Raw genomic sequence first — 72,089 nt, forward strand, 5'->3', positions numbered from 1 at the left:
ATTATGAATGTGGATAGAAAAGTAGAATACTGCTGGAAAGGATATGGTGACATTTCAAATATAACCTACTATGCTTGAAGATGATAATGTAAATTTTAGCTCAATCCAAACATATCAAAGCAAAAAAAATCTATACTAATAAAAGAGAAACAGCCAAGGCCGGTTTGGCTCGGTGGATGGAGCGTCGGCCTGTGGACTGGGGGGTCCCAGGTTCGATTCCGGTCAAGGGCGTGTGCCTGGGTTGCGGGCACATCTCCAGTGGGGGATGTGCGGGAGGCGGCTGATCGATGTTTCTCTCCCATCGATGTTTCTGACTCTCTGTCTCTCTCCCTTCCTCTCTGTGAAGGATCAATGAAATATATTTAAAAAAAATAATAAATAAAAAATAAAAGAGAAACATACAAATTGGTGTCACTCTGCTACACCCACCAGCCAATCAGAGTGACTATGCAAATTAATCCAACAAAGATGGTGGTTAATTTGCATATGCAGTCATGGAGTGAAGACTAAAGACAACTGAAGATGGCGGCGGCCACAGAGATGGAGTAAGCAGGAGGCTTGGGTTGCTCCCGGCAATGGAGGAAACCAAGCTTCCAGCCGGCCATGGGCTCCGCTCAAGGAGGGGATGGGGGCCTGGGTCACTTCCAGCCCACGCTTGACTCTGCTGGAGGAGCTGGGGGGGAAATAAAGGAGGGGCTGGGAGCAGCTGGAGCAGAGAAGCCAAGCATCGCTGCTGTGGCCGGACCAAAGACCTGGGTCCCGGGTGCTGGAGGAAAACCAGTGCTGGCAGCCAGGGGAATGGAAGGCCTATTGCGTGAATCTTTGTGCAATGGACCACTAGTAGCAGAATAAAAGCCCAAAATATTTATGCCGCATCAATTATCTGCTATAGCCAATATGGTCAAAGAAGATTGGTACAGGACTCAAGGACATATATGCACTAAATAAACCTAATTAGAATTGCCTGGTAAGTCTCCAATATATGGACATTGACTTGCCTTGTTTTAAGATAATATTTTAAAGGTTTTTTTTTTCCATACAATCTTTTTAGAAGAGGAGGTGTAAAGGTGGAATCTTCAAGAGGCAAAATGTGCCCTTTCAGCAATTAATGTTATAATTTGAAAGGATGTAAGAATGTGTAAGTCCACATAAGTTTTATCATTTGGAAGTATTATCTTATTAAATCATGTTAAAATTTGCTTATAAATAATAAACTTCACAACTAAATTTTTTATAATTTGTTACTAATAATATACTTCTCCAGCTTTCCATGTGTTTACTGTGTTTACTGTGTGGGATGCAATCAAGTAGGTGTAGTGAGAAACTAATGTTAGTAATTGCCTGGTAATTTTCATGCAATTAGCAGATTTCTGTTGCTCTGGAGGAGGGAAGATAATATGGTATAAAAGAGAAGGAAATAAATATTGACCTAAGAATCAGGGAAATGAACGTTAGGTTTTGGGGTAAAATAAATTAACCAAGTATAGACATAAACACACTATTATATCACCTTCTTACATTATGAGATCATGAATTGAAATATCTGTTCCATGACCTGCAGAAATTGGAAACCCTTATTATTACCACTCAAGGCAAATGGAGCTTCTATTTATGTCACTGGAATTCAGTATCCAGCTTGAGAAGGAAAGTAAAACTTCATGAAGTTTCCCCTATATGACAGATCAGAAAAGATTAACACAAAAAGAAAAAAAACAAACAGAATGAATTTAATTCTGAGGAAGATAAATAGCTCAAATACAAAGCCAGGAGAATGGAGAATGGAGAACTACAGCTCAGAGTAAGAGATGGAGCAGACTCTGGAGTTCTTGAACTTACATTGTACATTGTTGAAATTAAACAAATAGGTCAACTGGAGAAAAGTTTGGTCCCTTAGATATGTTGAGATCATATCCCTCAAGGTGATGGTATTAGGAGGTGGGGCCTTGTTATTAGTGCTTCTATAAAGGAAGCTCCAGAGAGCTCTTCTGCCCCTTCCACCAAGTGAGGGTATAGTGAAAAGATGGCCTTCTATGAGGGTGTGAGACACTGACTTGGCTGGCACCTCGATTTTGGACTTCCCAGCCTCCAGAACTGTGAGAAATTTCTATCATTTGTAAGCTCACAGTCGATGGTTTTTGCTATAGTAGTCTGAATGGACTAAGATACCATCATATATCTTTTCTTTTAATCCTCACCTGAGGATATTTTTCCATTGCTTTTTAGAGAGAGTGGAAGGGAGAGGGAAAGACAGAGAGAAATATTGATGTGAGAGAAACACATTGATTGGTTGCCTCCTGTATGAGCCCTGATTAGGGCCTTGGCCAGGGAGGAGCCTGCAACCGAGGTACATGCCCTTGACTGGAATTGAATCCAGGACCCTTCGGTCCACAGACCAATGCTCTATCCACTGAGCAAAACTGGCTAGGGCCCATCATGTATCTAACTTTAATTGTTGCAAATTTGAAACCTTAATAGTATTGATCTTTTGAGCCATTAACGAGATGTGTATATTTCTTTAAATTATAGAGGTCATCTTTAAATTTTCTCAGCACTATTTGCATTTTTCAGTGTAGAGGTGTTTATTCTTGTCAGAATTTTTTCTGTTATATTTTTGATATACAATAAATTATTTTGTTTTAATTTTAATTTCTGTTTATTCATTGCTACATAGAGGATATCATTGTTTTTTTGCATATTAATCTTGTATTTCTATAGTTTTACTAAACTTATTTAATAGTTCTACCATCTTTTTTGGTAAATTTCATAATTTTAAATAAACTATCATTCTATTCACAAATCAATTCAGTTTCACTATGACTATCCTCATTTTTACTTTAATATATAATCTATTAAAAAAGAAAACTGAAATTTTTCAGAGGACAAGCTTTGTAGAGAGATTAAAATATATATTTAGCAAAATAATATTTTAGAGAAATTAAGAATATTAATATAAATGATTCTAACTCCCTCTAAGAATTGCCCTAAAATTAAATATGGCATGTCTTGGGTGTGCTCCCAATAATGGTATACAGCACTTTACTTGATGTAAAGCTCACAGGAAATGGGCAATGAGATCTGACTCAACAGAACTCAAATGATCTTTGCATTCATCTTTGCATCGGAATGAGAAATTTCTTTTTACACCTGTGAGATTAAGCATGTATAATATGTTTAGTTTTACAATACAACTTAGAGAAAGATAATTATCAATTTTATAGAGTCAGGAAGATGTCTAACACTGGTATGTGAGAATGATTGGAGCTGTTTAATTTGCAGAAAAGAAAAATTGATATGAAGATAAAGTTTGCTTGTAATAGCTGATATTTAGCTACATATGTAAAGGACCTAACATGCAAAAAAAAAAAAAGTACCCATCCCACCTACATGATTTAACGTGCCTTTCAGCAAAGCATATGGTATTGGGTTTTATTAATTCACCAGCCTTCAAAGTTTTAACATGTTGCCATTTGGCCCATTACTATCCTGCTTCTGAAAATTCCTAAATCCAGATTTCACAGGTTGGTCCTGGTGGCAATATCTTGTCTCTATTCTTCACCATTAGAAGAGAGATAATCATTAATACAATTTTTTCTTGAATTTATATTTGGCACAGTTAGAACTTTTCCAACTTTTCAGCATCTTGGCAAATAAATTTGAGATAGGGCAATTACTATAAGTTGGCAGTGTGCATACCATGCATTACTTACTAGATTTTATTAGAACTACTTTAATAACACTACCAAAATTTATCATGTTCAGAGAAAAGAGATCTGTGCTTATTTAGACATTATTTTCAAAGCATAACTCAATTAAATTTTTATATAATCTAGATAGTAAATATGATTATTTAAAAAGTTATTCATCATCTTTATTTTGTGATTTTCTACAAGTCTAAGTTCCTAAGGAAGCTTAATATTAAATATGTTATGTAACAGAATGAAATCGCTTCAGGATCTAAAAAAATACTAGTATTTCATTCCCATATTTTTCTAGTTCCTTTTTCCCTTATTTATTTGCACACTCTTCACTCTTTCATTTCTTTCTTTTTATTTAATTTATTGTGGTGACATTGATTAATAAGATTATACAGGTTTTAAGCATACATTTCTATGATACATGATCTTCATATTGCATCTTTTTAAAATATGTTTGTGTTTATTTCAGAGAGGAAGGGAGAAGGCGAGAGAGAGAAACATCAATGATGCCCCCTACTGGAGGTTGAGCCTGCAACCCAGGCATGTGCCCTGACCAGGAATAGAGCCATGACCTACTGGTTCATAGGTTGATGCTCAACCACTGAACCACACCAGTTGGGCTCATATTGCATATTTACTCAATATTTTTTTTTCTAGAAAAGTGATTCTTACTAGTTTTAATGTGGACTTATACATTTTTGGTAAAAATTACAGATGATTAAAGCTGAGCGTTCTTCTAAATTACTAGTCTCTATTAACATGTTGGTTAAATCCATTTAATTGGATATTTGTAAAATAAAATTCATTATTAAATAAATTTGGGATGAATTTTTTCTCTATGTTCAATCAAATAACATGGAAATAAAATAATAATATAGGTGAACTTAAACATAATTCATTTTCAACACCACATCAAAAAACTAACACTCATAAAACATAATTTCCCCCAGGAACTGTTTGAATTGCTTTACATAAACTAAGTCACTAAATGATTGTAGGTTTATCATTAGTGCCATGCTACCTTTGATAAAGCACAGACATAGGGAAGCTCAGAGTTGCTCAAGCTGGAACTTTAATTGAGCAGGTTTCACACCCAGGGTATGAAAATATTTTAATTTCCAAATATTTTCTATTATAATAGTTGGTATTAAAACTTAGAAATATGATTGTTGAGTTTGAATTTTATGGAATACATTTTATATAATTAAATTGTGATTCTTATACATAAAGGATTCTCTCTAATGCAGTGATGGCGAACCTTTTGAGCTCGGCGTGTCAACATTTTGAAAAACCCTAACTTAACTCTGCTGCTGTGTCACATATAGAAATATTTTTGATATTTGCAACCATAGTAAAACAAAGACTTATATTTTTGATATTTATTTTATATATTTAAATGCCATTTAAAACGAAAAATCAACCAAAAAAATGAGTTTGCGTGTCACCTCTGACACGTGTGTCATAGGTTCGCCATCACTGCTCTAATGTGAGAGATTTATAAAGATCCATTGTGCGTTTTAACTGAGGCATTTTTCATTGCACTGCAAATAGAGACAACTATTCACTGATGTAAATAATTTCAATAAAGATAGGAGGAATCCTCTAACCCAGCTAAATAACTCAGAATATTTTCATTAAATCAGACCTTTGGTTGACTTCGAACTTCAATGAAATGTCTATTTAAATATGAATAGCTAACCATGCTCCTGTACAAACCGAGTACCACTTCTAGAGGGTTTGCAAAGTCAGGCTACTTTCAAAGGCTTTCAGTTATGTCTACAACACTAATACTTAATGAAATATAAAATACTTTTTCAAAAATCAGCACAATAACTTCATATACTTTTTACATTAAAAGGAGCAAACCTAAATTATTGCATTAAAAGGGATAAACTTGTGGTAGTGAAGTTCCTTGAGTTATTCACTTACCTAACATTAACTCAGCACCCATATTTCTGCAAGTTACTGGTTTTTTAAAATTTAAGACTAAAATGTAAGACTAACATTTAAGACTAAAATTGAGAGTTTGTATTGGTTTTTTGAGCCTTGATTTCTTCAGCATTCTCAAGGAATTTTAAGGATACTGTCTGACTCTGGTTAGACTGTGCTCCATGTGGAAACATCCCTCAGTCTGCCTTATTTTATTTTTAACTCTACTAGTAAGAAGCAGTTGTGTAAGATGGGGACAACCGAAGAGAAAAGGAAGGCAATTATTCGCAGTGATAGGCAGACCTATGGGCTTCTGAGGAAGTAATACATTGAAGCTCCTTCATGAGTTATTTTCTTCCTGCAAATTTCCTGTCCTGTACTATAGGCATGTGTGATTATTGTCATTGTTTTCCTAATTAGGTAACTTTTTGACTTCCTGCAAAAGAAAACTGTCTAGGAAAGGTTCTTCCTAGTGGTTCTCAACCTTCTGGCCCTTTAAATACAGTTCCTCATGTTGTGACCCAACCATAAAATTATTTTCATTGATACTTCATAACTGTAATGTTGCTACTGTTATGAATCGTAATGTAAATATCTGATATGCAGGATGGTCTTAGGTGACCCCTATGAAAGGGTCGTTCGACCGCCAAAGGGGTCGCGACCCACAGGTTGAGAACTGCTATCTTAGACTTTTGTAAATGAAATCCTATATAATAAAAGGCTGATATGCAAATCAACCGAATGACAGAACAACTGTTCGCTATGAGGTGCACTGATAACCAGGGGGCAGACGCTCAATGCAGGAGCTGCCCCCTGGTGGTCAGTGTGCTTCCACAGGGGGAGCACCACTCAGCCAGAAGCTGGGCTCATGGCTGGTGAGCACAGTGGTGGTGGCGGGAGCCTCTCCTGCCTGTGAGGCAGCACTAAGGACCTCTAAGGGGTCCTGGACTACGAAAGGGCGCAGGCCAGTCTGAGGGACACCCCTTCCTCCACCCCCCAGTTCATGAATGTCATATACCGGGCTTCTAATCTTTCAATAATTTTCATGCATTTAATTCCTTTAATTGCATTATATCTCTTTAACTCAGAGGGATAAAAATCAAAGTTCAATAGCCGCATTACTTGGTCCTGTAAATCATGTTTAGCAATTACAAGATCAGGACATAGAGCAAGAAAATAATACATCTAGATTTAACAACAAACTTGGCAATATTTCTTATATTCTTATGGATACCTATGACTCCTATGAATTCTGTGATAATGTTTTTAAAAAGATATATACATGTTAATGAGAGTTTCTATCTGGAGCTCACTTTAAGATGCAATACTAAAGATCTCTCATAGAAAATGACTGCTGAACCTTAAACTTTCAAAATGCTTGTCCATGACCCCAATTAAAAAGTTTGAAAAATGTTATCATATCATCAGATGCAACAAAGCTGAGAGATTGAAAAAATAAATTGTGTACCATTAAAATTTTCCTGTCTTGTGCTTTTAGCCAGTTTATTATTTAAGTTTATTTTGACACTTGTCAAATCAAAAATTTAATTTCTGAGAAGTCATGTAGTATAGGATATATTTCACCTGCTTGGCATTTTCCCCATGCTTGAGATAAGACTACATAAAAATAATGTTGGGATATAACACATGATATCATTTGGTCTACAGCCATTCATTAATCCTTACTAACTTGAGATAGAAGGCATCTATGACCCCAAAAGAGCAACCATCTCTTTCAGCCCAGCTTTAACCACTTCTCTTTTGGATAAGTGAATTTTGTAAGGATAATTCATACCTATCCAAAGAGCCTAATTTATTATTTAATTGATGACCTATTAAGTACTCAGCTCTGTACAATATCCTATGATTATAAAAGAGATAACTTTTTGGCATGATAAATTGCAATCCATTCAGAAAGTAGTAACTGATATGAATAAAAAAAAAATCTAAGCTAACTAGAAATAAAAAGATCAGTAACCACTCTATCTTTCTATGACCTGTAAAGTATTACTATGGGATTTTGCAAATTAAGTGACTTGCACTTAATCCCTTTTCCAAAGGTACTTCTTAAGGCATTTACTAGTTTCTCAAAGAGTGAATTCGGATGGAGAAAGTGCTTTGAAACTGTTTTAAAATATGCTCTGCTGGGGTTAATTTTGAAATCTAAAAGGCTGATTCACACTGGACTATGTTTCAAAATAAAATTGCCCATAAAAATACTGTAGTTCCAGCCTGATAAATTCATGTTTTAGAAAAGTTTCCATAATTCTTTAGTAAAGCATTAAACCCACTTCACTGTTAAATTATATAGAAAAAAAAAAAAAAAGATCTATAGGCTTTTGTTTTAAAGGAATGACAGGGATGGCCACTACTTAAAGAAGATCGGTATCTTATGAGAAGTACTGTATAATGAAAATCACTCTACCAAAAGTGTACATTCAGAGGAATGGCTGCTTTGGGAGAAATTATGGATGAAATGTGAACTTAGATGCTGAAAATCTAGGTTACTTCAAAGTCATAGAATCCTCTCTGAACCAAGCCAAGTTAAGGCCGAGCCAGCAGACAAAACTATCTATTCCTTTAAGGGGTGAAAATACCAAAGAAAGAGGGATAAAACGTAATGGTTAATCAATTAATCAGTAGACTAAATAGTGTCTTAATTTGTAACTGGACAGTTAAGGGATACATGCTGCCTGCCACTGCTTGAGCCAGTTAAGCAGATACAGGGTTGGATCATATGAGCGTTTATTTCAATAATGCCAGTGAAGCGGGATTTTTGGACTGGAACACGCAGTGTTCCCCTGGGCAGAATGGTTCCCGGGTCATTTGTCCGTTGGAGCTGAAGAAGGAATCCACGGAGGGAAGATGGTATAGCAAAGGTAGAAATTTATTGAAGAACAAGCACAGATTCCCATGTGGGGAAAGGAAAGAAATTTCAAAGCACAGACTCCTAGGTGGGGAGGGGGAAAGGGTCCCACCAAGTTCCTGTTTCCACTGTTTATAAAGGCTGTAGATCTTTTTGCTTTGATATTCCCTGATGGGTCACTAGTCCCTTAGACTGGTTACTATAGTAACTTCTGAGCTCAAAGGTCAAAGCTCACATGGGACATGTAAGGTTTCCCTCCCTTCCTTCCTTATTGTTTGCCTATTCCCTTTGGGTTTTCTTCTCCCTTTGAGTGAGGGCTTTCCTTCCCTTTATTTTGTAAATATAGACCTTGGCTGCTTCCAGCTCCCTCATTCTATGGCAATGTACCTGTTGCAGCTTTTCAGCTCCCCTATTCTATGGAGATATACCTTCTGCTGCTCTGTGTTTTTGCCATGGTCCTCTTAATTTCTAAAATTTCCTAAACCTGTCTTTTTCACCCCTAAAAGTTCCTGTTCCACCAGCAGTAGGGGAGAGCAGCAGGTTATCCACAAAAATCTGCTCTGTCTCTCCCCATAAGTCAGCATCTTATATTGGGTAGAAGAACAAAGATTACATGGTGAAGTAGGCAAAGGGGTGTGCCAAATGGGCAGTTAACAGGTAATGCAGGCTGGAGATTTGCAAAGGCCTGCAAGTATGAAAAGGGCTGGCGGTCTTAAAAGGGCTGGTGGCTCTGGTTTCTGCACCCAGATTGTGGATCTTTCCATGATAATAGGCAGCTCCCTGATGGGGTGGATGGGCTGCATTTCCAGGTGAGCTCCCAGATCCCTCTGTGCAACTCCCAGCCAGGTTAGAATGTGCCTTCTTTAATCCAAACAAAACAATCATGATTAACAGGCATGATTAATATTTTTTATAATTATAGCTGGTCCCCAATATTCTATTTCCTCCCCTATCAAATTCACTGGGATATGTCCAATTAAATAATATTTACCAGAATATAAAAAACAGAATATGTTTATTTGTTATAATTATAAAAATTCTTAATTATCCAGTATTATATCATTTCCAGTAGATTTTCACATAGATTTTCACAATTGAAATTTAAAAACAGACCAAATACATAAAGCAGGTGCGTATTCCTACAAAGAACTGTGACAGGCATAGGAGCATATTTGTTTTCCTCAACTCCACCTTCCTGGCAGATAGATATTACTATCTTTGATTGTGCACTTGAATTAAGTGAAGTGGGGAATTTTAATCACAGGTTGATTGAATATAAGCATAATCCAAGCAAATTCCACATCATATTGTTTAACTCTTTAGGACATTGAAAATAAATCATTATTCAAAGCACTAGAGTATTGAAATGTAGCTGTAAGTGTATTGGATTTCCAAAGAACACACTACAACAAGGGCTGGAGAACTATGGCCTGCGGGCAAACTGCCTGGTTTTACAATGTTTTATGGAACAGGAACCTAGTGAACCTTCTACTTAAGGTATCAGCCATGGCTGTTTTGTATTACGAAAGCAAACACTGAAAAGTGGCAATGGAGACCAGAGGCAGGGCGCCTAAATATGTCCTGATTCTTTAAGGAAAGATTTGCTGAATTCACAATGGCCATCGACAATTTCAAATTTCAACAAAAAACAGTGAGAAGCTCAATCCCCAATTAGAAGGAACTCAAAACCCAGAGCTTCTCCCAAGGAGAGAAAGGGAGCACCCCCACATGGGCACCCAGATTGTAAAACCTGAACCTGAGAGTCGGACCCCAAAACATTGAGCTTCAAAAGCCAAGGGTGCCCTGACCAGGAGACCCCCAGACTGCAGCAAACAGAAACCATTCTAAAAGGCTCCTTGCAGACTCCCTTCCCCCAGGCCCCCCAGAGAGGATGCCCTTTGAAAAGCTCCCAGAATTTATGTAAAAGCTCCGCTAACCTTAAGCTTCGGCCTGAGGGTCAGGGTCTTGACGGGTTTGCTGCAGGGAGGAAGGCTGGAGGTGTCATCATTTTTCCTTTTTTCTCCAGCAGGCCAGCCTTAGCTCCCGTTGGCCCTGCTCCAGCTGCACAGGCACCGCAGTCATCTTCGGGATCTTCTCACGCCATTGCTCATATTTGTGGGAGAGACTTCTGGCCCAAGCGACAAGGGTGGAGAGCTTGGAAGATGTCACCCCATTTCTTAGAAATTAAAAACAAAAACTGTCCAATCTGAAAATCAATGACTGCGTAAACAGGTCTGAGAACTGACAGAGCAGCTCTTAGTTCAGGCCAAACTGCCCTGCTGGCACCTACAGAGACAGGTGAAGGCAGTGAAGGCTGGATTGCTAACCTGGAGGATGGGCTTCCAGAGCCTTTAACTGGTGATTTGCATGAATGGGTGGAGGCTGTGCCTGCGGCCTAGATTGAGAGGGATAAACTTCCTGAGCTTCAGTCTTTCCTAGATTTCACCTCTGTAGGGGAGAGGAGAGGAGAGGAGAGGAGAGGAGAGGGGAGGGGAGGGGAGGGGAGGGGAGGGGAGGGGAGGGGAGGGGAGGGGAGGAGAGGGAGATGAAGAAAGGAGGGAGGAAGAAAGAAATTAAAGGAATAAGAAAGGAAGGTTCCTTGTGTTTCTGGGCGTGGGAAAGGAAAAGTAACCATTGTGTAAATGTGCCATAAAGTTCTCTGTGAGTCTCTAGAATAGCATGTCTCCATGGCCCACTTTCCTGTGGAAAAGAACACCCACAGACAGGAATATATATATGACAGTAACTTCCATTGCACAACTCTGAGGTGCTTACAGCGTGTATGTCTGTGTCAATGTATGTACATGTATATCTCTTAGTATACTAGAACTAAATCATCCTAAAAAATGGAATGTTATAGGGATAACATAGATACTCCAATTAGTGATATTTAATAATATTATTTAAAATGGATAGTTTGAAGAAAATAATTGTTGAAGTAACAAAAAAAATCTAAAATTTGCATTTCCACCTCTTGCTACTTTGAGTCATTGAGAGACAGGTTAGGGAAATACTGTCTATCAAGTAGTTTAACTATATGAGATTTAATCTTTTGAGAAGATTAATAATATTGCCCTAAAGGATATCGACTAATGTTTGAGTATTCCAAACCAATATTCCTTAACTCTTATTTTTAACTAGCGCCAAAATTCAAGGGGCTGGGCCCCCAGCCACCACGGCTTCATCTGGAAGTCATCTGGAAGGATGTACAGAAGGATGTCTGGTCTAATTAACATATTACACTTTTATTATTATAGATGCAGAGCAGTAGGGGTATGCTATTTACAAAGTCATTATTATTCTGACTTTTTTCATCGGGGCAATGTTTAAGGCAGAAGCAAATTGTAAAAGCCACTTATCAGATCATTCCTATCTGAATAAAGGAATTGCCTGAAAGAAGAGACACATCTTTAATTGCTTTATAAAGGTGATGATGCTGTTGAGATCCCCAAGTCTCTCAGTGGGGCTGTTGCCCTGTTCAACATATTTAATACATTTAAACATCCTACATTCAGAAAAGCAATTAGAGGTCATAATGAAATAGTCTGGTTTAGTTAATGTTATATACAGTATGAAGATAAATAGAAGTGATTAGGGAAGGGAAATTTGGGGCTGAAATTTGCCTCAGGGAGTAACAAAGTACTGCCATAGAAACTAGCGTTTGGCTTTCAGAATTATAAGGCTTCTAGCAAAACAAGAATCAGCTTGGAAATGAATAGCCCTGTCTCTGTAATGCTCTCTCAGTTCAAATCCCCAGGCTCCACAAGCTTTTGTGCAACAAATTTAATTAGAAAAGAAAACCCATTATAAACTAACAAATGATTTACAAGGACAGAAAACCCTTCAGTAATCTGGAATGTTACTCACACTAAGATGATTCACTTTCGTTATAGTTATTTCTCTATACATTTCAGTTCTAGTTATATCTATACATTTTAATAAATCTATTAATTTTTACTAACATTGCAAATCAGGAATTTGAAAACTGGAAATTATAAGAAATGTAGGATTTTAATGAGATATACATTTCTGGGTCACCTTTACTTTTTCTTGTACATATTCAAATATGTTCTCTTCCTCTAAGTTGATAATAGTGAACATTTGCCTTGGCACAAGATGTAGTGGAACTCAGGCTTCCATCTAAGTAAAAGTGAGTGGAATGCACCCCCTTGCTGGGGCAGATCATCAAGTTGATGACTTGTCTACCTTTCCTTTGCAGATCAGAGCCAAGGAACCTAATGACCAAAACAAACTAACGAACAAAATAAACTGATGAACAAAATATGTCCAGAGGCCTGGATACATGAAACAAATGGACAGATCTCAAGGGGAAGGCAGGTGGAAGCAACTGGAAGAGATTAACCAAATAATATATGTGCATATCTGCATAGCCCTGGACACAGACAATAATGTGGTGAAGGCCTGGGAGGGGAGGGGGGGCGGAGGAGCTGGGTGTAAGGGAGGAAAGAGGGGAGGAATGGAGGACATCGTAATAGTGTCTACAATAAAACAATTAAAAAAGAGTTACAGGCATTTTAATGATCTGGTTAGAAATATAGTAAGGATTCAATGCTAATCTATTCTGACTATGTTTTAATATATTTTCTAAAATATTATTATTTTAGTATTTTAGAATTCCTCTGTTTTTCACCAAGTGGAGTAAAAAGAAGAGAATATGGTCACTTAAGAACATTTGCCCTTTGAAAATGTGTTTAGATATGTAGCTAAGAGAGATTTATTCTCTCTTTTGTTTTCACCCTTTCCAGGTTTATTACTAAAAGAAATAGAAATGTGTGAAGGAAGGTTGATTCAGGCCTAGATGAGATTGGACAGGTTAAGAGACTGTGATCAAAAGCAAGGATAGGGTAATCAGATAGGACACTGATTTGTATTTGAAATGTGCTTTGAAGCCCTGGGGACCCATCATGTTCCAGCAGAATAGCATCAGCCCTGGTGATGATGCTGTTGTTTAATGCTTGTGCTGCTTGTTTGACTGACTCTTCACAACAATCTTGGGTAAAAGGGAGACTGGACCTCATGTCACAGATTAGAAAGATTAGGCAGTTTTACAAAATTCAGTTTTTCAGATGAAGTTGAATTAATTCAAACTCAGCTTTGTGAGGCTCAAGCTTGTGCATGTTGTGCCCAGATTTCAAGGTTCCCAAAAAGCCCATCAGGGAGCCAGCGAGTCCAATGCAAAAGCAAAGAGTCCTTCATTTTGAACTAGTTCGGCTCCCCGACCACACTCACCGATGCAACAACGGTAAGCCCAGTGGCCGCGAGAGAGCGAGGCCTGATGGGATTGTGGGTTTTATAGTAAGGGCAGGGGAGGGGACTGTGGGCCCCACCGATTGGCCAGGCGCGAGTTCTTGTTACACAGGATGTTGTCATATTGATGGCGTGCACTTCCCTTGATTATCATTGGTTAGTCCAGAGAAATCCTGGGTGTGGCCAGCAGAGGCCTGGGCCTCCCGGAAGAAGCCTCCACCAAGCACATGGCTCTGCCCAAAAATGGAGGACCCAGGGCAAGATGGAGGGCGCAGTCCTTGCCCCCCCAAGGGCGAGCTGAGCCCGGGCTCCAGGGGCCAGTCCAGTTGCCAGTGGTCCAGCAGATCAACCAGTTCCAGCCCAGACAGGAAGTCCACATCCTCCGTCTCGTCCCCAGGGGCACTGACAATCGCCTCCTCCTCCATCTCCTCGGGCAAGGGCACACGCCCCGCCCCTCCACCTCCGCCACGTGTGTCCGGTCAGGGGGCGGCGGGCGGGTGGCCTGTGCCAGGCTCCCGCCGTGGGCTGGGGAGTCGGTGCCCGAGGCTGCCAGGAGTGTGGTCAGGCTGTGCCTCATGGGGCCCGGCGGCCGGTACATGTAGGCCCCGCGATGACTCGCCCTTTCATGCACATCTATTATTGCTAACTTTTTTATTTATATAAACAACTAGATATTTTTCTGTCTCAACCAGTAGTAATTTAAGATTCACAACTAATCCTGTGAGTTAACTAAGGGTGGTATTGAAACACTTGGGGATTAATGTAAGGCTGTGCTGTTTTTGTAAATATCTGCATTGATGGAGCCCCTATTAAAATTAAAAATGAGATCTTAATGCCAGGTCTTTAGATTAGAATATAACTGGTATGAAACACAGATGTGACTAGGAAGAGATTAAAATAGTTATTGAGATATTGCCAAGTACAATATCTAGGATATTACAGCTTCTCGAGTCAGAAAGCATTTTTAATGCAGTTCAAAAGATACTTTTTAGACTAGAAAATAGCTATGCAACCAGGTGTGCTCTTACACGAACCCTATGATTGACAATCCCATCATTAACTAAACCAGAACTTATTTTAATACATCTGTTTAATACACCTGAGCACAAATGTGAAACCTGGTGTGTATGTGTGTGTATGTATATATATATATTGCACTTTTATAAGGTGTTCATCCAAATTGAGAAGTTTTTATAAGGCTTTCAATGACAGGATCTTCTGCATCACCAGACCATCCTATTTCTATTTTCTAATAATCTATTTTCCACAGATTGCTTCATCTGTTGTTTATCATTATTTCAAGTTCTTCAACCATCATTACATTGTGTTAATTTTTAAATACAGGGAAGATTCCTGCCTGGAATAACTTAAACAAATTTCCCTAGCTATACTTTTTCAAATTTTATGATAATATGGTAGAAATACAAATATCATCTGTACTCATAAATTTTTATTTGCAAGTTTTCACTCTTTAAAATTTTTCTTTTAATATTCTTACTCTCTCCTAAGTACATAATAATATGAATGCATAAGGATTTACTACAGCTTATCTACTTTTTCTTGTCTACTTTCAATGTCTTTCTAAATTGTATTTCAAGTCTGATTTTCTCAGGCTTTTGTAAAGTTGATATCTGTGTCACCAACATAACAGTATCTGATTGATATTGGTGTGGATATTTACATGGTGTGGATGTTTACAGCTCAAAGTACAGAGGGGAAATATTGTAGCCATTCAACTACTCTAACTTTAGCTCAAAATTATTCAAAATATTTTATTTAAACATATATGCCCAACTTCGTTCAGATCAGTTAAAAGTGAACATATAAACCAATTTTAGAACATAGTTCTCACTACTTTATTTTTGTTTAAACTATGAATTTTGAATTCCACCTTGATTTGAATAGAATAATAAGGATCATTCTTAAAAAGTTGATTAAAATTAAAAGTTTTATTTTATGATCTAATGTTACCATAAAGCTTTATGTGTAGCAGCTTAGTATCTATTCTTCATAAAGTTACAATAAAAATAGCCGCTGCACCTAATTCTATATTCCATAATATGCCCGGGTTCATGTCCCAGCATCAAGAAGGGTTCAGGAATCTGGAAAAGGCTGTGCACAGGTGACATAGAAATCCAGAGACTAATAAAGAGTCTGGAGATGAGTTATAATTTTGAAAGGGATTGGGGGTCAGAGGACCTTCAGCTAAAGGAACTGAAGAGTCCCTCCTTGTCTAGGACCCTTGCTTTTATTAACACAATTTGTCCTAAGGCAAGGTGGAGATAATACATTTCAATGGGTAAGGTATCAAAGGGTACAGAGTCCATTGTCAGAATGGGGGAATAGTCTACGGCTGTTCAGGTGTTTGGCCAGTAGGAGGCAATAACATGTAGATTAAGATGCCCTTTAACTGTCTGGCAGCCACAATCATTTTCCTATTCAGGTTTGGGGAAATGCCTTTAGCCATTTCCAACAGGTGACTCTATGTGTGACTCAACCCTGTTGAGTCCCCAGGTTTCATCATCACCCTTTTGATGAAACTCTTAAAATTATGACATGCTGGAATTGGTCTATGGCACCATAATAAAAAAGACATCAAAGAACAAGTTATACTCTAAGTTTTTAATAAAAAGGAAATGTTGATAATTTTATTGCTGTGTATGGTAGGATTCAGTGCAGTTGATCATAATACTTAGAATGAATATTAATTCAAGGTTGAACACAGTTCTTTTATTTGCTTCTCTCATTTTAGTAGCAATAAAAAGTTACTTATATTATTTCACACTTTCCACCATTTTTATAACATTTAAATTTAATGATGAGTAAATGTTGACAAATACTCTGTCATTGTATTGTGACATAATAAAGATGCATTTTGGTTACACAGGAACACAAATTATGAAAAACTTTTAAACAAAGTAAATAAAACTTATATACAAAGCTGTAATATCAAAAATAATACATATATACTGTATCTTTGATTAATTAGCATATACAGATTAGCTATCTAAATGTGAAATCAGTTTTAAAATGTGGTCTTGACAAAGATTTAAAAATATCATACTAGAATGAATCATAGAATCCTTTTAATAAACTTGCTTATTTATGTAAATGAAATAGTTTTTCAAGTTTTATACAATTACTCAGATTCTCCTAGGTGTTTAAGTTTATCTGTGTATAGTATCACGAACTTAACACACATGTATACTTTACTCTTACTTGGTAAGATTTAATAAATGCATAAATGAAATAATATTAAGATACTCTAGGTTTAGTGCCTTTCCCACATTAAACATTCAAAAATGTTGAGAATTTGTATTGGATGGTATGGGGGGGAAGTGCTAGGAGAATATGCCAGTGCAGTGCTTAAGGTGCCTTGCACTGGCATTTTTCTCCATGTCATTATTCAGTGACAACATGTGGCTAGCCTGAAATAACCATGAGTATTTGCTCCAAGGAAATCAGAAAACACTATAACTCAGGTCTTATATTTCTCTCAGAGAAATGAAACCTACAACTCTTTACCAAGAGCCTCCCAGTTTGCCTCAAAACACATTAGCATTTTCAAACTTTTATTTTGATTGAACTTATTGGGGTGACATTGGTGAATAAAACCATACTTGTTTCAACTGTATAATTGTGTAATACATCATCTGCACACTGCATCATGTGCTTACCACACAGAGTCAAGACTCTTTCTGCCACCATTTATCCCCCATTCTACCTCACCCACCCTCCTTTTCCCCTGGTAATCATCATACAGTTGTCTGTGTTTCCCTCCTCCCCTTAATGCTTTTTTACACCCAATCCTCCTCCTGTACCCCCAAGCCCTAATTATTTGACTGCATAGCAGAACCAGACATGCATACTTATATTTGAAAGGGAAGTTCCAAATCATGAAAGCAATCAAAATTTTCATTCTCACCAGAAGCTGATGACTCTAAAGAGCTCAGGGATCCAGCTAATGACCCTGTTCCCTCAAAGGCATAGGTCTGGAGGGAGTCAAAAGGATGAGCATAAGTATCAGTGTTAGCTTCTTCTAGCTTTTCTAGGATGAATTCCTTGATTACAGCATCATCTGGGCCAACCTGCCATGACATCCTGCACAAGCTCCTAATCTCTGCAGACCTGGTTTTCCGAGTCCGAGGTTCCCTCATGAAGGTCCTGCATCTCAGCTCTCCAACAGCAACGGCCTCCGTATCTTCCTCTCCTGGCCCCCTGTCATCATATTTGAATATATTCTCTCTGCAATCTTTACCTTTCTCAGGAAATAGAGTCTGTTTTCTTCGTTGTTGTAGATGTAGGATCATAAAAATAAACCCTGACAAACAAAGCATACCAAAATATTAACACAATATAGCATAACATAACATGACATATTATGATAAACTTTACAATCTTTGCTTTTGTGACAAGATCAAGACATAAGATTTGATTTTTTTATCTTAAGACAAAAAAAGATATATTTGTTGCTGAAGATTTACCAAAGGGGCTTGCAGAAAGACATGGGATGGATAGCAAACGTCCTGGTTGATGCTTTAGAGTAGAAAACCATCATAAAAATATAGTGACATGTTTTTGATGATGATCAATTTAAAACCTCTAAAATTTTATTTTTTTCTTATATATTGGAAATAGAACAAAGCAGAATATGAGAATACTTTCCAATCTATTTGCATTTGTCCATTTAGTAACCAAAGAGTCAGGTTAATAGAAATTAAGAAAAATGGACCAGTTTGATAGTCCTCATTGAGGCAAATTTGGTGGTATAATTATTTTCTAAGTTAATATTTACTGCCTACAAAGTGTGCACTGGGCATTTTTCTAAAAGCTTTTAATCTATTCACTAATTTAATTGTGAGACCCATATGTTATTCTTAATTCCCTATTAAAGTTGAGGAAATGGAAGCCTGGGGATGTTCCAGAACACACTCAGTCACACATCAAGGAAACAGAAAGCTGGCACTCAAAATCAAATAGTTAGTTCAGAATCTGCAATTTGTGACACCACATTAATTTTAGAAATTCCAAACTATCAAGTCTTTTAATCATAACACTGGTATATCCACTATCAATATTTATTAATAAGGTAATTTTAATAACGTGTAGAAATGGAATGATTTCAGTACACTCTAGATTTTAAAGAAAATGCGTGTGTGTGTGTGTGTGTGTGTGCGCGTGTGTGTAACGAATTCTTACTCAATGTTGGATCTTACGTGGCTGTTCAGAATTTCATAGATAGGACTACAACAAAAATTGAAGCAATACCATTAACATTGTCACAAAGATAAATACATTAGGTGATATTTATATAAAACTTACTTTTAAAATATTGAAACACTGCTCTTGACTCAAATAAGGTCATCATGTTTAAATTTAGGTACTGCACTTTAAAACTCACCCGATCCCTGGCCAGGTGGCTCAGTTGGTTGGCACATCATCCTGTACATCAAAAGATTTGGGGTTTGGTTCCTGGTCAAGTCATATATCTAGATTGAGAGCCTGACCCCAAGTTCAGGAGCATAGGGGACAACAAATCCATATTTTGCTCTTCTCTCTCTCTCTCTCTCTCTCTCTCTCTCTCTCTCTCTCTCTTCAAATCAATGAAAAGATATCCTTGGGTGAGAATTAAAAAAACCCTAAACCAACCAACCAAACAAACAAAATCTCATTTGAGATATACAGTTGAAATTGAAAGGAGTCTAGTAAATAATTTCTAAAGTTATGAACTGGAGACAATCCTTATGAAGCACTCAGAGGAAACTACCATTGGTGGACCCCACTTTCCTTCCTCTAAATATTATGCCTGTGCAGCTGCCCTTGGTTTACCTGCAGAATTTCAAGACTTGGTTTAGGTCTAATAATTCAGTACTTGCCAAAACTACACTGTTTTAACTGCTTCTTGATTCTGATGTCTAGCTATGTAGCTCTAAATTCATTTTTATGATCCAAGATCATTAAACATAACAGGAAACACTGAAGCTATGTATTAAAAGAGAATGTTGGATGGTAAGAGAGGATAGCATGGGTTCTGAAGCCTTGAGAAAGTTGAGGCGAGCAAAGGCAAAGCAAGTCCTGAAACATATTTTATGTCAGTTGAGCCATAAGTTTGGAACAGTGGCTGTTATAATTGCTTTCAAGACTTAGGAAGGTTGTGTTGTTTTAATGTATAGTTATGAGGTATGGAGGAAAAGGGTTTAGATTATAGATACTGATAGATTATGTAAAAGCTTATGCAAAATGAATCATTTGTTGTCTTGAAAGCCTGACTACATAAAACATTTAGGGGCTCATTTGCTTCATCAGTAAAATGAATATAACTTATCTTCTTTTGAAAACAATAATAACAACAACAACAAGAAATAATGGAGTTATCTGACAGTGATTTCTTTTGTGTTTAGCACATTGATTAAGTAAAAGTCTCTTGTTTACATCCCTCCATGCTAACATTTACTCTCTTTTTAATACTCCAAAGCTGAGAGTGAGTTGCAGTGTAGGATTGAATCGTGGTTGGTTATGGTTATGGAATCTCAAAACATCAATACTTTGAGTTTCACTCTCTGTCTATTCAACACAGGTGATAATAGTTACTACTTCATAAGATTATTCTAAGGATCAAATTGCAATATATATGCAAAGCACTTAAGACACTCCCTGGAGTGTAATAAGCACTCAGCAGAAGCTCATCATTATTGCTACTAATTTTTACATAACTATGTATGTTGCAATGTGTGTGTGTCAAAAACATTCCTAAACAAATGAGCAAATACATACATACTCATATAATTCAAGAATTTTTGATTTTCAGCTTGAAGTGCATATTTATCATTTTTAAAATTTACTTCACTTGATTTAAGAATTATAATACATTCAGAAGGGAAATTAAATATGTGCACACACACAAAGCCACGTTATATTGCTATCATTATAATAAAAATTATCTATTTTCTATATTTATGTTATCTTCAATAAATGAAGAGATGTTCAGTTAAGCACTACTTACCAAGTATTATTATCACAGCGCATATCAGAACAGCAGTCATGATCTCTGTCCTGGTTTCCATGAGCAGCATATCTTTACTGTGGCAGATCTGTATACTGCCACTCTCACCACAGTCACAGACTTGGATGGTTAGGGTGTTTGTACTTGTAAGGGATGGGATACCATTGTCGGCAATTAAGATGGATATGTAGAAGACAGGCTCTTCTTGAAGGCTGAAGCCAGTTCTATTAGTCAAAATTACAGCTGTGTTATCTAAAACAAAAATCCACGTGCATAATTTTTTCAACAATACATAAAAAATTCATACCAGGCATATGTACTAGAGGCAATAGGATAGAAATATCTAAATAACTTTTCTTCAGTTCAATTTATTACACCTATATAATATGCATTTTCCTTTCTGTTGTTGTTTTTTGTATTTCTATCTCCCCAAAAAATATTTTCTGTAGCAATCAGACAAACTTTATAAGGTAATCTATAAAACTTAAGCAAATGGAAGTCTTTTGAAATGTATGCCTACTTATAATTTTTCTCAAATAATATTTTTAAAACAAATTATCCATCTTGCTCTTGAAGTCTATAAAACCCTTTTGATTATAGTTACCAGAGAGAAATAATGTGATGTAATTTACACTTTTTCCAATATATAGTTTATTTGTAATCACAAACATTAAACCAAATCAATTATTTTCTTTGTTTCAATATCTATATTTTGCCCCAGTACATTGTTATTATTTCTTATGTTGATATTTGGGCTTTCTATCCTAAGTTCATTTGAGCTCCTTTCACTGGGGAATTTGACCAGGACTAAAAGGAGATAACATGTCTGCATTTATTCTTCTAACAAAAGATCCCCAAGATTAAAGATTAACCTCTGTTTTCTGGAAGAACAGCTGCTGCTATTGGTTATAGATTCTTGAATAATAAAGACTATGGTTCATATCTGGGATATAAAGGAGAATTAAAACAGAAATCCATAGGATGATAAAAATGTTTTACTGAAGTTAAAGAAAAAAAAATAAGAGTGACTCTATAAAGTTAGTCACTTCTATATGGAAGGAAAGGAAATTTTATCACTCCACATGAAATCTTTTAGAACATTTTGTTCTTAGATTGATATAATCATTTCATTTTGAAGGAAAAAGAATAATATTAAACCTACTTTATATAGTTATAGCCAGAATTAATGACACCAAATATCTTTGAATTAATCGAGCTAACATGAGTACAAGTTAAGTATCTATCACTCTGATCCCCAGGCATAGATTGAAATTTGAGTTACCTGATGACATGAAAGGAACCATTCTGTCAGAACTGCAATTATATTTGCAAAGCTATTCAAACTTTTTAAGGATTTATAGCCACTCATGACTTGAAAAAGTGCTTCTAATTTCAAGAAATCCAATAGAAAATGGAGATAGTATTTTCAGAACTTGACTTTGGGTTTTCTTTCCCATTTTCATTTCCACTTCTTGCTCTATGTCTCAACATCAGTATGCAGTTAAAGTATAAAAAACAATGCTGTAAGTTTGCTTAAAATAAACCACAATGCTAGGAAAATGGGTCAAAAGCCATCAAGAATGAATGTAATTACCTTGATTATCTATGATTGTAAATTTAGAGTTCTTTGTGTCTTCCACAGATAAATTAAAATAAAAATTTGGACTTTCTATGGAGTCATCTTTATCCACTGCACTGATGGTCTGAATCACCTAGGGGGAAAAAAAAGTTTTGTTTTATTGTGTTTTTTATTCAGGAAAAAGATCACTGTCATTGTTGTTATTAGATTTTTTAATTAAAATCGCTTTACCAAAATCTTTATGAACATTGCAGAGGATAACTATCAAATGGATAGAGATATTAACATATTTTCTCAGCTTAAAAATATCTTTGCTTGCCCTGATCAAAACAGTGTTTTGCTATCACATAATGAATATATTTTTGTTGATGGGCCAGATGGTTTTCATAAGCTAAGTTTGTTAGAAGATCTCAAAGCACTGTAGCTCTATGTCAAGACTCCCTCCCATTCTCCCAGCCTAGATTTCTCCCTTCCTTCCCTCCTTCTCCCTTCCCCATCTGAATGCCAGCCATTATGATTTGCTGCAATTATACATTCCCTGCTTATACTGAGAGCATAACTGTGGAGAAGTTATTGTCTTACTAAAGTATTTGCTAAAGTAATGAGTTTGTTTAAATTTATTTCAGGAAATAGTGCATTTAAAGCTTAGGGACAATGTACATGCTTTCCTTTGACCCATAAAGATTATAGGAAAAGTGTTCCACCTCAGATAAGTTCCTCTCTCTTGGATCATAAGAAGTGAAGTAATGCAGCTATGAACAAATCAGATCTCAATTAATTATTTTCTTTAGACAGGGATGTGTCAGTCAAGTGGCTCCTTATTGTAAAAAAAGAAATAAAAAGATATGCTGTCAGGGTCAGATAGTGAGATTGTGATTAATTTTGGAAATCAAAAGTTCATTATATAAATTAACAGTGTGTTTATACTCCTGAACACACAATTTCTGAGTTATTACCTTTTAATATTTTCAGAAATTACTTTTAATTATAATTTACATCTGATATTTACAGCCATATGCTTAATAACTTTGCTGTGTTTGATTTTATGTGTGCAGGTAGGTGTTTAATTATGTCTTCTTTTTTTATGAGTCATTTGAAAAGAATGATACAACCTGTACTCTAAAATTCCTGTCTTGCCGAAACCGGTTTGGCTCAGTGGATAGAGCGTCGGTCTGCGGACTGAAAGGTCCCAGGTTCGATTCCAGTCAAGGGCATGTACCTGGGTTGCCGGCACATCTTCAGTGGGGGATGTGCAGGAGGCAGCTGATCGATGTTTCTCTCTCATCGATGTTTCTGACTCTCTATCTCTCTCCCTTCCTCTCTGTAAAAAATCAATAAAATATATTTAAAAAAATAAAAATAAAAAAAATAAAATAAAATTCCTGTCTTATAAGGATTTAGTAAATTTAAATACAATTAGATGAGTACATGGGCAGAATTGGCCTTTGTTAAAAGTAATTTTATTAACATTAGCAGTGATAGTTAAGACTAGTATTGTGCATTACAAGTTCTTCACATGGGGCCCATTTCCTTCTTAAGAGGTTCTGAATGAGTTATAAGATGTCTGTTACACTCAGCATTGCAGAGAAACACTGTCGAAGTGTGACACTTTAAAAAAGAAATTTAAGTTATACAGAACCCACAACATAAAAGCATGTGATTAATATGTCAGCAATTTATTACGAGTTCCTACCTGACCAGAGCTTGCATTTTCACAAACGTAAATCTTATAAAATTCAGGGAACTCAGGAGCATGATCATTAATATCAAGAACCTGTACATACACAGGGACTTCAGAAGTCTGTCCTTCATTATCTACAACAAACAGAATACAAATAGATAATGCTGTCTTTAGGGGGCAATTTTTTTTAAAAAAATTAGTATGTTATAATTTCATTTGAATAAAAGCTATCTGAAGACAGGCTGTCTATATAATTCATATATTTATCAATAATACAGAGTGAAAAGACGGTTATCAACATATTTAACTCAACCTATATTTATCAAGTGCCTTGTACCTGCCATAGATGTAGGAGCTGATGAGAACAAGTAATAGAGAAGATAGTTATATAAACATCTTCCTAAAACCCAGGAAGTTTTTAAAATATTTGTATCAATTCATCTAATCATGATGAATATGTGTTATTATCCTTCCCCCAGCTCTACTGATAAAATCATTGAGAAATGTTTAATTTTATACATTGTAGATAATTGACTTGCCTAAGCTCATAGCTGAAGTAGAAAAGGCAGGTAATAAGCCAGCATCCAGTACTCTCAATGAAGAGCATCATTCAGTATAGTTTCAAAAACAAAAACAGGACATGAAATATAATCTAAATACATGGTAAAATAAGATAATTAACATAATATCTAAGTATGCATACATTGAGTTGGGAGGATTTTCTTAAGTGAGCCAAGAAATACAGAAACCATGAAAGACTGGGAAGATATGGTTAAAAAAAATATTTAATGGCAAAAGAAATGTAAAACAAGCCAAAACAACAACCAAACAACAGTGATCAGAAAAGGTGTTTGCATCACAAAATGAAATATTAATACCTCACATTTTCAAATCCTGACAAATGATATGAAAAAGACAATTCATTCCCAAACCACAAATTCACAGATGAGAAAATTCAAATGATTCATACCAAGGTTTCTTAACCTCATCACTATTGATATTTTAGACTAGATAATTATTTGTTTTGAGGGGTTATCTGTACATTGTAGGATGCATAGCTTCATTTTTTAGTTTCTATTAAATGCTAGTCATGATCCCCACATTGGTTGTGATAATTAAAACTGCCCTCAGACATTGTCAGATGTCCTAAGAGGAAAAAGAGCCCACAGTTAAGAGATGCTGTTCTCTAATAACAGTATTCACAAAGAATTTTGCTCACCAGAAGTAAGGAGAATGATTATTTGGTCCATTAATTTATGTTAAATGTGCAAAACAGACCCAGTGATGGGGAGTAATGAGAAATAATGGGTTGTACACATGTTCTAGAATGTAATCTGGCAATAGATAGTGAAAGTTAAATGACACATAATTAGCTTGGGCACTGTCACCGGAAATGGACTGGGACCAAGGTGGGTCTACCTAAGTTCGATCTGGAATGTGTGGGTCCTTGACTTCATGCAGGACATGAGTGATTTTGAGAGTGCCTTCATTAAAGCTGGGGACATTGAAATTAAGAAAGGGCTTACGATAGAAGAGGCAAGATCCCAGCAATAGGAGTGAACCTAGGCAGAGCTGCCTTGGCCCTTTGGAAAGGGAGGGAGTCTAGACTAGCCTAGACATGACTGCGTTGGCCCTTTAGAAAGAAATTCAAAAGGGCAGAAGCAGTGACCCAGCCGGGCTGCATGGATTCAGGAAAAAACAAGCTACAGAGGCAAAAGCAGTGCCCTTAGAGATAGCTTCAAGGGGTTAGTCCGGGACAAGCTGCTGTTGCCCACTGCTTCCCTGGTTGCAATTCTCCTGGGAACCTCTACTGCTTAGGAGAAAAAAAAGCAAAGTTGCCCATCTGAGGAAAGAAGGAGTGGGGGGAGGAAGGCATGGGTATGCTCAAGGGAGAGAGCACGCACTGAGTTCTTTGTCCTAAGAGTTTTTATCTGTTTTTCAAAGGTGGGAATTTTATGGGAGTTCTTAGGGGAGAATCTAAATAAAATATTCATTGACTTTCCAGGTGTGTCTTTTAATATGCTGATTCATCCAGATGAGCATATAGAGGGATCATGGTCATTCTCTGGTCAGTTTCACCTTCAAAGAATGTCACCAAAGAGGGACCAAATGAGACAGTGTTGCCCCACCAGGGTCTGGAATGGGTAAACCGTTTGCTCCTGTGTCCTTGATTAGGGAAGATAAAAGCTTGTGACTTATTATCTGGCTGTAAATTACTCAGCCTCACAGCGGTTCTCAATCTGTGGGTCACGAACAATGAAAATACATCCTGCATATCAGATATTTACATTATGATTCATAACAGTAGCAAAATTACAGTTATGAAGTAGCAAGGAAAATAATTTTATGGTTGGGGGTCACCACAACATGAGGAACTGTATTAAAGGGTCGCGGCATTAGGAAGGTTGAGAATCACTGTAAACTATCTGTCTTAGTTTCCCCATTCCACTTGCCAAAGAATTTTTCTAGCTTCCTACTATCCTGCCTCAGCAACAGTATATAAGAATATAAGATTCAATTAATTTATTCCAGAATTGTTTGCATCACACTGAAATAACAAAATAATCTAAATGTATATCAAAAGGGAATTGGCAAAATAAATTATAACCATACTATGAAATTCTGTGTGCTTATTAAAAATGAAAGAGTCATTGTAACAAATGTATTAATATAATGAGCTTTAAAATGGATTTTAATCTTGGTTCTCAACTTGAAAAAAATATTTAAGTACTGTTTATTTCAGTTGATTCTCAGTAAAATGCAAATGATACTAGTAACTACTAACAGAACTTTATTTATTTAATAAGTATTAAATAAATTAATGCATATAAAGCATTTATAAGATCACTTAGCATATAAAGAAGCAATAAATATCAAATATTATGTTATTTATCTACTAACCAGAAGTGATATACATATTTTGTGAAATGCAAGTTGCAGCATAATATGTTCTATATTTGTATAACTTTATTTTAAATCTTTCCTCTTTTTATTTAAAAATGCTGTGGAAAAGGCACATAAGCTAAAGAATAGGAGGAGTAAGGTTCCTTTGTTTCTCAATGTTTCTATTTATAACTTACATGCTCATTTGTTCATGGAAAAACATTATATTTAAAATTTTAATTTCAATGCAGACATTTTTTAATCTTTATTATTGAGAATATTACAGATGTCTCCCATTTTTCCTCCATTGCCTCCCTCCATCCGGTTCCTGACACACCCCAGGCCTTTACCTCACTATTGTCTGTGTCCATAGATTATGCATATATGCATATACTTTTTTGGTTAAACTCTGCTCACCCCCTCTCCTCCCTTCCCTTTGAGCTCCATCAGTCTGCTTGTTGCATTCTTCCATGCCTCTGAAACTATGATGTTCCTCGGTTTATTTTGTTCTTCAGATTCCACATATGAGTGAGATCATGTGATACTTGTCTTTCTCTGATTGGCTTGTTTTGCTTAGCATAATACTCTCCAGGCCCCTCCATGCTGTCTCAAAGGGTAAGAAATCTTTCTTTTTTTACAACTGCATAGTATTCCATTGTATAAATGTACCATAGCTTTTTTATCCACTCACCTACTGATGGGCACTTGGGCTATTTCTTAGATAGTGTAAATAGCACTGCTATGAACATAGGGGTGCATATATTCTTTCTGATTGGTGTTTCAGGGTTCTTAAGATATATTACTAAAAGTGGGATCACTATGAAATGTCAGTTTTGTTTTTAATTTTTTGAGGAAACTCCATACTATTCTCTATACTATTCTTCCACCAGCAATGTGCCAGGGTTCCCATTTCTCCAAATCCTTGCCAATACTTGTTGATTTATTGATGGTAGCCAATGCAAAAGCAACTATCCCTCAAAATGCAAAGGGAACCCACTGTACAGGAGAACATAATTATCAATGAGGCATAGGAACTAGGTGTTAATTTCCAAAATATATAAAGACCTCATACAACTCAACAAAAGGAAGACAAATAGTCTGATTTAAAATGGACAAAGGAGATAAATAGACACTTCTCCAAAGAAGACGTACAGATGGCTAATAGTCATATGGAAAAAAAGCTCAAAGTCACTAATCATCAGAAAGATGCAAAGACAATTTTTTTTTAAAAAAGAGACAATTCTCTCTTTTGAAAATAAGGGAAAAGACTGTCCCTCCTTCCTCATAGAACATTTATCCTAGAAAACTTATAATTGTAATGTCTCTGCTTCTTTAAAATATATGTAAGCCTTTTAAAAGTTAAAGAGCCATAGCTGGTATGGCTCAGTGAATAGAACATCAGACTGCTTACTTAAGAGCCCCAGGTTCAATTCCAGGCAAGGACACATACGTGGGTTGCAGGCTCTAGGTGCGTGCGGAAGGCAACTAATCAAGGTGTCTCTCTCACATCAATGTTTCTCTCTCAGTATCTCTCCCCCTCTCAAATCTCTCTAAAAATAACGAAAAAAAATATCCTTGGTGAAGATTAAACATGCATGCACACATACATACATACATGCATGCATGCATACATACATACATACATACATACATAAAATAAAATAAAAGTTAAAGAAACCTCTTGCCAACTTTCCAATCCAGGTTTGTATTTCTCAAGTATTGGGAGCCAACTCTTTGGAATGTAATCATCAAGCAGGAAGCACTGCTTCCTGCCAGTTTCTGGGTAGGAGGCAAGGTTTAGCAAAGGCCTTGACCCAAGTTGCAAACTACCTCTTGTCATACAGGAATGAGAAGCTTAATTTTCATTTGGATAAAGTAAATTAGCTAACACACATGGTCACTCTAGTGAATTTTAAATAACTATGTGTGACACCTGATGTGAAGTCCTCCTAATTGTTTATCTTGAGAACTTGCTTGCAATGGGCTATATCTGCCTGGGTGTATAAAGGGTTAGATTTCTTTCTGTCTTGGCAATTAGTGGATTTCCTTTAAGGGACATCACATTCTGGTCAATTATAAGACTAATCAATGACTGTTTTCCCTCTATTCCACTGTTGTAGACCTCTCTTGCTGTGTTAGGATGAGATTATAAAAAACTCATGGCTTTAAAGAAATACATAAACCATTAAGAGTTATTTTAAGACTCTTGTCTATTGTTTTATAATCATGATAAATGGATAAAATAAAACATTAACATATTTTAAAAGTATTTCTAGAGATTTCAAGATAGAATGATTCAAAATTTAAGGCTCATCTTTTAATGGTTTAAACATATAATATATCACCATAGAATAACTTTTTGCTTAAATAAACTAGAAAAAGTATTGCAGGCACAAATAAATTTAAGAAAAATTAGTAAGCAATTCATTTAAATATTGTATTCTTTTTTTCTGAAAAAAATCTGTTTAAAATTAAGTTCAAATTAAACCTCTGACATGACTATGTAAAACATACATATATCTTCACAGCTTCGTTTTAAAGTAATTAGTATTTTTATTCACTTAGCTGGCATGCTGAGGAATAGCTTGTTGCTTCACTTGGGAAGTTTTCCAGGAACCAGACTAAACACAGTGACCTTCATTTGCTGATAAAACAAATGTTACAAGGCAACATCTCTTTCCCACAATCAACAGACCTGTTGTGTTGCCAGCTTCTAGGTAGTGAACACATACAACAGGGTTTTTTTAAAAAATATATTTTATTGCTTTTTTACAGAGAGGAAGGGAAAGAGATAGAGAGTTAGAAACATCCATGAGAGAGAAACATCGATCAGCTGCCTCCTGCACATCTCCTACTGGGGATGTGCCCGCAACCCAGGCACACGCCCTTGACTGGAATCGAACCCGGGACCCTTCAGTCCGCAGGCCGACGCTCTATCCACCGAGCCAAACCGGTTTCGGCCAACAGGGTTTTTTGTAGCACTTTTTATGAGATGCCCTGTTTTCCATGATTCAGGAAGTTTGCTTATATTATTACTGAACTTAAATTGTGAAATGAGTTAAAAGCTATAATAGGAATGAGCAGGCATTGTTAATTGAAAATAATAAAAATATACATGTATGAATTGCCATACAAAATATCACTAAACTTTATTCCCAGTAACATTTTAAACTAGTTTTTGTCGCTATGTTCAGAAGTTATTGAATGGTTTAAAAAGTATGGTTCTCAAATGAGTACTTACATAGTTCTCTGGCTGTAATGCTGAGGTTGCACCAAGCATTCATCTCTCTGTCAAGAGGGTAAGTTGTGATGATGGTGCCATTGTCATCAATTTGGAACGTGTTGCTTTTGGTAATAGAATACCTGAACCAAATAAAGTGTTCCTCAATTTTATTTACTCTGTATAACAGTGATACATAACATCTCTTTAAAAGCAACAAGACAAATTGTTAAGTGCATGTCCACATAGATAATTAAATTCAGACCAGTTTCAGAAAGGTGTATTTATATATTTAAGATTCAACTCAGAGAAAATTGGGGGGAAAACACTAAAACACTTAAATTGATGTATGCTCAATCTAAACTCACACTCATTTCTAAGAGAGAATTTTAATAAATGAGTGACTAGTTTAAAACAAGATGGCAAATTGCATTTATAAAGAGAAAGAAGAGAATGTGAATAAATGGGAATAAAATGGGAATAAAAATTAATTTTTGAACCTCTTTTTAAAAAGTTTAAAGCAAGATAAAACATATTCTCAGCCTAGACTGTTCTGAGTCTCTTTCCAACACCACATAATTGCTTGTTAAATCTGAGTATCACATTATAATTACTTGATAGCTGACCTATGGGAAATTGCTTGTTTTTGTTTGCTGAACTAAAACAATTTGATAATATTTAATAAATAAAACATATATATAGGGATGGGCAAAAGTAGATTGATGGTTGTCCATATGGAAAGTAATACAATACTTAATAAATTATAATAAAAGAATAAACTTTTGCATCATCACAACTGTAAACCAACTTTTAAAATTCATGATATGATGAAAGTGGCATATCAAATCTCTGTGGAAAGTTAAACTAGGTCTTTAATAATAAATTGTGCTGGTATTATAGGAATAGCCATTAGAAAATGATAAACTTAGATCCATACCTACCTACCTACATACATACATACATACATATATACATATAGATAGGTATAGATATACCAGAAGTAAAGTTAGTAGATCTAATGTGCTATTAGATCATACATGGAAAGAAGACAGATCATAAAATTCTCTCATGCAAAAGCCTGGAAATTGATCTCCAAATCCACAATGAAAGAAATCTTTGAAGTACTCAGCAAAAGTTTACCTGCCTGAAAATGATTAATAATAAAAATTATAACGAGTAATGACTAGGGTTTGGTGATGGCTTCTCATTGCACAGATATTCCAGATGACTCTGATGAAACATCAATGACGTTTGCCAAAAATCATGTGGCAAAAGATCAGAACATTTTAATCTTGAATTGATAGGTCTCTAAAAATATCAGTAATTTTTAGCTTGGTGTTCCAGGAGGAATTAGAATCGGAATTACAGAGAACTAAGCTTTAGAGGAATTCAGTTTTAACTCTACTCACTTTTAAACCTTTATAATCAATTTACTTACAGACCCACAGATGGTCACATTTCCTACTTAAGAGATTTTTTGACTAATGGAACATTAGTTTAACAGTTACTATATGTTTTAAACATCTAAAATATCCTTTTCTACAATACACCATTTGAAATAAAACCAATCAAATGTTAGAGATTATTTCCAAATTAAAGTTTTTAAAGATTATGATCCTGAGTCAACATTAACATTTTAAGTAACAATCAATAAACAGATTTAAGAAAGAGCACATGTCTGCAATCTATATATATATAAAAGGCTAATATGCAAAGTGTCCCCTCTGGAGTTTGACTAGGAGACCAGAAGTTCAATTGCTCACTATGACGTGTGCTGACCACCAGGGACTAACGCGAAATGAAGGAAGGTCCTGGCTGGCAGCCGGAAGGCCCCAATCAGCCCTGATCTCTGGCCAGGCCTAGGGACCCTACCCATGCATGAATCTCGTGCAGTGGGACTCTAGTATATTTCATAAAATGCCTGGGCTAAAAAGCTTAAACAGCAGAGTTTTGATGCTTAGAAAATTAATCTTTGGTTCACTTCAAATGTCCTTTTATGGACTCTTCATTCTAATATATACAATGAGATACAACTCAGCCATAAGACCAGATTAAATACTGTCATTTGCAACAGCATGAATGAATCTAGAGAATATCACACTAAGCAAGATAAGTCAGACAGAAAAAAATAAAAACTGCATGACTTAACTCATATATAGGATATAAAACTGAAAGCAACAAATGCACAAACAAGAAAAACAAACAAAACTCATAGACACAGACAACAGTATGATGATCACCAGAGAGAAGAGGGAATGGGGTAAGCAAAGAGTAAAGGGGGGTATAATGTGACAGAAGATTGGGTGGTGGGCATACAATGCAATATGAAGATTATGTATCATAGAAATGTACACTTGAAACCTATATAATATTATTAACCAACATCACACCAATACATTTATTTTTAAAAAGCTGAATGATTAAAATGTGACTGTGCAATGTTTTCTCATTGTTAATGGCTCTTGAAGGAATGATATAAACAAATGATTCTTCCAGGCTTTCTTCTCCAGATGCTTTTATATCTTGTTCTTAATGTTTGTACGATTACAAAAGTTCTATCCCCACTTCACAGAAGAAACTGAGACATGTGAAAGCCAAGTCTCTATACATTTAACTTTGTTTTCATGATATATTTTGAACATTTGCTATCCCACATAGAAAAAACAACATTTGTGAAAGCAATATATGAAAAGCAATCTTATTTATAAGATACTTATAAATTTTCGTCTAGAAAAGGCATTGAAAGGTATTTTTAATAGGTGCTCACAAACTATTTTTAAAGGTAATTAATTTTGATGTAAAAATAACAATTGTTACCAAATATATATTGTAGGAAATAAGGTAAATAACCACCAGAAGTGATACTATAAAATACATCACCTCTGTTAATATTTGGGTGTGTCTCATATATGCCTAACATTTTCACTAGTAGTAAACACACAACTCTAATAATTTTGTATTATCTTTTAAAATCATGCCATTGTTTTTATTGACATTCATAGGCATTGTAAATCATTCATCATTCATTGCCTTATTTGCATCACTAAGATTCAATGTTTAAATTGTTTTCAACAAGTTTCTGTAAATTATAACATAATAAAGAGCTTAATAATTAAAGCATTTTAAAAAATTAGTCTTAAGTATTCTAAGGGAGAACAATAAATAGGTTAATATATCTACTACTTTAAAAATCTAAACAATTGATTTACTGGGTTATAATTTTGTATATAACATCTATATATATATATAAAAGGCTAAGTGACTGGCCGACTGGCCAACCGACCGATAGGTATGATGCACACTGACCAGCAGGGGGCATACACTCAATGCAGGAGCTTCCAAGTGACAGCAACTTTGCAGAGTGGCCTCTTGCACTTCGGGGCCCCTTGAGGGATGTCAGATTGCTGGTTTTGGCCAAAACCCACAGGCCAGGCTGAGGGATCCCACCTGCTGGAGGGACCCCGCTCACTCCACAGATGCTTTTGGAGCCCCAGCGCCACCCCAGGTGCGGCTGGCTGGGGAGGGACCGTGGGAGGTTGGCTCCAGGGCGTGTCTGGCCCTGCTCACCCAGTCAGGCCCCACCGGCCACCTTCTAATTAATTTCTTTTCAATGGGCCTGAATCTGTGCACTGGGCCTCTAATAGAAATATTTTTCCTAAAATTACTATAACTAAATAGGAACTATATCTACAAATTAGGAGATGGTTTTTATTAGTAATTACTGCGGAAAACTGTGAGCATTGCTCTGTCTCACAAATGCAAAGAAGCTCCTTCTCCTCTCTGTAGCCTCCCCCACACTCGAAAACGCATAGCAGAGCCAGCATCGTCATACATACAGGGAAGTTTGTAGAATTTTCTGAATGTGGAAAATAGATAATTAAGGGAACATGTAACAGATTTTGCTTTTATATCTAACCAGGCCTACATTTGGAATACTGAAAAAACTAAAGAAGAAAATTGAGTACATGAATGTAACAGACTAGTTTAATAGTGGCAAGTACAGTTTAAATGTAACACAGATATTTATTTCTAACCAATTAGACTTAATTTTTATTCCTTTAAGTGGTATCCTATAAAAAGCTTTGTACATTTTTAAAAAAATATATCTTTACTTATTTCAGAGAGGAAGGGAGAGGGAAAGAGAGATAGAAACATCACTGATGAGAGAGAATCATTGATTGGCTGCCTCCTGCATGTCCCCTACTAGGGATCAAGCCCACAACCTAGGCATGTGCCCTTGACCAGAATAGAACTTGGGACCCTTGAGTCCCCAGGCTGATGCTCTATCCACTGAGCCAAACCAGATAGGGGACTTTCTACATTTTTGAATATTATTTTATTTAAACAATATTTAAATACACCACATTTGGATCAACTTTGTTTCTTCTTTGATTGGGCACCCTCACCTCCTTACCCCACTTAACGGAGTTGGTTGCATCCAATTTTAGATGGTGACTGCCTATTTCTTGCATGTTTGCAATTGCTTATTTTACTGCTTTTTAACCAATAATGAGGTCACCTATTATAAATTATCTAAATTGTTACTAAATTTGATAAGTACTATGCAGAGAAATATAGACATATCCTTGTTACATTCACATCTTATATTTAAGCCAATCTGTGTTCATTCATTCATTACTGCAAAGTTGGCCTTCCAGACATACCTGATAGGACTTCTGTTGTCATCTGGATCTATGGCAGAGACCACGCCCACCGATGATCCCTGTGGGCTTCCTTCAAAGATCTCAAATAGGTAATATGGAAGGAGGAAGACAGGAGGTTCATCTTCATCTTCTACCCGGACCCTAATAAAAGTGGTGGAAGCCACAGTGTGATACTTCTTGAGCTGCTCATCAACATGGCGGTTTTTAACTTTTGCTCTAATATTATAGTAGGTCTGTTGCTCATAATCCACTTTCTACAAAGAAATACAGTGTACATAAAAGAAATGGCTTCAGTAACCCACCACATTACTTAGCAAAAGCAAGTTTTTGTTGTTACATTATCTCAGTTATAGTTAGGTTTTACTTTTTCACTCCCTTAGATTCTTCTTTTTTTTACTTTTTTCTTTTTATTAAATTTATTGGGGTGACATTGATTAATAAGATTATGTAGGGCCGAAACCGGTTTGGCTCAGTGGATAGAGCGTCGGCCTGCGGACTGAAAGGTCCCAGGTTCGATTCTGGTCAAGGGCATGTACCTGGGTTGTGGGCACATCCCCAGTAGGAGATGTGCAGGAGGCAGCTGATCGATGTTTCTCTCTCATCGATGTTTCTAACTCTCTATCACTCTCCCTTCCTCTCTGTAAAAAATCAATAAAATATATTTTAAAAAAAAAGATTATGTAGGTGTCTATGATTCATGGTCTGCATATTGGTTTTACTTTTTATCTACTGGATCCCTCTGATATTATTATTCAGCAGTGGCACAACAATCTCCTACTTGTACTTTGTTATTTTTATCTATTACAAAATGTTTTGGGATAATAACTATATTTTTTAAATTTAGGTTAAAATTACACTTTTCTGGGCAAAAGTATCTTATAAAATTAAGAATTATTTTCCTGTATTTTAAGATCTTTTCAAAAGGTTTGTCCTCTATTTGAAATTTTGAAATATGCTCTACATATAAATAGAAGCTCTGTAATAAGTAAATCTCATCTCTAAATACCTTTTCTTTCTAAATCATAAAGCACAGGTTATCATTTCAATTACTTAATAAAGCAAAATTAACTGCCTATACAAAATAATCATGTGTTTTTCTGATTTGATTTCGCATTATTCTGCAAAGCAAATAATTTTAATATATCTACCTTTTTCAATATAACAATGCCTTCTTGGGTCTCATTATTAGTAATGATGTCGAATGTTTGTGATTCATCATTTTCAACGCTGTAATCCATTTCTGCATTCTTTCCTATGTCCCTATCATGTGCCATGATTGTTCCTACAGAAGTACCAATGGGTGCAGATTCGGAGACATTCATGCGGTATAAGCCTTCAAAAACAAAATTCAAGATACTTTGTATTAACATAAGACTCTCCCAATTGTAGAAAATCCCATGAACACCTTTCCACCTTTCATTTTTATAATCTGAACATTTCCTTAATAATATAATTGAGTATCTATTATTGTCCCTTAAATATATCTTAGAAAGTTCTATTACCAGTACATACAACTTTCAAATTTCTATTCATATAAATACATTCTCAATATTCATGGATTTATTTTTTATTGTACCCTTCAACCATCCCAAATTAAATTTGATAAAAAGAGCTTTTCAATTTCACTCAAGCATTCTGATACCTAAAGTTACCAATAAATGTAAGCATGAATTAAAGATGGGAGAGACTAAAAGAAAATAGTTGAGGTCTAAGTATGATGGTTTGATTTGAAGATGTTGAGCCTAGATTCCATTAAACATAGTGGAAGTGAAAAAGAAAGTTGGATCCTTAAAATTTGGAAAGTGGATATAGTGGAAAATCTGTGTTTAAATTAGATGACCCTACTGCTTTAGCCATAACAAAATAATGACAATTGTACCTGAAATGCAGAGATAATAAATAGAAATAACTGATCTCTTTTCCTTATTTGGCAGAAGAATCTTGTATAAAACTGGAAACGAACTAGCAATTCATATATTATTATTTGTAATATATGCTTAAATGTAGGAAATAATCATATATGTTAATATTCTAAAGAATTTTAAAAAAATAACCCATGCAATGTAATTTTCTTTAAAGGGACTCTTGGTCTTCTTAGAAGCATAAAGCAAGTCACTTCACACGTCACCTTGTAATACGTTCCTTTATTTTTTAAGCGACGGGAATGTTACTTAAAATTCACTGATATTTTACTGTGTAAGGAATAACAGTTTAACTAGACTGCAGTTTTTATTTCGTTGTGGGAAAATGAAAAGAATTGTTTATTTCATTGCACAAATTAAAAATTGCCAACAAATTAATCTGGAGAACAGAGTGACACTGCACTAAACCTGAAAGCATATGCTTTAACAATTTGGGAATTCAACACTTTGTGCTGTTTTCCATACTTTCAAAAAATATTTTGGACAAAAAATGTTTATAAGAAGTGCGATGGGATGGCAATAAAGAAAAGTAGCTTGAACAAGAGTAAGGAGGCCAGCATGCTTCTTTTTTGTAAGAATAGTCAATACATACATTTTCAAATGATTATGGTGTGGGACGGGAATAGGAAAATCATTTTGAAGAATGAGGTAACTTTATGGTATTAGAATCATGTCCTCCACACTCACATTCAATTGAAGTGACTAAACTATCATTGTGCACTAGGATTCTGGGTAACTAAGAGGATTTAAAATGAGTATTTTAGTTTTTTTAATAACTGATAAATATTGGTTTAAAAAACTAAAAAAGCAGCTGAAGTTTGGAAGACTTCTCCCCATGATTCATTGAGAGCTCTCTTCCTTCTAGTCTTAAACTAGCTTTTTCACCTTTATATGAATAAAATGTAGATCAGATTTATTCAATGAATTCAGCTACCATTTCTCTATATGTATTATATGCCAATTATTTTATAAAGTTCTCAGCATTTCAGATTTACTTAGACATTATCTTCTTGCCTTTAGGGCATATTCATGTTGTGTAGAGAGTCACAACACGATACAATTCATAATGAGGAAATGAAGGTCACCAACTGCTACTCCATTGCCTACCTTCCATCTGAAGAGGAGCTTTTTATTGACTCATAAAATGTAGCACAAAGGGTGAAAAGTTGCAATGATGTAGGATGGATAAATTTTAAAAATCTAGAAATGAGCTTTAGAAATGTAGATCATGGTGATTATTCTGTATTTGGTAACAGAAATTTTCTAAGAGGGTATATATCTCTCAGTTTCTCTCAACACACACACACACACACACACACACACACACGCACATCCACGGTATGTGGAGATGGACAGGTTAGTTTGACTGCAGTAATGATTTCACTATGTATATATCAAAACATCATGTTGTACACCCCAAATTTGTATAATTTCTATTTAAAAGAAAACGCAGTAGCTACATTTTGTAAACAAACACAATTTAAAATTGGATGATAGCACAGAAATAAAAATTCAGAATTCTAATATTTTTCAAAAGTTCAAAAGATCGGTTAACCCTGGACCTGGCACAAATTGTCAATATTGAGTAGTGTCTGCATCATGTAGGAGTGTGTGTGTGTGTGTGTGTGTGTGTGTGTGTGTGTGATCTACTTTCTTTGCTTCATGCTTATCGAATTTTCCTTCTATCATGATGATTTCTCATGATTTATGGAAATGCTTGCAAATTTATTTCTGTAGCTAAGAAAGTATTCCCTGAAAAAGAAACTCCTTAGAAAATAAGTTCCTCCTAGGAATGTCATAAGAATTTCTTTCTGAAGCACACCATGTGATTTAACTTGTACTTACTACTTAATTCTCAGATCAGATGTGACCTTTTCTTGCTACAAAAATAAAAAAAAAAATAGATATTTTATTTTTTTCAAAACCAGTGCAGCTTTATTGGCTCAGGCGATGGACATTATCATTGTCAGGCCTGCCCTGTGCTTCCGCCAAACCGATATACTAATTTTAAATCATTCCTGGTAGTAGGTAGAAGAATGATTCCCAAAGTTATTTGTGTCATAATACCCTCAAAAACATGCAATAGGGAATTAAGGTTTTAGATGGAATTTAGATTGAAATGTGGACATAATCTTGGTTTATCCAAGTGGTCCCAATGTACTCACATGTGTCCTGAAAAGTGGAAGAAGAAATAAAAGTGTGGGTCAGAGCGATGGCAGTGAGAGAAGGATATGACACCCTTTGGTGCTTCTGAGATCTGTGGCCATGCACAAAATCCAGAAAGAGGCCTCTAGGAGCTAAGCATGTCCTTCAGTTGACAGCCATTAAAGAAACAGAGACTTTTATCCTACAAACACAATAACTGAATTCTAGGAACACCCAAATGCAAGGAAATAGGTTCTGCCCTAGAGCCACAGAAACAATGGCAGCCCTGCAGACATTATTTTGCATGATCCTACTTGGCCTGCCGACATGCATATTAGACATCTTTAAGGTAATAAGTCAGTGTTAAGACATGAAGTTTGTGGTGATTGGTTAGAGAAGCAATTGAAAAATAACGCATTACTCATTCATTTGTATTTGACTTCACGCTAATGAAAATAGGCATGTCTTAGAACAATTAAATTTCTTTTACATCATTTTAGTGCTGTAGAAGTGCTTTTAGAATACACACTAACACCTGCATATATTCAACATACTTATAATTACGGTATAATAAAAACTCAAGATGCTTTCTACTTACCTTTTTTAAATGTAGGGATGTTGTCATTAATATCAGAAAGTGTAATTAATACACTCGTTGTTCCAGACAGTGCTCCGGGCAGACCAATCCTGTCTTTGGCTTGAACAATTACCCAATATGAATCTTGCAGCTCTCTATCCGTTTTAGAAGATGTTCTTATAACTCCTTTAAAAGTTTGATAAACTCCAATTATTATTTTATTATTAACCATGATATATTTCTAGTTAATTTCAAGAATTCAACCATATTATCATTCTTTTGACACATTTTGAACTACTACAATGTGCCAGACACTGCTCTAGATAAAATAATAACAATAATAGCAAATTAAACAACAATTCTACCTGGACTTTCATGGGCCATCACAATATTAAGGACAGTAGTAGACCCTTAATAAAATCCCATTGTATGATAACCCACAGGTAGAGAAGAAGACTGTATTATTTTTACCTCAATCTATTTTCTGCTATCTTCTCTAACATAATGTTAGTGTGCTACAATTAACTTTTCTTCTTAACTTGTAATAAGTTAGGTTATTGTGGGTAAATGTGTAAATTAAAATACCAAATGTATGTAAAAATATTGTGCACCTGTGATGTCTATTTTGAGTCATGTTGAATAAAGAAAGATTGGTTTCTGACACTATTATTCATAATCTACCAATAGAGATGAACACACACACAGATATTTGAACTCAAGATGAACCATGATGAATATGCTGATGCACGTCCACTATCTATGAAGTCATTTAGTGAAAAAAAATCATCACTGAATAAAACAGAAAAAATGTCAGCAGTTTACAGGACAGGGGAATGCAGTCCTAAAGATTTGGGGAACACATGAAAAATACAAGAAAGATGATGGTCAATCCTCAATTGTGTCTGGAAAAAGGAATACATTAAAAAATTGTGATACCAGGTTGTGTGTGTGTGTGTGTGTGTGTGTGTGTGTGTGTGTTTTAAAGAAAGATAAAATAGCTGCATTCTGAGAGGATTTAACTGTAGATAGAGTATTTCACAGTTATAATCTATTATGTGAATCAGTATGAAAACCATTGAATATATGAAATAGATGCTGCTAGTATCTACCTATATGTAACTCAAGCGAGAATTGTTTTATATCAGCAAAGGAGAACAGTATTTGAGCTTCTGATATATCCAAAGATGTAGAGATCAGTACATCAGTGAGTGAGAGGCACGCAGAGGCCTTCACTCCCCATGTGGGGGGCTTCCATGAACTTTGCCTACTTTATTTTCAACTTTTCTTCTCATCTTCAGACTGAAGAAAGGATATATATTCCCAGAGCCTCTTATACACACTGAAATTTACAGTTTCATGTTTTTTGGCTCTCATCTGTCTCGCTGCCCATTCCACCTCTCCTTAAATACAATCCATAGCTTTAACTAACTTGCTCAAGATATTTTTTAGAAAAGAGTGAGAATTGGGAACAAAGACAGTGCTTAAAATGGTCAAGAAGCCCCAGTATCACCCAGCACATGTCTGTTCTTCAGATACCTCATTTTCTACTCTCCTGCTCTGTGCTTTTCTACACTGGCCTCTGGTCTAAGAGCTTCAACACTCTCCCATCTCAGGAATGTCTCTTAGATTCCATAACCTGGAATGCCCTTCCATGCCCTTCACCTCTGCCACAGGCTCCGCTCTGCATTCTGGTTTCAGGGTATTCTGTCTTGACCATCCAATATAAAGTAGTCCTCACTTTCTTTCTCTTATTGGATCTTGTTTGTTTCAGTTAATAATAATATTCACAAACTGAGTGTATGTATTCATGAGTATTCAACATGTTTAATATATATTGGTAAGTTCCAAGGAAGGAATTCATGTTCTTTTTCAGTCTTTGTTATAATTTTTTAAGGGTGTAATATTATAAATATCCAGTATATTGCATAATGCCTGTTAACATAATTCACCCCTCTCAACCAAGATTGTGTGAGGGAATTAAAACCTAATGTCTTAAGGAAACCACTGCAAGTATTAAAATAGCTGTTGTCCTGTGCATCCCAAATAATAGAAGCTAGGTACCATCCTTGATAGAATTAAAAATAGAGTCATTCAAGTCATATATTTCTGAATCTGTTTCTCTCAAGAAACTCTAATTGAGAAAGAAAGGCTGAGACATTTAATATTTGCTAATTGAGCGAATTGATAAGAAATGTTTAAAGGTCCAATAGAATGCTCTAATTTGTTTAAGCTTTTCATGTTACCAAGATGAAAATAATAATTTGCCTCTTAAAACAAATATAGAATTTTCCTTCTTTTAAAATTTGCCGCATTCCTGGCAGCTAGCTACAAACTTGTTTGTTTTATTTTTGTTTCTTTGTTTTCCATGTTTAGAGATTATAAGCTCTTAAAGGCAGGATTCATATGGGCTTCATCTTTGTTTCGGACATGGCAATCAATATTTTTAAAATGAATTAGTGTCATAGAACTCTTATGCATTTAATTGACATATTTAAAAAAACAGAAAAATGTCCTATATATTTTATAAAGTATTCAATTGATTAATGGAAATTAGGCAATTTTTATACTTAAATTTTTAAATCTAAATAAAAATACATAAAATGTAGTAATACATCTTTGAAAGCAAATGCCTTATATCAGTTCCTACATCCAGCTGTAGATTCATGCTTAATATTAGTCATTCTGGTTGGGTTTTTGGTGTATCTCATTGTGGTTTTCATTTGCATTTCCATAAAGATTAACGAGATTAGCATCTACACTAATAGATAAATATGTAAATTGACCATGCCTCCGTGACACCCCACAGCCAATCAGGAGGGAATATGCAAATTAGCAGGACAAAGATGGCAGCAGCCACGGAGCCAGCTGGAGCAGGCAGGAGGTTTGGGTTACCCCAAAAACAGAGGAAGCCAAGCATCCCACCCACCTCTGCTGGCTGCCAAAGGAGGGGCCTGTGGACAGTGGCCACAGAGCAGGCCGGAGATAGTGGGAGGCTTGGATCACCACCATCAATGGAGGAAACTTGGCTTCCTCCATTGCCAAGGGCGACCCAAGCTTCCTGCCTGCCCTGGATGGCTACTGAAGGAGGGGCCTGTGGGTGGTGGCCACAGAGTTGGCCTGAGCCACAGGAGGCTTGGGTTGCCCAGGCCGGCCACAGAGGGAGGGGCCTACAAACTACCCTCAGTCCTTCACCCAGGCTGGCCATGCCCCCATAGGTGTGCAGGTCCCTGCTGGGGGGCATGGCCAGCCTGAAAACAGCCCTCAGCCCCTTACCCAGGCTGGCCATGCCCCACCAGTAGGGACCCTCACCCCATGGGGATGTGGCCAGCCAGCAAACTGCCCCAGCCCCTGGCCCAGGCCACCCCGCCCCCCAAGGGAACCCCCACCCTGATCCGGGGCACCCTTCAGGGCAAACCAGCCAGCTCCCACCCATGCACCAGTCCTCTATCTATACTAATAGAAGGGTAATATGCTAATTAGACTGGGAGACCTTCCAGGAGACCTTCTGGACAAAGTCATGGTGGTGGGGCCGAGGTAGAGGCGGTTAGAGGCCAAGAGGGGAGGGCAGTTGTGTGTGATCAGGCCACTGGGCGGGGCCATTGGGGGTGATCAGGCCAGTGGGGGGGCAGTTGGGGGTGAGCAGGCTGGCAGGGGGGGCCAGTTGTGGGCAAGCAGGCCGTCAGTGGGGGTTCAGTTGGGGGGGGGGTGATCAGGCCGGCAGGAGGGGCAGTTGGAGGCAAGTAGGCCAGCAGGGAAGGCAGGTGGGGGTAAGCAGACCAGAAGGCAGAGTGGTTAGGGGCAATCAGGCAGGCAGGCAGGTGAGTGGTTAGGAGCCAGCAGTCCCGGATTGCGAGAGGGATGTCCGACTGCCGGTTTAGGCCTGATCCCTGTGGGGTCGGGCCTAATCCGTCAGACAGACATCTCCCAAGGGGTCCCAGATTTGGGAGGGTGCAGGCTGGGCTGAGGGACACCACCCCATGCACAAATTTCATGCACTGGGCCACTAGTTTTTAATATGATTGTAGTCTTTTTTATAACAATATTTTTGTCAAATGCTCATAAAGTTCTTTTCCTCATATTTTGAATTGGGCTATCTGTCATTTTTTAATTGATTTGCAAGAATCCTTACGTATTTGTTATGCCCCACACACAAACCATTTGTGGTATGAGTGTATGGAGCTCAATCTTTCAGCCTTAGAAAAATCATTTAAAAGACTAGAAAATGATTAAATGTTTAAAATGCAACCCCTTTATTTATTTTATTTTATTTTTTGTATAACAACAGGTCTGCAATACAACATGTTTGTAAGTTGAGAATTTTTCCTGTTATGTTTGCCTACTTTGAATTATGTTGAATTGCACTTGGTTTCATTTAGAAATACCTGTTGTTGGCTCAATGGAGAAATATGGTTGGCCATGTAGTAACTCGTATACAAGACGAGCATTATTATTACATAAAGGATCATCAGCATCACTTGCTGTCACCTGGATGACGAATGTCCCTAAAGAGAAAGTAAAGACAAAAGTTAGTACAATGATGATATACAACACAAGACCAGTCTACATCCTTGTTTTGAATTTCAAAACCATGTATAATTTCTATATAGACAAGAGGCTATAACCTCATACTATGTAGAATTTTAAATATCTATGTCTATGGCATAATTAAATGTAACCGTTGAACAATCCATTATAATGTGTGATTCAGGATTTTCAAAGGTGAGTTACTAGCAGAGAAATAAAACAAAATTGGAAACACTTTCCTTCAAAAATCATGGTGTGATCAGCACCTCAAAAATTAGAGAATATTGATGTAATTTTAATAAATATTATTTAAGTAAGCTGGAAATAGTATCAAGTTGAGGACAGGTATAACTATTTTGCCTGTTTAATTTCCTTCTACAAACTCCCTACTTGTTTAAAGAACTTTTGTTTTTAATGCAAAGCAAAATCTACCAGATACTGATAAGTAAGCATTATCATTAAATCCAGTAGTAATTAATAGAAATATGAAAAATAAGTACTTGTACATTTAAAATTAATGCTCAACTTAAATTTCTTGGAATCTAGCATTATGGGTCTTTTTGAAAAATTGCATTTATTGATTCATAATGTTCTATGTCAATAAGAATGTTAACACAAATAGCACAAAGCCAAGTTTCCTATGTGATTTTTTTTGCAACTAGCATCCTGTGTTTTTAGTTTTTTAATTTTATAAACTGAGAAACTGTAATAGAAAGCCCTTCTATTCTTCAGTAATAAAACTTTTGAAACTTTACCATATTCCTTAATTATACATAACTGAAGGCCGAGTGCAAGGGGGAGGGGAGCATAACCTGTGGGAATTGGCCCGCTGTGGGAGTGCTGCTCATCCCAGTCAGGCTAGCGGCGCTCCCACTGTGGGAGTGCACTGACCACCAGGGGGTAGCTCCTGTGTTGAGTGTCTGCCCCCTGGTGGTTAGTGTGCATCATAGCGACTGGTTGACCAGTCGTTCTTGTTGCTCAGCTGTTTGGCTGCTGGGCTTTTATATATATATATATATATATATATATATATATATATATATATAAATGTTTGCTGTTTTTTCTTAGTATTTTTATGCTAGTTATGTAACAGTTGTTTTACATGGTTCAAGTACTCAAAATGTACACACATTTGTTTCAAGTGTTTTATTTTTTTTAAATATATTTTTATTGATTTCAGAGAGGAAGAGAAAGGGAGAGAGAGAGAGAAACATCAATGATGAGTCATTGATTGTCTGCCTCCTGCATGCTCCCTACTGGGGTTGAGCCCACAACGCAGGCATGCAACCTTGACTAGAATCGAATCTGGGACCCTTCAGCCTGCAAGCCAATGCTCTACCCACTGAGCAAAACCAGCTAAGGTTGTTTCAAGTGTTTTAAAACTTATTTCTGCCACTTGTGACACTATGGATGGATCTTAAGAGCATTAAAATAAGTTAAGTCAGACAAAGACAGACAAATACCACTTAATATCATATGTGAAATATAAAAAAGCTGAACTCATAAAAACAGAGGGTAGATTGCTGGTTACCAGGGACTGCAGGTGGGGAAATTGGGGAGATATTGACCAAAGGATTCAAAATTGCATTTAAAACATAAATTCTGTAGAAATGCACAACATAGTGATTATCATCAAATATATTTTTTTTATAAATTTCAAAGCTGCTGAGAAATTAAATCTTAAAGGTCTCACTACTAAAAGAAATGATAATTATGTGACGTGATGGAGATGTTAGCTAGTGCTTCAGTCGTAAGCATAGTGCAATATATAAATGTATCAAATCAGTACATCATACATCTTAACTTTACACAACGCAATATTAAAATTATATCTAAATAAATAAATAATAAATAAATAAATTATTGTAGTGATTATGAAGTTATTTCAGCAACAGCGTTCTTAGGAACCACCAATTCAACCAGTTTTTATTGGGCAAGATGTTCTTTTAAATACTCTTTTTGGACACATCCATTTACTTCCCCTACAGCTTCTCATTGTTTCCATTTCATTTCTTTCCATGGGAGTTTTCTGTCCCTAGGTTGCAGAACTAGACTATGTGTATTTAGCTTCAGAAATAATAGTCAAAATCATGGTATGGTTAGTTGTTGACCAAAAGAAATTCTTTGTATTAAAGCCTTAGATTTTTTTTTTAAATATATTCCATTGATCTCTTACAGAGAAGAAGGGAGAGGGATAGAGAGCCAGAAACATCGATGAGAGAGAAACATTGATCAGCTGCCTCCTGCACGCCCCCCACTGGGGATGTGCCCGCAACCAAGGCACATGCCCTTGACCGGAATCGAACCTGGGACCCTTGAGTCCGCAGGCTGACGCTCTATCCACTGAGCCAAACCAGTTTGGCGCCTTAGATTTTTTAACACATGATTATTTCTCATACCCCATGGAAGAAGCTACAAGTAAAAAGGAGATATCTACCAAATTCACTCTAGTTTATTGCAGTGCACCTACTATTAATATTATTTTTAAAAAATTAAGGCAGGTAAACTTTAGGTAGTAAACACACAATGCAATATACAAATGATGTATCATAGAATTATACAAGTGAAACCTATATACTCCTATTAACCAATGTCACCCAAATAAATTTAATTAAAATGGTGAAAAAAACACAATAAAAAATAAAAAATTTGGAACAAACGTTTCCAGGAAAATTCCTGAAATAAAATAGGGTGAAGCAGAGCTGTTCTGGGTAAAACTGGACATAGAATTACCCTACTTCAGAACACCTGTGACAATATAAAATGACTCCAGGATTATGTATAAAGGAAAGTGACAATTCCCCAGAATAGATATGTGCATATTAAATTGCCTCACCCTTAACACGTGCTATTCCATCTTAAGACTCCATCCTACGATTAGAATTAAACATTAAAAGTTTAGGCTAGAAAACTGTGGTACCTCTACACAATGGAATACTATGCTGCTGTAAAAAAGAAGGAATTCTTACCATTTGCAACAGCATGGATGGAACTGGAGCGCATTATGCTAAGTGAAGTAAGCCAGTCAATGAAATAAAAATACCACATGATCTCACTCATTTATGGATAATAATGGCCATTATAAACTGATTAATAAAAATAGATACAGAGGCAGAGCAGCATCAAACAGACTGTCAAACTACAGTGGGAAGGTGGTGGTGGGGGTAATAGATCAACCCAAGGACTTGTATGCATGCATATAAGCATAACCAATGGACACAAGACACTGGGGGGTAGGGGAAGCCAGGGGAAGGTCAAGGGGAGAAAAAAAAAAGGAGACCTATGTAATACTCTTTGTAATACTTTAAGCAATAAAACAAAATTTTTTTTAAAAAGTTTAGGTTGGCTAAATCCTTGAAATCAAGTTAGAAATGAATGCAAACCAGTCTTCTCTTGGGAACTGAGAGTGCCTAGGTTAGCATGAATTTCTGAATGGAGTCACATTCACTTGATCAGCTATATCATTATAAGAGCAAACAATTGCATTTGCTGTCTAAAGATTTTCTTAAATCCTTTTTTTTTTACCTATTCATTTTAGTGAACAAAGGTTTAAATACAATAATTATTCTCTCAGAATCATACAAATATTCAATAGAATAATTCTGGGTTCTATTATCACTTTGAGAGTTGCTATTGTCTGCCAATATCACCCTTGAGAGACTTTTTCAAAAATGCAAATTTAAAATCAGTTTTACTTTTCCAGCTAGCTTCTGAATCTTCAGAACTATTATTTTTTTGCAAAACAACTTTATGATAATAAATTTAAGAGATATTTGACTTTGCCTATTTTTCATAGACTTTATTGCAAAAATGTATAATTATGTATGTTACCCAAGATGTAAACTTGTACCAGTGCTTGAGAGAAAAATTATAGTTTAGTACTCTCAGAATCTTCATTTGCTGACATACTTTTTTATTTGTTATAACACAGATAGAAAATTATAATGAAGTAATGGTATGTCAATATAAAGTATTTATTATTTGTGAGTAATTACATATAAATTATGCTTTGTGTGATAATGGTAATAAATGCTAAACCTTTGTGAAGATTGCAAGCATTATTGATAGCATCAAATATATTCCCAACACTTTAGAATTATTTATCTTTAAGAGTAAATGTAACTAATGTAAGAATAATGTAACTCTGTCAATGTTGATTTATATGAACTTTAGTATAGACTAGCAGTATAACAAAGGACTAAATGATTCTCACCCAAATGTTGTTGAATATTTGTTAACAAAACTGTATTAGATGGTGATGTCTCATATTTCACACAGAATGCTTCGTCTTCTAGTGATTATGGGAGGCATTCAAACATAAAAATGGAAAAGAGTGATAAATTTTGATATGCAGACTAGTTTAGACATCATGTAAGCAATAGAGAAGTCAGCTATCTGTGGCTAGAAAATTAAGAAGTAAAGTTTGCATTTATAGAATACTAAACAAACAACACACTATAGTTTAATATGAGGTTTGAATGCCAAGATTTGAACTGTAGATTTCAAAATGGCTCATTTATTTTTATATGAAATGTTTTTGTTTTAAACTCAGTGGTAAAAATAATAACAGCCTTTTCTTAGAATAAAGTTATAAATTGTTTAACATGAAAGGTATTTTCACTTGCATTTTTAGTACAGGTACACTTTGATTAATCTGAAACAAATTTATTGAGAGGATATTGACTTGTATAATGGTCAAATTTAAAGTAGCACAAATTAAACAATAGTATTTTGACATACAGTCTGAATCTGTGAGTTTTGGCAATAACAAAAACAGATATAAGATATTAGATAATCTAGTAAAAATGTAATTTTCAGAAATTAAATCCATGATGGAAATGGTGGTTTAATCCATGCATCTGCTCACTCCTTCATACTGAGAACTTATTTTATCATTGCAATAATTATTAGTTATTTACAAGTATTAATTGACCCATCCTTACTGTGAGTATACTTGAGATGCAATTACTTTACAGCTTAAAATCTCCAGATGACACTCAAGAAAGAGATGGCATTTCCCTCTTGTCCATGCACTCATTCACTTAATCATCCCAAACCTCAGGTACTGTTTTACTCTTGGCCTATTAGATCTTATATTTTTGTGTGGAAGAAATATGCTATTTGCAAACCCAGACTAATGAGTGAGCAAACAGAATGTTTTATCATAGTTCCACCTGATAGTTCTAGTTTAAAAGTACTGCATTTCAAAAGTAAATGTAATCAGTACAAACCTATCATTACCTGTAAATGAATATTACTTGTAAATAAATATTACTTGTTAAATATCAAATGCATGGTTTATAATTTTCTTGGTTTTCTCTTTTCATGATCCTTAAATGTAGATTCCTTTTAATAGTCTACCAAGTTCTAAGTTTAAAGTACAGGTTCAAATATAATAATTAGTAGTAGACTCTAATATAACACAAATCTACTTAAGAAAGATAATAGAGAATAAAATTTTTCACTGGTTGTTTTATAAAAGATAAAATGGGGAATTTGGAAGCAAAATTAACACTCAAGAACCTATTAAATGGCAATGGATATGGAAAGAAGATAAAGTATTAAAGATATATTCAAATAAAATAAGGTCCACACTATCTATTAATTACATATAGAGACTGAGGGAAACAGAAAAAATACATATAATATAACCAGTTCCTTCACAGCAAAGTGAATAACTGTAAGCATTTTTCAGAGGGAGACCATCTAAAAATGATTGACAGAGCAATGGGGGTGTTCCACTATTTCCATATTAGAAAGTATTTCTGGTTGCAGCTGCCCATCATGCTATTGACCCCTTCTATCACTGGACAGATATGAAAAGTGCTCATTGCTTTTGGTATGATTCCATACAAAGCCTGGACCCTGGATTTACTTGTAAAGAAATATTTATTCGTACTTCCACAGGCTACATTAAATTACATAGACTGACTAGGTTAATATGTACTGGAACCTCTAATTGCAAAGTGTAAGTGGCCAAATATCGTACAGACCAAACCGATGTTTTGTGATCTCCATCAAATCAACCACAGCATGGCTACACGTGGTGCCATGATACAAATACTGTATTGTACACACTGGAATCTCATTGTGGGCTCACTCTCCAAATCTATAAAATGCCCGTTATGTACCTCCTCTCTCTAAAATTCCTCCCCTCTGCTCTCAATTACTGCCTTTCCCTCAGGCATCACTGATTAAATAGAAATAATCATGTGGTACCTGGTTTGTTAACAATCAATATGTTAACCTACCTGGATCTGTCCCCTCTATTATTCCTTTAGATTTCATCACTCTTTCTCTTCTCAAAAATAGTTTTCTAGCAGTCACATCCCTTTTATTTTGCTTCAAAAATACTCTTCTTTTGCATCATTTCCTATATTATACAACTATGCTATTAAATATCCCATCTTAATAAATAATTAAACAATAATTGTTTTTAAAATTGCCTTTACATTTCACATCCCTCTCTCTCCTGCCTCACATCTCTATTTTTTTCCTTGCATAGCACTTTTAAAGAGGCTAAATTAACTTTCAATCACCTTTTCTCCTTCCATTCATGCAATAGAATAATTTCCAACATAATGTAGTTACACAAATTCAACCAAATTACTCTTACTGAAAATACTAGGGGCCTTCAACTTGCTAAGTCAAAATCAGGGCTATCTTGATTTTATTCAACCTCACAGGAGCATTCCACATAGTTGAAGGATCTCTTCCATTGCAACATCTCATCTCATCTTTCTCTTCTTCCTATATCACTGGGCAATCCCATTTGTACTAATTTACCAGTCAACTCCCATTTGCTTAACAGTCGATTTACCAGGTATGTTTTTCTCATCTCTACCTATATTGTCTATTAAGAGAATCTCATATAGTTCCATGACCTAAATTTTCACTATAGGCCAATAACTCTCATATTCATAATACAATCTTCATCACACTGCTTTTCCTAGAACATGGCATGGCTGTCCTCTGTATCATTCCCTTCAAATTTTACCTACTAACATGTCCCCACTTCCTTCAGTCAATTAATCATCAGCATAACTTTCCCATACTGAACACTTTCGTAGCATACAGTATCAAATATAATCTTATTTATTTAAAATAGGTATTGTTTGTATTATAACTAAAACATGTTTCATACTTGTGATTACTAGTAACTCTATATATCTCCTTCACAACTGAATCCGCAGTTTCAAAGGAAAGTTCCTAGAACATGTTAAATTTATAATATGTGCTTATTGAAGAAGAAGGATGAGGTGAGTAAAGAAGAGAAAGAGAAGGAGTAAAAGGAGGAGGAGGAGGAGGAGGAGGAGGAGGCAGATCGAGATGGGAATAAATAATGTTTCATTGCCTAGCTACCAAATGGAACAATATTAATATGTCCTTTAAACCTAATGATAATTGGTTGTAATACATATTATACAATTAAAGTTAATTATGCTTTAATTAAAGACCTATGTTCTGAATACATGTAGAAAAAGGTCTTTAAATTGCTACCTGGAAGGTTAAAAAACAAAGAAATCAGAAAAATGTACCATGTTATATACATTTTTATACTCATTGGCTAATGAATTAAGTGATAAGGTAAAACAGTTTTTGAGCATGGAAGCAAAATTTAAAATGATCATTATTAAATCACATTTAAGTTTATCATGTTAGTAAATTATATACATTTAATTTAATTATATATTGTGTTATCAAAATTATCTTGATGGTGGTGGGTTTGGCCAGTCTGGATCTCACCCATGGGGGTGGGGCTGGCCGGGTCTGGGTCTTGTGTAATTTCGAGGTGCACATGGGTGGGCAGGGACTTGATTCTGGTTCCCATGGTGCGCCCTAGACTCTGACAGGAAGAAGATTTTCATATATATTTTACTAATTTTCTTTCATCTTTGACACTTTTATTATAGAGAAATGGCAAATAGCAATATTAAAATATTTCCTCCATTTAATCCTTTTTAATGTGCATGAATTTTTGCACCGGGTCACTAGTTTCAAATATTTTACTTAACATGCTTGTAAAAGGAAGTACAAATGTAGAACTTTCAAATAATTCACTTGCAATTCATATGCTCAAAATCTCAAACTTGTTTACATTGCTAATATATGTTTGATGTCAATTAATATGTAATACCTTCTGGAGACATCTCTGGTACAACGGCCGCATAAGGTTCATGTAGGAATTTTGGTGCATTGTCATTGATATCTGTAACTTTGACAACAAAGTCAGATTCAGATTCCACAGCCTTTCCGGTAGTGTTGTCCATTAAATGGGCTTTTAGATTGTAGAAGGCCTGTTTTTCTCGATCCAGCTTCTGTGCCACAGATAAGACACCTGTTGTTCCATCAACGAAAAAAATACTTTCGGCTCCATCTCCTGAAATCACGTAATTCAAAGACTGGGATCCATTGTGCATATTTGAGCTCAGCTGCAAGTGCAAAGAGTGATCATTTAGTTTCCATATGTGTCGAAATGAGCAAGTCAATTAAAATGGTTTTATTTTCTAGTCTGCTTATTATTCCCCAAGTTAATAATTCCATACAACTCCCATATAATATTTAAAAAGGTATAATATTAACTTTAAGATTAAATTCTATCTCCACATATATTCTACTCAATTCTCAAATATACCTGTTCTCTTTGCACTCTCATTATTTTTATATTTTAAAAGCAAAGTAAATCTGTTTATCTTTGTGTTAATATAATTTTGAATTTCAGATCTAAAAAAGTGTTATTATGGTATAGAGAACATTGGTTGTATTTTTTTATATCTAGATTATTTTTACACAAAGAGGAAAATCTGCCAAAAGCTCCTAATTATTGTGAATCCATGATTTTCTTGTTTCATCACTTATGAATATACCCTTCTTCAAAGTAAGAGCTTCTCTGAAATTTTACAAAGTGAACCAAGAAATAAAATCTTAAATTCATAACTTTCTGAAAGTTCAAGATATAATGTATTATTCCTGACTAATTAATAAATTGTTCTATGTGCTTGGGGGAGAATATCTGAATATATCTAAAACAACTAATTTTAATAACGCATTGAGTATCACTGCCATACAATAAAAAAAAAATTGGTACTACTAATAAAAAGCTAAGGAAAAAGTTCTAGCTATCTTAATTTGACAATTCATTATCATAAAATAAAAAGTCTTCATGACCTAATAATAAGAAATTAAGGAAAACAAATGTCTATCATTTTGATGTAGTTTGAAAATTTGATTCAATATTGGAATGAAAATAAGTCAAGTTTAGCAATGTATACATGCTTTTCAAGTACATTGATAGACTAATTTTCATAAATCAGTGGCTTGGTTTTTATAAGAACCCAGATTTAAGTTAAAAGAATATTTTCTCAAACATCTGCTTCTTAATGTTGTAAGATGCATCAGTTCCACACATTTCAATTTCATGGATTCAGGTATTATTAAATTTCTATATTGCCATTCAAAAATATTTTCTCAATCATGCAGTAATTATCAATTTGGCAAATCAACATGGCTTTAAATTTTTACTTAATTGTGCTTTCCAAACTTAATCACTTTTCAAAAATAGGTCAAAAAGGAAGTTATGTTGGGCACCTCAGCTACATTTTATTTTTACCAGCTATTTACTTACAAGCACCTAAACATTCATTATTACTTTCGTTTAAACAAGTTATCTATGTATTATTATTTAAGCCTAATGAAGTTGTTTAGAGATTACTGTATTTTCATAAATATGTTTACAGAATGCAAAAATAGGCAAAGCCAGTTGCTATGTGAAAGAGGGGGCGGGGGGCGGGGGGGGGAGTAACGTGTAGGGAGGGGAAAAATAAAAACACAAACAAACTAGAAAATGTGGCAATGAGCCAGGGAGGTAGTCTGTCTGGACTTCACTGATGTACTTCCCTGTAGAACCTTACTCACTAAAAAAGTGGCCTGTCATTCTTTCAATGAATGGAGAGCATATGGAGTTCTGTGGAGTCCACTGTAAATGTGGTTAGAGAGACTCGGTTAAGTAGCAGAGACTTAACTGCACACCTCCTTTATGGTATTCTGCCTGTGATTTACCTGCAGTCATCTTACAAAATGAAAAGGGAGGAGAAATATTACTTTCAGGACATGTGTGCATACAATTTGAATATGTGCCTAAGGCCCTAGTCTAAGCCTTTGGTTGAATGTACTCATATACATTTGGACAATGGAATAGATGAGCTCCTATGGAATCTGGACATCAGGCTAACGCTGCAGTTCTCCTGAAAGGGCTAGAAAAAAGAGTTAATGAATTCTGAGTGCTTCACCCTTTGGGCCCAATTAAATTTTAGTGCCAGTTAATTAGCAGTTAAACTTACTTCAGTTCATTCATCTATAGAAAGAGCTTTACAGAACAGGACTTGATATTGTAATTACCTCTATTTAAAGAAAATCAAAGAATAATAAAAGCCAAAAGTATAAATAGGAAATGTTCTTTCTCATTAAGGAAATTCTCTTACAATATATTCTTATAAGAAAGTGAAAATAATAATTATTTGTATTTCAACTTCACTAATCAAATGAATATGTAGGCTCTTGAAGCTACTCAACTGTAAAAGAATTTGGTATTAGCCTGCTTCATTAAAAATTAATGAGGTGTATATCAACACCTGCTTAGCATAATAGAAAATAAGGCTAAATCCTGTTGGTAACTTTATTGTTCTCAGTGTAGTTGCTTTGATCCATTACCAAAAATAACACCATCAAACTTCCAGATGTGGATAATGAGGGCTGTGTTTTTACATGGGAGACTAAAGTGAAATGGGAATACTAGAGCTTTCCCTCTTCTGCAAGCTTTTGTGATTACTCTAGGTGCTAACAAACCTGAATCAATTAATTATGCTGGTATTTGAAGTTTTCTAATGGTTCTACGGAGAAAATTTAGAATTCATCTAATACCAAAACTTTCAACTCATTTATTTAGATTTATACAACATTATTTCCTGTAACATTTTCAGAAAATCAGTACCCGGCCAATGATCTTTCTAGTGATATTCATTTCCTCTTCTACAAAATACTGGTTCCAAATCCAGCCACTCCTCAGTCTCAGATGAGACCCTTCTGGGTCCTTCGCTTTCTCTGTTTTAGAGTTTTCTGTTGCTGTAAGGCAAGGCCGCCGTAGGAGGGAAATTCCCAACATCAAATGTAGGAATAAGCAACAATTCATTCTGCTCGTTTGATGCCAGCTGATGGATACTCTTTAGAAGAACCTATATGTTGCAAATGAAAATCTTAGGTTCCTTTATAATCTTTTCAAAAATCTGAAGTATCTTCCACATTCCTAAAGAACAAAACACAAAAACAAAATTTGCCATTTTAAAAATAACACTTTCTCACATAATTGCTAATGTAAGGATAAAACTTTTGCATTCATAAAATGCAAATGAGACAAAAATACACATTTAATTTCTGTTTTAAGCCGGTTAATTATATTTTGTAGCTCAGCGATAACTTGAATGTCATAATGGTACATTTCTGCTCAGGCACGGTGCAGCTTAAGCTGTGGTCAAATCTGCCTGAAGGTTGGAAAGTTGCTCTGGAGTCTCCTTGATTGATAGCTAACATTCAGATAGATTTTAAACAAAATTATCAGGATAATATTGATTAATAGGATCATATAGGTTTCAGGAGCAGATTTCTATGATACACTAGTAAGATTTGTATGTTGCACTGTGTGCTCACCACCTAAAGTCAAATCTTATGTCACCATATTTTAGGCCCCCTTTAGCCCACCACCTTCCCTCTGGCAACCACCACACTGCCTTTTGTGCCCACGAGTTTCAGTTTTATATCCCACACTAGGGGCCCAGTGCAAAAATTTGTGTATCTTGGAAGGAACTGTGGGCTTCAAGGTTGCAGCGGGCACAGGGGTGGGTCTCGGCCCATCCTCCGTGCCCCCACCTGGTCCCTTTCACCACGACCCTCGGTCCCCTGTCTGCTAGCAGCTCCACTCTCGCTGCTGCCACTCCCACGTGCTGACAGTGCCAGCCATGCTCACACCTGCTGATGGCGCGATTGGGGCCAGTGCCAGCAGCAGGTGCAATTAGGGCCGTTGCCGTCAGCTGATGCAAGCAGTGACTGCTGCCTGATTGCCCCTTAGGAGTAGGGGGAGGTGTAGAAGCCCTCAGGGCAATTGGGGCTGACAGCCACTGCTTGTACCCACTGATGGCACTGAGCAATCAGGACCAGCACCAGGCACCAGCAGCAGGTGTGAGTGATGGCTCCAATGCCGACTGTGGGTGCAAGCGGGGCTGGCGCTGGTGACAGGTGAAAGCGCCCGGTGGGACTGCATGCAGGGGCAAAAAATTTTCCGTAACTGATGGAGGCTTTCCCAGATGACAGCTACTGGCGCCCTGCCTTGGTCTGGCACCCTCGCTCACCTGCTCCACCATCCCATCATGGCCAATGCCCGCCATGTTCTGTGCACACCCCCTGGTGGTCAGCACACATCATAGCAACCAGTTGTTCAGTTGTTTGGTTGTTCCGCCATTCAGTCTATTTGCATATTAGGATTTTATATATATAAGATGTGTATTATGGTTCTTAGAATTTTTCTGACTGGCTTATTTTACTTAGCATAATATTATCAAGTTCCATCCATGTTGTCACAAATTGAAGTATTTCATTTTTTCTTATGGCTGAGTAATATTCTACATCTTCTTTATTCAATCCTCTATTGCAGGACACTTTGGTTGTCTCCATGTCTTGGCCACCATGAATAATGCTGAAATGAATATAGGAGTACGCATATATTTGCAACTACATGTTTTTGAGCTTTTTGGGTATATATACAGGAGAGGGATGGCTGGGTCATATGGTAACTCTATTCTTAATATTTTGAGAAATCGTCAGACTGTTTTCCATAGTGGCTGGATCAGTCTGCATTCCCATCAGCAGTGAATGAGGGTTCCCTTTTCTCCACAACCTCTCGCTTGTTAATTAATACTTGTTAATAAAACCATTCTAAGAGGTGTTAGGCAGTATTTCATTGTAGTTTTCATTTGCATGTCCTTAATTGCTAGTGAGAGATTGCACATCTTTTCATAGATCTGTTGGCCATTTGTATGTCTTCTGGGAGAGGTGTCTGTCTGGGACTTCTGCACATTTTTTAATTGGGTTGTTTGTTTGGCATTGAGTTTTATGAGTTTTTTATACATATTGGATATTAAACCACTGTCGGAACTATTGTTTGCAAATATTATCTCCATTTGGTCTGCTGCCTATTTGTTTGAATGCTGTGCAGAGGCTTTTCAGTTTAATATAGTCCCATTCATTTATTTTTACCTTTACCTCCCCTGCCTTTGGGGTCAAATTCATAAAATGTTCTCTACGACCAATTCCATAAGTTTAGTACCTATGTTTTTTTTTTTTCTATGTAATTTATTGTTTCAGATCTTATATTTAGGTCTTTGATCCATTTTGAATTAATTTTTTACATGTTGGAATTTGCACACAAAAAAGAATAAAAAACCTATGAATAAACTTAAAGAATCTGAAAGACCTATATACTAAAAACTGCAAAACAGTATTAAAAGAGATTGAAAAAGACACAACAAAATGGAAAAATATCCCATGTTCTTGCATTAGAAGAATCAACATAGTTAAAATGGCCATATAACTCAAAGAATATTCATATTTAATGCAATACCCATTAAAATCCCAATGTCATTTTTAAAGTAAATAGAACAGAAAAATCATCATATTTGTATGGAACCTCAAAAGACCCCAAATAGCCAAAGCAATCCTGAGAAAAAAAAGAATGAAGCAGGAGTATTATACTACCTGACTTCAAATTATACTACAGAGCTACTGTAATCAAAATAGTATGCTTTCAGCAGAAAAACAGACACATAGATCATGGAACAGAATTGAGAGCCCAGATGTAAAACTACATGTATATGGGCAGATAATTTTCAACAAAGGAGCCAGAAACAAACAATAGCATAAATAAAACCCCTTCAATATATGGTGCTGGGCAAATTGGAAAGTCACATGCAAAAATAAAAAAAATGAAACTAGACTTTTTTTTTTTTTTTTAAAAAAGCCTGCTTACTTCTTCCATTTTATCTAGTAAAAACACTATCCCATTAAAGCAACAGCAAGGAAAAAATATGATATTTCTACTCTTTTTCAATAAAAATATGTTTTCTCATACAATCTTCAAAAACTATGGTTTTATGTAGGATTAAATAAGCAAACTGATAATTCTCCTTAAAACCCAGGGGGCTAGCCAGAACCGGTTTGGCTCAGTGGATAGAGTGTTGGCCTACAGACTCAAGGGTCCCAGGTTCGATTGAGGCCAAGGGCATGTACCTTGGTTGCAGGCACATCCCCAGTTGGGGGCGTGCAGGAGGCGCCTGATCGATGTTTCTCTCTCATCGATGTTTCTAACTCTCTATCCCTCTCCCTTCCTCTCTGTGGAAAATCAATAAAATATATTAAAAAAAAAAACAGGGGTCTTAATAATCATTTATATTGATGTTATAAAACACTCTGAGAATAGAATGTTTGTGCAAGATATTTCCCATTTTGTGCTATGAAATAGAGGAAATGGAATGTTTTTTATCTTAACAATAAAGAATGCAGGTTTTTGCCCTAGCTGGTTTGGCTCAGTGGATAGAGTGTCGGCCTGTGGACTGAAGGGTCCCTGGTTTGATTCTGGTTAAGGTACATGCCTGGGTTGTGGGCAAGATTCCAAGTAGGGGGCGTGCAAGAGGCAGCCAATCAATGATTCTCTCTCATCAGTGATGTTTCTATCTCTCTCTACCTCTCCCTTCCTCTCTGAAATCAATAAAAATATATTTTTATTTTTATTTTTTTTAAATATATATTTTATTGATTTTTTACAGAGAGGAAGGGAGAGAGATAGAGAGTCAGAAACATCGATGAGAGAGAAACATCGATCAGCTGCCTCCTGCACATCTCCCACTGGGGATGTGCCTGCAATCCAGGTACATGCCCTTGACCGGAATCGAACCTGGGACCCTTCAGTTCGCAGGCCGATGCTCTATCCACTGAGCCAAACCGGTCTCGGCAATAAAAATATATTTTTAAAAAAGAATGCAGGGTTTAGAAAATAAATACAAAATTATAGTGACTGGGTAAAAATGACTGAATGTTTTTAATATGTAAGACAAAGTTGAAAGGTATCTTCTAGTTATAAATATTAAAACAAAAAACCCCTCAAACTGTGGAGTTTTCTTTCTTTTTTAAAAAAATATATTTTATTGATTTTTTTACAGAGAGGAAGAGAGAAGGATAGAGAGTTAGAAACATCGATGAGAGAGAAACATCGATCAGCTGCCTGTTGCACACACCCTACTGAAGATGTGCCCGCAACCAAGGTACATGCCCTTGGCCGGAATCGAACTTGGGACTTTTCAGTCTGCAGGCTGACGTTCTATCCACTGAGCCAAACCGGTTAGGGCTGGAGTTTTCTATTTAAAGTTTTCCATTTATCTGAGATTGATTACACACACACACACACACACACACGTGTGTGTGTGTGTGTGTGTGTGTATGAAAAATCACATTTTCAAAAATGGGGATGGTGTGGTCCCTCTGCAGTTCCTTTAAGCCAATGTATTTGTTATAAGTTTACTTAACAAAAGTCATGAAGAATCCAGCTGAGATGAAAATTAAAGATAAACTCCACCCTTACTATTTGAGATTCAAGTAATGTCTGTTGTTTAGAAATTGTTAAATATGTATATTTAATATCTAGTGAATAATTAAAACATTTGGAACACTTAGTTTTCTTTATGATAATGTATTTTTCATAAATTTGAAAAATTATCACTAACAGTAACTTTAAGTATACTTATAATGTTAGATGAATGACATTCTTATTAACTTTATATTAAGATATTTTCATACATCTAGAAATAGAGAAAATAGTGCAATGAATACCTAGAGACCATTACTTAGATTCAAAATGATCAAGGCTGGACAATCTTGTTACATCTATGTACATATCCATTTTCAGATGTTAAAAAAAATTTAAAATGTTATAGTATATTAACTATTCATTACACACTTGGGCACAAATGCTACACATATGGGTGCAATTTATCTTTCTAAAAATCAAAATTGAATACTAAAAATTGAGAATAAGTCTTTAATATAATCAAATATTCAACCAGTGTTCAAATTAAAATACTTTTTACTTAGGATTCAAAGATGTCTACAGAATGCAGTTTGTTAATGTATTTCTTTGGTCTCATTTAGTCCATACGTTTCATCAGTTTAAATTTAATTTTCCTTTTCACTTATGTGTTGGACAAGCAAGATAGAGTTTCCTAAAATATGACTTAGTATGTTTATTTTCTATAAATCAGTAGAGGTTTGATTAGATGCAATTTTAAATATTTGTCAAAAATACTCAGAGCTGATACTCAGTACTTCCTATTGCATGATGTCTGGAGGCATAAAATACCTAGTTTTTCCCCATTTTGTTTTCAGTGTTAAAGTTGTTCTTGTTTCCAGATTCATTTGTTGGTTGGTTCATTTATTATGAATTTCCTAGTTACCATTTGTTTTAAAGTCTTACCAATTATTGATTATTGCTTAAATTGATTATGTCAGTGACCAGATGGTGAAACACAACTGAGAAATAGAAATTCAAAAAGCACCAAAAGAAACTCCTACACAAATTAATATTTGGAATAAAAACAAAATTCACAGGATGGTTTTATTAAAAGATGAAACATTACAGAAGATAATACATTGGTTTTGAAGATTGTTTAATAGAAATTATTAAAATTACAGTACAAAGATAAAGTACAATAGTAAAAGTAATTCTTAAAATTAAAAAAATAATTCGTAAGTGAGGAACAATCTTAAGTGATATTATAAATATATCATTTGAGTCCTAAAAAGGAATAGAGATATTGGCTTAAGAAATGATAATGGCCAAGTGTAAAGAGCAAATAATAAAATTTCACCAGAAAAATAAAACGGTAAGAATATCTAATAAATGTTCATCAGAAATAATGTAAGACTGATAGAATGGAATTCATAAAGTTATGAGAGAAAAACTTTTAACCCATAATTAGATAACCTTTAAAAAAAAAAGGGTCATATAAGGCAAAGTAGAAAAATTAATCAATATCACTGAACTCTAAAAATACTAAGTAAAAATTCTTCAGAATTAAGGACATGTGAATTTACACAACATAATAAAATATGGAAATATAAAATATAAAGGTAAATATAAAATGTTATTTTGTGTTTTATTAATATTATAAAAACAATTTCACTATTTATTCATTAACAACAAGGTGTTTCAAAATATGTAACATATGTAGAAGTAAAATTCATGATAGTGGCACAAACAACAAGATGTGGAAAATAAAAATATCTGGTAGTCAACTTCCTATGGATAAAGATATAACAGTCACTCAAGTAGACTGCTGTGACAAGTGGCTAATGTACATCAAAATGAACTACTGATGCACACATCTCAAAATAATTATGCTGAGTGAAAAAAACTTGACAAAAAAAAATCCATATTCTATGTTTCCGTTAATATGTCATTCCAGAAAATGTTAACCTAGCACAGTGACAGAAAACAGATAGTAGTTCAAAGAGAATGGAGGTGAGGAGGGAACAGAAAGGATGGCCAGGATCAGGATGGAACATTGTGAGTTAATAGCTATGTTCTTTATCTTGATTGAGATTATGGTCTCACAGGAGGAAAAATATGTTTAACCTATAAACTAACAAATATTGTTTACTCCTTTATACATGAAGAAACTTTCAAACTTGTCCACTGGGAGGCAATATAGATCCAATTAATTGGGAAAAACACATTAAAAAAGAAAGTTCAGATTGAGGTACTACACAATACCAATTGTAGTAGTGTTTCACAATTAGAAAATAATGCCCTACAAGACACCTGTCATAAATAGATTTCGTAAAATAAGTGTAGGTAAAAAAAAGACATGCAAAATTTATCATGATAATTAGCATGATAGTAGGGAGAGAAATTGGCTTAAAGGCTGGACTTTAGAAATAACTATCATATTTTTCTCCCTCTAAAACAATCTAAATTATATATATCAAACAATAGTATTCATTAAATCTGAGTGATTCCTCTACCAGATGTCATATTTTTATATGATTGAAATATTTCACAATTAAATTTAAGTCAAAATATAATTTTATAATGCTAAATCATAATAAAATAAATATGGGTACCCTTTTATTTGAACCTTTTTGTATAAAAGTACAAGAATGAAAAAGTATCAGAAATGTTGTCTGAATTATGAAATAATGTGGCTTTGTTTATACTCTTCTACATTCTAAATTTTCTATAATGGTCAGAAAATATACCCTTCTATTTAAAGGAAAGAGAAAACATTTCAAATAACGGTGCACTTGTGATTGAAGAGTGTTGGCAGCTGTCAACATACCAGACTGAGAAATACTCAGGACTGAGTCCCAGCGAATAAGGAAAAGTGCTATCAATTAGTATTCTGAAATGGTCCCTAGAGAAACAAGCAGTGACATTTTCACCCTACATCTGCAATCCTGGTTACAGTTTCCAATCAGGTGAATAGCTGGATAAAAACTGGCACATTATTTAAATATGGGAAAAGAAAGTCATGCTAATACTATCTCTTGTTAGTGTGCTTCAATTTAATCTAATTGTCAGAATCTAGGTGTAATTCTTTATATTTATTAAGTAAAATAGAGTATTGTATAATTCAAAATATATGATGTATAATAATAAAATGACATTGATATTAACATAACATTATACAATGAAACAATTTTACTATATTTAAGTAACACTACTTCATAAATATCAAATATTATGTACAAGTAGAATCATATAATTTCAGAATTGAAAGTGCCAGGCTGGCATAGCTCCGTGGTTAAGCATAGACCTATGAATCAGGAGGTCATGGTTCGATTCCCAGCCCAGGCACATGCCCAGGTTGTGGGCTCAATCCCCGGTGTGGGGTGTGCAGGAGTCAGCCAATTAATGATTTCTCTCATCATTGATGTTTCTATCTCTCTCTCTACCTCCCCCTTCCTCTCTGAAATCAATAAAAATATATTTTTAAAAAGAGAAAAATGTATTTCATATAATACATTGCATTCACATAGAATAAATTTATATCTAGAAAATTTAAGGGATCTGCTCAGTACCAAACAGTTATTTAACAGTAAAGGTAGTACTGGAAACCTAATCTTAAGAGCATAGAGTGAACAATATATACTATGCTATCCTGAGTGGAAGAAATAAAATTTATAGATATCTGGCATCATGCATAACATCTGTCATCTTTAAAAATTGAATACAGATCTATAAATTGCATTATACTGTTTGGACAAGTCTTGAAACTAGACATAAAAAATGTTTTCTATTACCATCTTTTAAGACACCTCCACCTCACTTATTCTAAAGACTCATGAGATTAATAAAAAATGGAAGAATAAGTCAGAATGATGGATTTGGTGGCTGCCGGGGGGAAGATAAAAGTTGAAGCTGGGGAAATGTGGATGGTTTAAATATAGAAACCTAATCCTATTTGTGATCTCTTAAAAATCAAAGGAAACTTGGCAGCCTTATAGAGTGACACTCTCCCTCAAGACTTTTAAATGGCTTTCTCAGAACTCCTAATCGGAAATATGAAAAGATATACGAGTGATAGAGCCTGCATACATAAGTGAGAAGAAAGCAGCATTTCTGGGCTCAAAATTGTCATTGTCCATATGCCAACTCTTTCTCCGCAGAGCTAGAATATCAAAGATTGTTCTTTGTCCCATTTATGAACTCTCATTAAACATACTGTGCATATTTACTGTCACGAATAAAAGTTGTGTGCTACGGATAAAGGAACATAAAGTCAGAAGCCTGTATAAGAATGTCTCTAGCCCTCTTTGACAGTACTGCCTTCTCCATTCACTATTTGTGTGGTGTCCTAAGATATGGACTAACAAGTGCCATTCTCCTGGGCTGGCCATCAGGAACTCTGTTTTTGAGCAGTGAGGAGGGCTGCAGTTTAATGAGCACCCCATTTGATGTGCTGAACATTGACAAGATGAGCCTGGGTGGGCAAAGTATTCTAGAATGAGAAGAGACAAATTCCAGTTGGTGATATACACACTGCAAAATCTCATTAAAAAAAAATCAGGTATCCCACCCTAACACACACTCACCCCTACCCTCCACAAGATACCAAAACATGATTTCTCCTTATTATTTCAAGGCTAAATCTTTGTATGCTTCTGTCCTGATGATCTGTCTAAAACTCCTTTTGGACCATATACCTAATTATATGTTGCCAATCCAAGTAATCTGTATAGAATTTGTGTCTTTGCCATTGTGTAATCTGATATTAATTTAGCCATTGCATGTCCATAGGATATTTCTTACACTTATTTTCCTGTGTGACTGTCAAACCTGGAAAATATTTTCTTTTCAGAAATATCTTCCCTTAATTTTCTTTTAAAAATAAGTAACATGTACAAATAAAGCAATTATTTATTTCTAATATCTAAAACATTAATGTGACTTTCATTATTAAAGAGGTAAACCCATGTACATTTGTCTCTATTTTGATTGTCATTATATAATTTAAAACCACTGGGAATTCCCTAAAACTCCAAATCTATTCATTTGGAGAGAATACATAAAATTAGTCTCACAATTGTTTTTATTTACTTGTTGAAAAAAAGTGAATAAAAACAAATTTCAAAATTCATATTCACAAAGTGTCATTTAGCCATTGAATGTTGTGCTTTAGGTCATTTTATGATATGGGAATATGGGTGTAATACTTTGTTAGATGGGAAAAATAAATAATTAAATACATTTAAAATGATTTTATTCAGTTAAGGGAAAAAGGTAGGCAAATGCAGAGAGAGTGTAGAAGATTATGCCTTCAGATGCAGACAGTAATCACCTCTGAATTGAGGAATTATAAGTTGATTTAAATTTCCTCATGAGTATTTCTATGTTTCAATAATTATTCAGTTAATGCATATATACATCATGTTATAATAAACTATTCTCCCAAATATGCCGAGATGAAATGTCCTGAAGACAGTTGGTGAACTGAAGAATCCACCTGTGCAGCAAGGATGATTGAATGGCAAAGACAGTCTGCCACCCACTAGCTGAATGACTTCAGGACAATGGCCCAACCTCTGGGAGCCTCAGTCGTCTCATGTGAAAAGGGAAGATAATAATCGCCTCCCATAGGTTCTTATCTTGATTAAATGAGTTTAGGCATCCACTGTCTGACACATACTGTTATATATTTTAAACTAACTATACAAATGCCTACTTATAGGTGAGTGGTAAGGATCTGATCATTTCTCTACTTCAAAACTTTGAAATATTCAGCTGCTGCTATTTCCACAAACAATACACACAGATTTCAAACTTTATAGATGACTTTTGTAAAAATAGTGTAGGATACATTGTCCCTGATGTATGTGCTCTACATGTATTTTCAAATGATTTAAATGCCATTATATTTTTTCCCAAGCATGGCTAAATGACTATGACAAATAAAAATTGTCATTCTTGAAACAGTATATGATATTGTGTGGGCGTGTATAGGCTGAAAATGATCCTGATGAGACACAGAACAATTATGTTTTCAAAGAAGACTAATTATGACTTAACTGATGAAAATATTATAATCTAGGCACTTATACCATTTGTAACTGGATCTATTTAGAAATTGTCTTTTCTATGACCCCTTCTTGATTACATAAAGATAATTATTCCATCTGTGAAAACTTTACCAAAATATAATGTATTATGGAAGGCTTGTCGAAAGCTGAACTAAGCTCAGCTATACTAGCTTCTCAGAGAGAAAAGCATGGCAATTAATATAATGTCTCCATCTTTAGAAAACCATTGAGTAGGCCTGACAAAAAAAAAAAAAAAAAAAAAAAAAAAAAAAAAAAAGAAAGAAAAGCAAAAGAAATCTCTTAAAATAATGGTTTTTAAAACTATCCTTAAAAATAAGAGAAACTGCCTTGGCCAGTTTTGCTCAGTGGATAGAGTGTCGGCCCTCAGACTGAAGAATCCTGGGTTCAATTCTGGTCAGTTACAAACTCAATCCCCAGAGTATGTGCAGGAGGCAACCCATTGCTTTGTCTCTCTCACATCAATGTTTCTCTTTCTCTGTCTCTCCCTCTCCCTTCCACTCTCTCTAAAAATCAATGGGAAAAAAAATATCAAAATATCCTCAGGTGAGGATTAACAAAACAAAATAAATTTTTAAAAAAGGAAGTTTTATCTTCATCAATTTAAAGAACTATGTCTAACATACAATGGAGTTGAAGCCAGCAAACAGTGCAAAACATATATTAAACTGTATGTGGCAATATTATAGTAAAAATAGTTAGAGATTTTTTTCTTTCTCTCTTTTAATTTGAGGGATTACTTATAGAGGGAAAAAAACTGAGTCCTTGAATATCTATTAACAATCTCCATTTATCCCATATACACCTTTATAATACCTTATAAAAAAGTAGCATGGAATGTTGGTGGCCAGTTATAGACTAAATTTCAAAGTCTATTTTTTTAATGTTATAGACACTGCCTCAATACTCATTTTGAAGAAAGTACTCTGTATGGTGTGAATCTACTTAAAATCTTATCTACATAAACACCAAAGCAAGGATATTTTAATGAATGTTAGGTGTTTCTAATAAAATGTTAAGTGTTTAAAGCTGAAATATCTTGGAGAAATCTGTATTATCTATTGTCTCATTTCCCATCTAAATGTCTACCATTATATCTAATTTCTATTTTTATTTTAATCATTAGTTGCAATACAATGTTAGTTTTCAATTAAATAATTTGAACCTTCTAATCCAAGCATGTCAAACTGGCGGCCCATAATGAATATTTTTGCAGCCCAGCCAATACATCAGTATGTAAGAAACATTTTAATAAAAATTTCATAACTTAATTTTTACAATAGTCTGTTATACATAATTATTAATAACGAACTACAGTGTTCACTGACTGATTACTATAATCATGCTGCATTCATTTCCCTTACGTGCCTTACCCAAAGGTGCAGCATTTCTCTCCACATGCTCAAAGTCACTCACTAATCAGTGTAGGAGGCTTCCTTTTTCTCCACATTCTTGCCAGCACTTGTCATTTGTTGGTTTGTTGATTATAGTCATTCTGACAGGTGTGAGATGGTATCTCCTTGTTGTTTTGATTTGCATATCTCAAATGATTAGTGACTTGGAGCATGTTTTCATATGTCTCTCGTCTAGGCCTTCCTTATGTCCTCCTTTGAAAAGTATCTATTTAGGTCCATTGCCCATTTTTTTTATTGGGTTGCTTATCTTCCTTTTGTTAAGTTGCATGACTTCCCTGTAAATGTTGGAGATTAAACCCTTATTAGTGATAACATTGGCAAACATGTTCTCCCATGCAGTGAGCTTTCTTGTTGTTTTGTTGATGGTTTCTTTTGCTGTGCAGAAGCTTTTTATTTTGATGTAGTCCCATTTGTTTATTTTCTCTTTAATTTCCATTGCCCTAGGAGCTGTATCGGTGAAAATATTGCTTTGGCATATGCCTGAGATTTTGCTGCCTGTGGATTCCTCTGGTATTTTTATGGTTTCCCATCTTATGTTTAAGTCCTTTATCCATTTTGAGTTTATTTTTGTGTATGGTGTAATTTGGTGGTCTAGTTTCATTTTTTTGCATGAGTCTGTCCAATTTTTTCAACACCATTTATTGAAGAGACTGTCTTGTATGTTCTTGCCTCTTTTGTCAAATATGAATTGAGCATTGGGTCAATTACTGGGTTCTCTATTCTATTCCATTGGTCTATATGTCTGTTCTTGTGCCAGTACCAGGCAGTTTAAGAACAGTGGCTTTGGGAATGCAGACTGGTATAGCCACTGTGGAGAACAATATGGAGTTTCCTCAAAAAATTAAAAATGGAACTCCCATTTGACCCAGTGATCCCACTTCTGGGAATATATCCCAAGAAACTAGAAACACCAATCAGAAAGGATATATGCACCCTATGTTCATAGCAGCACAATTTACCATAGCTAAGATTTAGAAACAGCCTAAGTGCCCATCAGTAGATGAGTGGATTAAAAATCTTTGGTACACCTACACAATGAAATGCTACACTGCAGTAAAAAAGAAGGAATTCTTTCATTTGCAACAGCATGGATGGAACTGGAGAGCATTATGCTAAGCGAAATAAGCCAGTCAGAGAAAGATAAATATCGCATGATCTCACTCATTTGTGGAATATAATGAACAACATAAACTGATGAACAAAAACAGATCCAGAGACAGGGAAGCATTGATCAGACCGTCAAACCTCAGAGGGAAGGTAGGGGAGGGTGGAGGTAAGGGGAAGAGATCAACCAAAGGACATGTATGCATGCATATAAGCATAGCCAATGGACACAGATACAAGGGGGGTGAAAGTATGAGTGGGGGAGTGGAGGGGCAATGGGGGAATAAGGACACATATGTAATACTTTAATCGATAAAGAAAAACAAAAAACAAAAAAAGGAAAAAAGAGAAAAAAATAAATAGGCAAAGAGAAAACAATGTCTTAGAGAGCTCTTAACAGGAAAGTGTTATTTAAAAGGAGGGTTAATATCCAACTAAAAAGGGATATTATGGAGCTTTATTTTTCATCTAACACTACATGAAAAGGGTTACACTTTGCTCTACTAGTTCATGAGCAATTTCAAGAATTATTTGCTTAATGACAAACAGCATTACCCTTAAAACACAAGCAAAAGATGCATCTATGTTCTTTTCTCTTTATTATTTTTAGTGTTCTACTTATAGTTCATGTTTTCCTCTGAATTGGGTAGTATTATCTCTTTATCAAAGGATGCCATAGAATCTCCACTAGAGATTTAAAAAAAATTATTGATTATTGTATTACATATGTGCCCTTATCGCCCCATAGCTGCCCCCCCCCCCCACTCATGCCCTCACCCTCCTGTTGTCTGTGTCCATTGGCTATGCTTATATGCATGAATACAAGTCCTTTGGTTGATCTCTTACCCTGTCACCCCCACCTTCCTTCATAGGTTGGACAGTTTGTTCGATGCTTCTCTGTCTCTGCTTCTATTTTTGTCCATCAGTTTATGTTGTTCATTATACTCCACAAATGAGTGAGATCATGTGATATCTTTCTCTGACTGGCTTATTTCGATTAGCATAATGCTCTCCAGTTCCATCCATGCTGTTGCAAATGGTAAGAATTCTTCTTTTTACTGCAGCGTAGTATTCCATTGTGTAGATGTACCACAGTTTTCTAATCCATTCATCTGCTGATGGGCACTTAGGCTGTTTCCAGATCTTAGCTATGGTGAATTGTGCTGCTATGAACACAGGGGTGCCTATATCCTTTCTGATTGGTATTTCTAGATTCTTGGGATATATTCCTAGAAGTGGGATCACAGGGTCAAATGGGAGTTCCATTTTTAGTTTTTTGAGGAAACTCCATACTGTTTTCCACATTGGCTGCACCAATCTGCATTCCCACCTGCAGTGCATGAGGGTTCCTTTTCCTCCACATCCTCTCCAGCATTTGTCATTTGTTGATTTGCTGATGATAGCCATTCTGACAGGTGTGAGGTAGTACCACATTGTTCATTTGATTTGCATCTCTCAGATAATTAGTGACTTTGAGCATGCTATATAATAAAGAAGTAGTATGCAAATGGAACATCACTCCAACACACAAGATGGCTGCCTCCATGAGATCAAATATGGCCGCCCCCATGTGGGCACAAGATGGCCACCACATGATGATGGCCGGCAGGGAGGGCAGTTGGCGAGGACCAGGCCTGCATGGGAGGACAGTTAGGGGCAACCAGGTCAGCAGGGGAGGGCAGTTAGGGGCAATTAGGCCGACAGGGGAGCAGTTAGACGTTGATTAGGCTGGCTGGGTAGTGGTTAGGGGGTGATCAGGCTGGCAGGCAGAAGCAGGTAGGGAAAGTCAGGCAGGCAGGCAGGTGAGCAGCTGGGAACCAGCAGTCCTGGATTGTGAGAGGGATGTCCGATTGCCTGTTCAGGCCCGATCCCACTGGGCAGTCGGACATCCCTTGCGGGGTCCCAGATTGGAGAGGGTGTAGGCTGGGCTGAAGGACACACACACACACACCCTGTACACAAAATTCATGCACGGGGCCTCTAGTGTTTTCATATGTCACTTGGCTTTCTGAATATCCTCTTTTGAAAAGTATCTATTTAGGTCCATTGCCCATTTTTTGATTGGGTTGTTTATCTTCCTTTTGTTAAGTTGTATGAGTTCCCTGTAAATGTTGGAGATTAAACCCTTATTGGTGATAACATTGGCAAACATATCCTCCCATGCAGTGGGCTTTCTTGTTGTTTTGTTGATGGTTTCTTTTGCTGTACAGAAGCTTTTCATTTTGTTGTAGTCCCATTTGTTTATTTTCTCTTTAATTTTCATTGCTCTAGGAGTTGTATCGGTGAAGATATTGCTTTGGCATATGTCTGAGATTTTGCTGCCTGTGGATTCCTCTAGTATTTTTATGGTTTCCCATCTTATGTTTAGTCCTTTATCCATTTTGAGTTTATTTTTGTGTATGGTGTAAGTTGGTGGTCTAGTTTCATTTTTTGCATGTGTCTATCCAATTTTCCCAACACCGTTTATTGAAGAGACTGTCTTAACTACATTGTATGTTCTTGCCAATAGTTAACTTACAGAAAGAGAGACTGAAAAAAAATCCCATTTACCATTGCACCAAAAAAATTAAGATACCTAGGAATAAACTTAACTAAGCATGTAAAAGGCCTGTACTCAGAAAACTATAGGACACTGAAAAAAGAGATAGAAGAAGACATAAACAGATGGAAGAACATATTGTGTTCATGGATTGGTAGAATCAACATCATTAAAATGTCCATACTACCCAAAGAAATCTATAGATTCAATGTACTCCCCATTAAAATACCAACAGCATATTTCACAGACCTAGAACGAAGTCTCCAAAAATTCATCTGGAATAGAAAAAAAGACCTCGAATAGCTGCAGCAATCCTGAGAAAGAAGAACAAAGTAGGTGGGATCTCAATACCAGATATTAAGCTGTATTGCAAAGCCACTGTTCTCAAAACAGCCTGGTACTGGCACAAGAACAGACATATTAATTAATGGAATAGATTAGAGAACCCAGAAATCAACCCAAACCACTATGCTCAATTAATATTCCACTAGAGATTTTAAAGAATAAAATAGATGGCAAATTTTTGGAAACAATTTTGCTATAATTCAACTCTAAAGCAGGAAAATAGTGGCATTTTTTTTGTCCTATTATTGATGTGTAACTTGCTCATTTTCATAGGAATGACATTTCTAAGTTTTGTGCCTAGAAAAAATTACTTAGGTTATTTTAAACCATAAGTGATGTGCCCAAATTATTTCTACTTTAATGTACTATTTTGCAAATTTTCAATGATCTTTTATCATGTAAGTTCTTAGAATGAAGGCACAGAACATGTGTATATACTAATCTTACATGTTGATAAGTCACTGTTCTATAATAACATATAACATTTTTATTTTATTAAGGCAACATTGGCTCAAAACTTGATATAATTTTCAGGTGTAGAACATTACAATTCACCATCTCATATACTACAAAGAGTCTAGTTTCCATCCATCACCACACAATTGACTCTTTTTACCCATTTTGTCCTCCCTCAACCCCTTAACCCCCCAGGTAACCGCTCATCTGTTGCCTGCCTCTCTGTTGTTTTGTGTTTGTTTGCTTGCTTAGTGTTTTTGTTTGTTTGGTTGGTTGTTTTTTTGGGGGTGTGTGTGTGTGTTTAACTTGGCATGCCAAAGTAGGGTCTCTGAAAATTGTGTTTTGCTATAATATTAAGACATTCTTTGATGATTGTGAATGTCTTCTATCAAGTAGTTAATGCAACAAATTTCTGAAGTCAACATTTCTGCTTTACTAAAGCTAGAGCTGTTTTGAAAGTCAGATGAGAATTCTCCTACTGAATCATATCAGAATCTTTGAGGGCATGTATCATTTCAAAAGGAAATTAACTAGTTAAGTTGTGGAAAGGCAGGTTTTAGAACATGTGCTGGATTCTCTCA

The 72,089-nt window shown here is 35.5% G+C and overlaps 1 protein-coding gene across 1 annotated transcript; it reads right to left on the reverse strand.

Annotated features, from left to right (window-relative positions):
- Positions 1-17,627: 17,627 nt before the first annotated feature.
- On the reverse strand, positions 17,628-55,144 carry CDH19 (cadherin 19; the record flags this gene model as incomplete). Its single annotated transcript, XM_081097933.1, has 11 exons — positions 17,628-18,079; positions 20,762-21,013; positions 22,356-22,473; positions 24,034-24,155; positions 30,146-30,267; positions 34,789-35,042; positions 35,937-36,121; positions 39,454-39,618; positions 43,815-43,934; positions 52,094-52,388; positions 54,947-55,144. 11 exons carry the CDS (start codon positions 55,142-55,144, stop codon positions 17,628-17,630), a joined length of 2,283 nt encoding a protein of 760 aa, XP_080954059.1.
- Between the last annotated feature and the right edge of the window lie 16,945 nt (positions 55,145-72,089).

This window comes from Myotis nattereri, assembly GCF_964212035.1.
Source record: "Myotis nattereri genome assembly, chromosome: 8".
Taxonomy (NCBI): Eukaryota; Metazoa; Chordata; class Mammalia; order Chiroptera; family Vespertilionidae; genus Myotis; species Myotis nattereri.